General features: G+C 32.2%; 1 protein-coding gene and 2 long non-coding RNA genes across 8 annotated transcripts; 2 read left to right on the forward strand and 1 right to left on the reverse strand.

Moving 5' to 3' along the window:
• The first annotated feature begins 6,511 nt into the window (after positions 1–6,511).
• LOC134253535 (uncharacterized) lies at positions 6,512–7,843 on the forward strand. Its single transcript, XR_009989144.1, has 3 exons — positions 6,512–6,803; positions 7,152–7,293; positions 7,523–7,843. It is a non-coding gene; the product is annotated as an uncharacterized LOC134253535 (long non-coding RNA).
• Positions 7,844–30,451: 22,608 nt separating this feature from the next.
• On the reverse strand, positions 30,452–54,265 carry LOC134253533 (synaptogenesis protein syg-2-like). 6 transcript variants are annotated; one of them, XM_062736052.1, is made up of 17 exons: positions 53,883–54,264; positions 46,861–47,184; positions 45,798–46,103; positions 43,759–44,052; positions 40,706–40,999; positions 39,534–39,827; positions 37,470–37,742; positions 35,570–35,893; positions 34,900–35,196; positions 34,027–34,161; positions 33,907–33,925; positions 33,330–33,373; positions 33,224–33,242; positions 33,034–33,107; positions 32,911–32,926; positions 32,711–32,778; positions 30,453–30,824 (listed from the first exon to the last, which is right to left on the reverse strand). In XM_062736052.1, the coding sequence occupies exons 1-17, from the start codon at positions 53,962–53,964 to the stop codon at positions 30,742–30,744; spliced, it is 2,946 nt and encodes a 981-aa protein (XP_062592036.1). In that variant the 5' UTR covers positions 53,965–54,264; the 3' UTR covers positions 30,453–30,741. The 6 variants fall into 6 exon arrangements, with proteins under 6 accessions (XP_062592038.1, XP_062592042.1, XP_062592036.1 ...); XM_062736054.1 differs by lacking the exon at positions 43,759–44,052 and having other exon boundaries at positions 30,452–30,824; positions 53,883–54,265; XM_062736053.1 differs by lacking the exon at positions 40,706–40,999 and having other exon boundaries at positions 53,883–54,263.
• LOC134253534 (uncharacterized) lies at positions 39,728–41,865 on the forward strand. Its single transcript, XR_009989143.1, has 3 exons — positions 39,728–39,810; positions 40,792–40,982; positions 41,647–41,865. It is a non-coding gene; the product is annotated as an uncharacterized LOC134253534 (long non-coding RNA).
• Positions 54,266–61,905: the final 7,640 nt, after the last annotated feature.

A 61,905-nucleotide genomic window follows, 5' to 3' on the forward strand; every position in this document is an offset into this window, starting at 1 on the left:
CAAAATAGTCGACATGCACACTATCCAGACGCGACCAAATGCGATCCACATTTATCGCAATTGAACGCACGAATAGTGCGAGCGTCTTACAACGTTTTGTGTACTCACAAGAGCGATGCACGATTTTTAAAGGTCGTAAGATGAATCGCAGCAGTATATGCGTGTGTTGTGCGACTATGAGATTGTTGATCAACGTGTCTCGTGTAATCTTGCAACGTAAAACGTTTTATCAGCTTCAATTTCCCATGCTTTGTCACTAGTATAATTATGTAAGCTCTGTATAAGCATATCTGTTTCAGACCACAATTGATCATGGATACTGCTTTACCAATATCTCCTCGCCGTCTGCTTGGTATACTGAATCTCCGAATACAACTCCAAGTACTCCAGCAAAGACATATGGTCGTGCAGGCGTTACTTATTCGTCGTCGACAAAGACATGAAAGACATAGAAGACGTTGGTTGATCAAGCCATGGAATAGTATATATATATATTCCCCTTCCCCAATGTTCTCACTCGCACGATCATTCGTACCATGAAACGCATGACTGCACGAGCGTCTTACGTCCAATTGCATTGGTGCACGTTCAATCATCCGATCACCTGATCACTCGCGCGATCCTTTCGCATTATCTTCCAAGACTCGCTTTCAATGTACAACAGCCGCATATAGATGCAAGATATATCGTAAGATTTAATGCACAACGGTCGCTTTAGATCGTGCGAATTTCGTACGAATACTTTTTCATATGCGATTATTTCAGCAACAGTTTACGATCCTAATCAGAGTTTTTCGGTCGCACGAATATTTTGTCGCTTATGCTCGTGCGCCAATTGTGAATAGGCCCTTAAGTGCCAATTGAGAAATTTTCACTCATTTATAGACCTCACCAGTGATTTAGACTTTTAGTTGGCACTCAGGGCCACTTAACAGCAAGGGTTACGCCTTACGAGGCACGGGGCTTCGGTTTTAAGGTCTCATCTGAATGACCCGCAACTTTCATGCGAAGGAGCAGTTGTTACCTTCGTTCAGTCGTGGCCGTGATTCAAACACACAAGCGAACCTTGACTAATATGTGAATTGTGATACAATGTATAGGTAATCATGAAAAGTAATTCTGGAAGAGAAAACATATTTTATTCTGAAGAAATTTCCATTTTTGTCATAAGTTTGCTGCAGACTTCATTATTATCAATTTATGATTTCTAGCATTATTGAATCTCCAAGCTCACGATTATTAATTTAGAATTATCAATTCCATTTTTATTGAGATTTAGATAAAGTTAATCAAAACATTTTTAAATAAAGGACTCATCAGGTAAAAGCAGACGTAAAACAGAAGCACCAGACTTCAAAATATGGATTTTGTATGCAGTGCCCCGATAAGTCGCTTTCAATAGTCGGATCCTTAATTGTTTAAGGTCAGAAGACACGCTCCTAAAAATATATATTTCCCAAGAATTTGTCATTGAAGTCTAGGTACTTGAACGAGTTTCCTCACAAAAAATTAGGGTACCTTACCAGGCATTTGGACAAGACAAACACAGCATGATATTTCTTATATAACCCTTATGGGTAATCCTTTGAATGGCAAATATCAAATTTTGTGGTGAACTTGTACATTTAAAAACATATTGAAACAATGTAAAAAATCACAAGAGAATGACAATTATGCGTTATTTTTCATATAAACCAATAAATACAAAATATTTATTTGAAGAAGATGTTGTCTGACCTTAATAAGTAAAATCAGACTTTCACAATAGCCTCCAGTTTGAACAGTACAGAAAAACATGTCTCAGACCAAAACTATTAACCTTCCTCTATAATTGTTTGTTTTATAGAAGCTCTAAGAAACGTTTTACAGTTTGTTTCTAACCTTTATCCTAGAAAACAAAGGAAATTGATATCCCAACGAAAATTTGCAGTAATGCCTATATTTCAATATTCTGTGTCTGCCAGTAATTCAAGCAAAACAATGGTTATTATGATTGCGTGTCTATATTTTTTCTCAGATAGATTTAATTTGAAATGAAATAATGTAAAATTACGGAAATTACGGAATAACCCAACAACGCACAACTTGCTCCCAGCACTTTTCAAAATAGTAGGTACAATAACTACATGTGTTTAAAAAATCTTAATTTATAGTTAAGCAGATATCGCTGAACTTTTGAGATGTTCGAAAGGTTGTGCCTGTGATTGTAGTACGTTTATGTGTAAATGTGCATGGCGGCTTTATAAAAGACCTAAGTCATCTCTGTTAGTACAGCGATATCAAGTTGGCTTTAATTTTACATTCAAACAGTGTTATAATGACAAGATAAGTTACACATTAATATGATTATGTTTACTATAATTATGAGAAATCACTGTATGTAAAAGTGTATGAAAAAGAAAATTATTATTTTCTCGCCGACATTCATTTGTGCAGTTTCACCGTGACGTCATAATCGATTTGCGTAAGCTCTGTATAGACTAACATACCTTTGGTAGTCCTTAACCTGGCTGTGCGTCTTTTCAAATGAAATTTCTCTTCCTCTCTCTTTTTTCATTTGGTAAAAAATTGTCCTTATTGCGATTTTTGAATATAAGATTTTGATATACGCCGAGGATTGTTTTAAAAACAAACGATGTTATTCGTAACATCGCATCCTTATGTACGAAATGGATCATAAACCCCATTTCATAATTATTCATTTGTTTTTGTAACCACAGGAAACCGAAATACGCAAATCAAAACGTTTTATAAATTTAAACTTTAGGCCTAATAATCATTTTTGTTGCCTTAAGGATATCCGATCCTCAGCCAGGAAGGATAACTCCAAAAATTAATATTTAATTTGAAATGCATCAAAATAAAGCTTGAAATGAAATTTTTTCATGCAACAATTTTCATTTATTCAACTTTATAAGATTCAAGTTTTTTGAAGTCTTAGAAAAGGTCTTATAAAAGTTGACATTTGTACACTATAAAAGGAAAAAAATTAGTAGAGTCTTAGAGTAATAAGATTTTCTTGAATTCAGCCTTAGATACCAATGCTTATTAGCATGATATGAAATAAGAAGTAATTTGTGGTGTCTTGCAATGATAGCAAAAGCCTTTTACACTATGTATTATAGAGTACATGACGGAAATAGAAGACAAAAAATTCCAAATAAGTATATAAAATCATGACAATTTCTCTGAATGCCTGGATACCTATTGTTTTTTAACCTAAAATATATTTGCTGATCAATTTGCAATTAGAAAATGCATTGCTGATATTCCAATTCACTTTTTCTGTAAAAATATTGGAGATTTGACAGTTTTTCCTATATAATATGATTTACATTCATCTTTAACTTTAAAGAAATACTGTGTATAAATTTACATAACTTTGTGGATTCAGAGATACTTTTTATGAGTAATTTTTATTACTTAACTGCTAATTTTATAAACCTGAGGATCGGACTACCTTAAAATTTTGCCAACGGGTACCCGAATGTACACTTTTGGAGGTATGTTTTCTGTATTTTTCCTGTAAAAGCCATTGAGATCAGAATATTTTTATCTCATTTGTAGCACAATGTTGACCAGCACGATCATTATGGCGGTCTACAGTATGGCTGAAAAATAGCTTCTATTTACAGTTACAAAATGAATCAAAATTATGTGTGTTTTTAAGATATCTGTATCATACAGCGAAAGATTTATGAAAATTACGAGCATTGCGAAGATATAACAATTAAACTGCACTGTAAAGCAAGAAAAGACTGCACAATATAAGTGTAGCAAAAACAAAGGTTGTATCTACTGTTTCGTTGTTTTCATATACATGTATGTCAAGGTCACCCGCCCCCCTTTTTTTTTAGCTCAAACTTGTAAACACCAACACTTGTTTTGACAAGTGGCCTCGCTGTTAAAGAGTTCATGTTCGAAGGAGCAATTTCCATCCACGAATAAAGAAATATTATAGAATTATTAAGCCGTGTAAGACTCTTGAGAATTCTTTTAAATACTTTTTGGGTATTATATCAGATGAGATCGCTTATGCGTTATACCCATGATGAACCAACGCCATTTAATACTTACGGATAGTGGTCTTTGATCTTAGTCATTTCCTGAGTGATAATTGAACATTCTAATTTGCAGAAACTTTAAAAATAAGTAATTGTATCGTCATCGATTGTCCGAAAACATAACCTTTCGGTGATATTGTATGTTAAAGGAACATCGAGGACATCGTTGTTGTTATAAAATTCAGAACGAAGAGGTGATAATTTTGGGAATACCAAGATATACATGTACTTAGGAATCAGGGCTGGGTTTCACAAAACTATCATAAGATTTGTCCTAAGATAGATCTTACGATCATCTTAAGATCTGACTTATGACAGATTTGTCACAGCTGTTTCACAAAACTATCTTAAGTATAAGAAATCCTAGGACAACTCTTAAGAACGCGATTATGAGAACAATATATTTCTTTCCATAAAGTTATCACATCCATCCTATAGAGCTACCAAGGAAAAGGCACAAAGATAATTTTCTCCTGTCCTTTAGCGCAAAATGTTTGTGTCACCCCTTTCAAATAGATTAACCCAGTATTTTAGAAATGCGGAAAAATATTACACGGATATGACCATATAGGGAATTGCAAAGAATGAACATGTGTATGTAAGAAAACCAAAGGAAGTAAACAAATCACTATTTTGCACCAGCTATATGATGTAATACAGTCATATGATTAATGAATTTCATTCCATTGTATCTTAAAGAAATGTAAGTTATTTATTTTCCTATTCGATTAAATGAAACAAGAATTATGTATTATTGATAATAAAAATCATATTTATTTCATGTAATAAATAATGATAAAGTTTCCAAAGAGGGATTCGCCGCTTTTGAAATGTTTTAATTGAATGTTGTGATGATTATTTTGTCTCAAAATTGCTAAAGAGGAAGAAATTGAACATTTGTTTTATATTAAAATAGTCATAATTGCTCTGTTGTAAGACTCGTTTAGTTTAAATATCATACTGTTATCGTCAGAGTATTATTATAGCTTTTAGTCTTCACGTTATTACATAACTGGTACATGATAAAAGAAAGCAATTTTTAGATTTGAGGTATAAAAGGTTAGAAATCAAGGTCTAAAACAAGATAGTGTAATCTAAGTTCTGTACATCAAATCCATTCCTTATGCAAGACATTGTGTTTTGAGAATATAACATGTTGCAAAGAGATGTATTTTTTTTCTGCATTTTAATATCTGTTGAAATTATTTAATGTATCTTTTCCAAAGAATTATGAATACAGAAACAGAACCTTTGGAAAATTTCAAAGTCTACATCCAGCTGGTTATGAACTACTGTTGATTTAAAATCATTCTATCTTTTGCTTTGAAAACGCATAGCTTTAAAACAAATTATTTGTTTTATCTTTATGATCTTTTTTATCGCATGTTTTTGAAAATCATTTACGTTTTAGTTAATTTCAAAATGGTAAATCCCATTCGTGTCTACACAGATTTGTAATGAATGATAAAAAAGAAAGTTTTTTCTATAGATTTTTAAAGCTTTTAACCCAGTGGGATAGCAGTTCATCATGGCTTATTGTTTAATGAGGAAAAGAATGAGTTGTAAAATATTATTTTCATTCTATATATTGAAGTGATAATGTTCTTTCATAGCTACAGGTTAGGCTTAGGGAAATGTTAATTGTAATGGTAATGCATTGCAATGCGCATGACTTGAACTGAGAGTAATGTTAGTAATGTGTAATGCCAAAACAATTTGCATAACATGTAATGGTGACGTAATGCATTACTTAATCAAATCCAGAGTAATGCTGGCATTGCGTAGTATTACTTGTATGTTCCTGTTTTTAAAAAAATGAAAATGGACACAGAAATTATTATTTAAGTTATTTTTTTTTATTACTGTAATGATAGAATTGGATGAAAAAAGTTAACCTATTTAAATAAACTCTCGCTATCTATTAAAATACACTTTTTATTTTGTTGAAAGAACAATTATCATATATATTAAATTTAATCACATTTCAGAGAATTATTTAGAATAGTTTAAGGTACACTAGTTAATGTACACTGTAAAAATGATAATTTCCACTTTTTGAATAGCTAGAGTGTCATCAAAATACACTATGCCTCTGGAGTTATGAAGCAATTAAAACAATGCATTGTTTTGAGAAGTGTCCGAAATTACCAGTCCCTTTCTCATGACTGTGTTTATAAAACATTAATTGAGCTGGTCTAGTTTGAACTGATTAGGACAAATCCATTGTACCAAAAGGAATAAAAGACATTCAGGAATTCTACGCTTAGCAGATCAAATGGTATATACTATCCAACTCTTTTTTACAAGTTTGTCAATTCATTATTTATTCATCACTAGATCTAAATAATATATGCTCTTTTATTACATACATGTACTACAGGCCATACTAGGGAATTTGTCCTGTCATACAGACATCTGAATTTATCTCATCAGTTGCTAAGTGTGCTCCAAACAGTATGTCGATGAAACAGGAGATCTCCACAGTAGAGTCAATAATCTCTGTTCGACCATTAGGACCAAAAAACTAAATGAACCCGTCGGTGAACTTTTCAACCTTGAAGATCACAAATGGGAGGGCATGACAGTAGTGGTGATTGACCATAATCTAAGACGCATGGACGCTCAGAGAAAAAGCAAGGAAAAGTTCTGGATGCACAGATTAAAGTCATTCCGTCCTAATGGTATAAACAAACTAAATGACTTCACCAGGATGAACGTGAACTAGATCCAATTCTGTTGGTAATAAACAAGATCATTCTCTCTCTATAGTGTAAACTCTACAGTTAATTTGCGTTACTAACGTTAGAACAACCCATTTATTGCTTACACTAATGTTTACTACTGAATATTTCTTTTTTCTGATAAATAGTCCTAAAACATTTCTAAATATAAAAAAAGATCCAAATTCATATGTTAAAATATCCTTTTTAAAAGTTGCAATTGACTTTGCATTTGATAAGATTAAATGGCTTCTTCGTCACTAATATAATGAGCCCAGAACTTTAATTAATTACGGTAAGTGTTCATCTATTTTATTCGTAGTTATTTTATTTGTGATATTTAAGGCCTAGGGTTTACATTTTGCAGAAACTTTTAAATTAAGTGATTGTAACGCCATCACTTATCAGCGGCCAAGAAAGTAAGACATGAATCTATCGGTGTTATTTTGTGTTTCCAACAGAGCATCAAGAGGACATCTTTATTGTGGCAAAATTCAGGGAATGAATAGGTAACGAAACATTACATATTTCGTGGAATATTATGAATAATTAAAGAATCAGGGTTGAAAACATTTTTTTATATTAAGAAATGAATTTTACATCACCCAAAATTCCTCTTTGTCACATTCTTTGAAATTATTTATTCATTTCAACTAAATGTGAATGATAAATGTTAATATATTTAGGATTTATTTAATGACATTTTCAATTGCTTTTAAAGAATGTTTTCAATTCAAGGTCCTGTCGAGGAAATGGCAAAATACCAGCCTTTAATTAAAACTATGCAGTAAGGAAATCCGTCCTCAGCCATGGATTTTGCTGGAAATGACTTGCAAAATCAGTCTTCAACCGTTGATCCTGAATTGTTTATCGAGAAGAACCAGACTCCTACAACAGTTTTCAATGGGAGTAATATTAGAGAACCAGTGTTTAATCAGAGATACTTTATTATTGCAACTATTGTATGTGTTTTTGGAACTATCGGAAACATAGTTACCATGACTTTGTTTATAATTCAAAAAAAGATTAAAATACCGACATTTACTGGAATTTTTTGCTCTTCCATTGCTGACACATTGAATCTTATTCTCAGATATTTAATTATTTCTGGAAACATATTTTTGTGGGTTTCTTCATTTCAGTATATATATGGAATTTCTGTATTGGCCTACGTGGCTTCTAGGTTCCACCTCCTGATCATCGGTATCATCCGTTATATCTATATCAGTAAGCCGTTTTACAGCCTAACCTTTACGCACACTAAGGTTGTCTACATGTCAATTGGGGTGTGGATCTCTTCTTTTGTAGTGGCGGTCTTGTACAGCGTGCATCTGTATATGTTTCATGAATATTACATGACTCATTCTCAAAGTGTTATCGTTGAAATATTTACAGGCTGTCTATCATTTTTTGGATCTCTAATACCAATTACAATACTTCAAATCATAAATATTGTAAATATCCGAAAAAGTCCGACAAAATCTGTTGTTACTTTTCAAAAGACCATGTCTGCAATGTTAGCAGCTATAATAATTTTTTCGACTGTAGCTTACCTCCCAACCCTTGTTGTGAATGCCCTTTATCTCAGTGATATTTATTTCAGCTATGGAATAGTAAAATTAGCTTCCATTTGTCTGATGTTAGGTTGCACCTCAAATCCTTTTGTGTATTTCATGTTTTCAAAGGCGGTTAGGAAATATATTTCCAGATTTTTATCATGTAAGTGTTTTAGAAGTTGATACCTCCGACGCACATTTAGCTTTATATAAGCTTTGGTGGATTTACAATGTAATTCTTTATTCTTATTTTTGTTTCTTTTGTATGCAGGAAATAAAATAAAAGAAGAGAAATTGTTCGTTTTTAAAAATTTGATTGAATATCTTTACCTTTGAATTGAAATGTTTGGCATCCTTATTTTTTCGGCCAGTATCATTTGCAGGGAAACGTTTGATGATATTTTCTCCCATTTTAGAAAATTACAAATCCAAATTGTAATAAAGAAAACATAATGTATTGGCCCTTAGCAAGTGAATAAGTGTACATGTACATGTAATAAGCTCGTAGTATTTATAAATAAATCAATTTGTTTGTATTCTAGCCTCTGATTGGTTAATTAATATCCAAAAAGGAACGCAAATTATATCTGTTAAACCTGGTTTGGTATGGGGACACCTAACCCGCTGACAACAAACTGAATCTTCTGTCTCCGTGCAATCCTCTCAATTCCAGTCCTCGTAATTCATGGAAAATTTAAGATTTCAATGCACCTTTAACTTCAAAAAGTAATTCGATCTTACAACATGTAAACAAACAAAAAGACTGCGACGCCTGAACATCAGAAATAATGATATAGATTTATGGAAAAGAAATTCATTTAAATAGCTGAATTTTATAAAATACAATAAAATTTATTGCGCAAAAATATGATTTATATTTAAATATTTCCTGCAAATATAAGTAAAAAGTAATCTAAAAGAGCAAAGTTGCAGATGAGCAGGTGTTCATAAACTACTGTTTATACAGTAGTAATATTCCTAATCGGTAATTTGTTTGCACAAAAATTCTACCTATTCGCACATAAAATCTTACCTTTTCCTAACTGATTTTCAGAAAGTGGGAATAGGTAGAATAATAGCACAGTATAGTAGAATTTTTTAATTTAATAATAGATCCGCTCATATTATGAGGAAAGCTTTCTTAGTGTTATTTGAGTTGGGTTAGAATTTAATGTAAATAGATCGAGATCGGAATATTAGTTTAAATAATAGATCCGCTCATTGTATGAGGAAAGCTTTCTTGCTGTTATTTGAGTTGGGTTAGCGAGAATTTAATGTAAATAGATCGAGATCGGAATATATAAAACTCTTCTTCTTTTCCCTGGATCCTAAAATGAAAGATACAAGAATGTTGTAGCAGACAGAATTTAAAGAAATATATACTTTCAATCACATTTGTGTCCGACATTGACGAGGCAAAGGTCGATCGGTATAGTTCTCACTCGAATGAATCCACTTGGGGATAAATGGCTGAAAAGCTAATATTATTAAATGCGAATAAAAATCGCAATCGTCAGAAATAGGTGCGAAGGAGGAATATCATTCATACTGGGACTCAATTCAATCGTGATTAACTGATGGATCGTATGTGGTTTAACATCCCTCTCGAGAATCTTTCACTCATATGGAGACGCAACCACTTGCTGTGGAAGGCTACAAATTTTTACCTATACTCTACACTCAGGACCATTGATTATCAGCAGGGAATCTTTTTCGTGGCTGCACCTACTGCGACACGGGACCTCAATTTATACGGCCTCATTGGACGTACCGGTCTTCACGTCCCACAGTGAGATTCGCACACGAGATGTAAGGATCAACTCCTTACTCCGCGACTCTAGAGCAGACGCTCTAACAACTGCGCTACGAGGGCGACGATTATATTGTGACAGTAGTGATCAAACATTGTGTAAATTGATTAACTGTTAAGTAACTTTTGGAAATTATATGTGACGCGCCAAGCAAAAACCTCCCTTAACGAAGAATTTTGACATTTTCAGTGTTTTATTGATTCTTGTAGAGTTTTTCTTTCTCTTTCATTTGATATATAACATGACATACATTTCTGTATATAAATGTTTAAAAGACTGCATGATAAAGACGGAATATTTACTTTGACGTATAGTGTACGCGTGCGTAACTGCATGAATTTTCATAACGTAAAATCGTAAAATGACGCAAAGCTATATTATAATTTGATGATATTTATATTATAATATAATACTTATGATTTTATTCCCTTGAAAGTATCAACAATTAAGAAATTTTCATGGTAATAATAGAAAATAAACATTCTAAAGTATATCTTTCAGAAACGAAAGACGGGGGGGGGGGGGGGGGAAAGGGGGGGGGACCGAAATGATCGTCAAGGGAAAAAAAACAAAACCCAAGACAAAATCAAAAATCTTCTCTTCCACTGGAAGATCTTCTAATTTTTGGCTTTTTAAGGCAGTAAAATGGCAGAAATCTACATCACTGCAACAGTAAAATAAAATGAGCAACATTTAAAGACGTACATCACACTGGAGGAGGTAACTCTTGCGATTTCAATTGAACGTTTGACGTGACGTCAAATTTAACGTCAAAAATAAAGCGTCAAAACGACGAGTAAAACGATCCCGATGTATATCAATTATGAAAGAAAATTGGGATATGGGGCTTGGCTGTGATTGTGCGTACCATACTTGTATTTTTTAATTAACCCGATTAAACTCCGTAAAAAGTAAGACATAAAATACCATCCCTTAATGTTTATTTCATTTCATTTCATATACAATGAATTGTATTTTTGATCAAAGCGCAGCATTTTTTTTTATTCTGAAAATCTTATTTTACATTGCTGAAATTCTCATTATGTATAATTGGCTATATAACATTCCGATTAATGGTCTTCATTACAATTTGTGCATTTACGATATAAATATTGTTTTTCTTCTTTAAGTAAATAAAACAACAATAAATAAACAAAAAAACTTTTTACAATGTAAAATCGATGTTGTTCTCAGACCCTTACTGATCAAAGAGGAACAACTCTGAAAATGTAGGAGATGTTTATTTTTCACCCTTTATTCACGGTTTTCCACAGAATCAGATACATTTACAGCAAGACCTGATAAATCCGAGAATTGAATACTATAGACCTCATATACACAATGTAAGTATAGAATTGAAAAAAATTGTTCACTTGTACTGAGATTATCTGCATTTATGAATATCCTATTGCAGCAAATCGCTTGACTTTCTGTCAACAATGTCGGTTCGCATTTCCTCGAATCAAAACAAATCGTAGCCTATAAGATTTTTAAAAATATCAAAGTGCGATTTGATATAAATTGAAATAGATGAAGAGTTTAATGTTTGATATTTTGAAGTTAATGTGGACGAATACGGAATTTTCATTTTAACTTTAGAAGCGACGACATTGAAAGAAATGCGTACAATATCATAAGGGGTGTACATCTATGCAAATGTCGATGTATCCCAACGGCCACATACTGTTTCGTTTGAAATAATGACATGAAAGAAACTACAATTATTCCATTTATATCACAGGAGAGTTGAACATACACATTTTTTAATGAATAAAATTAAAGAAATAAAATTAAAAATCAACATATTCAAGTTCAACAAAACTTGAATTCGTATCCAGGTTTCATGTGATATGGAATGCATAACGCATACATATATGGACTAAACACTGAAATCCTTCAGTAATTTTTTCCTGATACATATAAAAAGAGTAGTCATTAGCCGCATTCATGAATTTAAAAACTAATGCATACCTCCGGGATTCAAATGATGAAATACCAGTATATATTTACACTGTAAACGACGTTTCGTCAAACGCTAATGGTCTGCGACGCAAAAAAGGAAGGGGTGGGGGTGATAGGGGTATTCAAAAATTGCCTAAAAATCTACATTTAAATACGCTTTACATATGAGAAATTTAAATTTGTAAGTTAATATATTTTTGAAGCAAAAGCAATATTCCAATTTAATTTTTTTAATGCGTATTTGTAGATTAATATAACAAAGTGATCGACCCCGTCTGAAAGACGCGCGGGAACGTGATTTTTTGAGAAAGGGGGAGGGGGTAATTTTCCGCTATTAAATCAAAACTGGTCGTACAAAAATTATATAAAAAAATCATGAAGATTATTTTTACTACCAGCTACCTAAAGAAAGTTTTTTGCCAAAATTAAACGACAGGTTTTTTCACAAAAAAAATTTGAATTTGAAAAATACGCAATTTTTAAGGCTTAGATAATTCATAGTTTTTCATTTTAAGGTCTTTAAAAATTATTTTGATGATATGTATATCAAAAAGATGACTATGTTTTTGTGTTAAATGGTTAAAGGAATAAGCCAATGAAATTTGACATTTACATCTAACCTGGCTTTTTTGAAAATCAAGGTTTAAGTAGTTCATTGATTAAAAATTTTCTCTCCTTGTAAACAACTAATATAAAGGGGGGTAACTTTTGGAAGTTCCTGTCCAAAAACCACTCGAACGATTTTGTCCAAAATGTGCATACATGCAGTAGATATAGTCATGTACTAAATATACAAAAATACCGAAAATTAAACGACAGGAATTTTTTGGGGTAGGTGTGTTGTACATCCTTAAATGAAAAAAATCCTATTGTGGTAGTACAAACGACACACGTACGGCTTCCTACTATCTTGGGCTTGTGGGTTAACCCTTAAGCGTATTCGGTAAAGCACAGAGGCCTCGGGTTCAATCCCAATTAAGGCACTTAATTTTCTCTGTTACACTATCAAAGTATTTATCTTAAAAAAGTTCGAGACAGTCCCCCGGGCATTATAATTCTATAAAATACACAGAATAGAAAGAAAGTAGTGTCATAGTTCATGCTTTAAATACCTGAAATTTTAAAGAGTGCGACAGATTTTTTTTCTACCTACAGGAAAAATAACATTTCTTTTACCACAAGTTAACTATTTACATGTTTTAGTTTCGAATGTTTTAATACTGAAGACTTTTTGGCTTATTGAAAAGATATTCTGTACCCAAGAATAAATTGTATTTGGTCTCTTGTAGTAGAGTTTGGTCCTTTTCTTCTTCCGAAGTCGTTATGAAATCAGTTTTTATTTCACAAGAAGAACTTGAAAGTTGTCAAACTTGTTTCCAATCCGTTTTTATAATTCAATAAATGCGTGTTTAAATCAAATCAATACAGATTAGGTGCATCAAATTTTAAAGTGTTCAAGCATTATTTCTTGGTAATTTTTTAACATTTGATTCATTTTTCCTGGTCTTCGGTTTCCTATTTTATATGTATGAAGTTAATCATGAACTAGAGGTACTGTGAGCAATGAGCTCACTAAATGATACCCCCGCCTCCCATATGAATATAATGGCAGTGTCCATGTTTTGCTCTGGAAAATCAAAAATATATGTCAGATCAAAAAGTAAAATAGGAGGTGCACAATGGCCATATGTAATTAAGAATCTGTGAAAGTTTCATTAAATTTCCTTCAGTGGTATGAGAGGATTTGCGGATAAGAGATGGGTACCCCAAAGCGTAACAGACGGACCGACGGAAATACCGATTACTATATACCCTCCACTTTTCAAGCGGGGGGTATAATAATTTTGAACCGATCATTGTATATAAGCCGAATAACAAACCACAATACATGTACCAGAATATATATGAATCCCACGTGACACGTACACTCCACTTCATTTCTAGACATAGAATATAAGGCATATACCATGCTTCTGAGAAAGTACTAGTATATGCATGCACACATTATGATTTATTTTAATCATATTAAATGCTAGTTGCATCTTAGTATAGGTTAAAACACTCATGTTTAAAATAGCAACAGAAAGTAAGAGAACGGGTAAAACATTCTTAATATTCTTCAATCATCGTAAACGGGAGGGGTGAGCGTGTCTCAGATCTGAACATTCACGCTTAATTGATTACCTGAATTAATTAAACAAGAACAAGGCACACATGAACATTCATAAGCTGTAACGTTTGTTTGTTTTTTTTCTTAAATAATTGTTGTAATTTATACATTTTTTTGATACACGAGAAGCTGTATGAATGGGTTAGTTGATCAAGCACGCAATATTAAAGCCGACCAATATGGAACGCCATCACTGCCTTATAGCATAAAACTATGCATTCATTATGTCAATCTATCATTACGTGATGTGAACATATCTTTACGTTATATCAATTTTTTATGAGGTGATGTAAAAATATCTTTACATCATGTCAATGCTGCATTACATGAAGTAAACACATTTTTCCATTATGCCGGCACTTTATAACTTGAAGACCAAAGTTCATTACGTGACGTGAAAATGTGTTTACATTGTGTTAAAACTTTATTACGTGAAATGAACGTTTCTTTATATTATTTCATTTCATTAATATGTGAGGTCAAAATTGCATAACGTCAAGTCAATTTCGTTTTACATGTGTTCTATGATTAAATTTAACATTACATTAAGTCAAAGTCCATTCCCTTTTGTGAGTGTATATTTCTATTATAGCAAAGCATTATTACGTGATGTTAATGTATCTTTATTTTACGCCGAGGTCATCACAATGTGAGGTGAATACATCTTACCTTTATGTCAGTGCTTTATTACGTGATGTAAAAAAAAATTATAACCTAATGTGAATATATATTATGGAGACAATCCCGGCGTTCCATATTATATCAAAACTTTATTACATTATGTCAAAACTCCATTCCTTTATGTGGATATTTAATAAGAATATGTTAACTCTTTCTTATGTGATTTAAAACTATCTTTACATTGCGTTAATTCCTTATCATGTTGATTAAAAATGTTCATTACGTGCTGTAAAAATACATTAATTATGCCAAAGTTGATAACCTTGTTTTCACGACTGGGAAGGGGGGATTCCTGATTAATTAGGACGAATTACAGACACATTATATGGGGGGGGGTCTGACTTCCTCTTTTTTTCCGACATAACTTTATCATAGAAAATGTTCATTGAAATTCATCCCCACTTTTTGCTGAAGTATAAGGGTAATGTAGTATATTTGGAATTTTTTTTAGGACTGATCGAAATTGGACCCCCCCCCTTTCACCCTTTCACCCGAAATAGGATTTTCGAGTTTGGTTTTGGATTTTTTTTTTTTTTGTTTTTTTTTTGCTTTTTCTTGTACGTTATTTTTTTCTGGATGACAAACCTCCCCCAACTTTCAAAAACGCTCCAACGTCACTGGAATTAGTTATTTTTCAACCATTCCAGGACCAGAATTCTGTTACAAAAATCTACCAGTCCCTCACTTAAATTAATTGACCATGCCTTAGAAAACATGGGCTCATATCAGTGGCGATCTTGGGTTCTTGAAAAGAGTAGCTATAGGGGGACGATATGGTGTCTAAATTGGGGACCAGGGGGTGAAAGCCCGGAAGCTCTCAGGCTTTAGATTTTTTTATAAGACGTTTCAACTTATTTCAGTTATACTTTATGTAAAACTAATGCAATGTCCTACAAAGTAAAACCAATTAATTAATTTCATGTATATTTTAGTCACTACAGATGGGACGGCGGGATCCCCCCTCTCCCCTCCGACCCACCAGTGCACGTATGAAATACGATGTGTTTACATTTTCTTTTTTTTTTTTTTTAAAGGAGGGTTAAAGACTGATAAAAAGCTTAGGACAGTGTTTTGTAGTCAGATCAGAAGTTTCGGACTTTTCAAAATAATTCAAAATAAAAAGAAAAATATTGCTGCATGACACATGTTACTTGATTTGCGATAATTATGAGATTAAACGACCATTGAATTTCGACGTTAAAAAAAAACAATCGTCAATAAAGATTCCATGGGAACATGATCCTATTTATAAATTTAAACTGATATTTAATCAAGGATTAATTAAGTCTTGTGTATAATTTAATATTTGATATGTTTAAATTAAATTACTTGAATGTTTAACATATGTGCATGTAATATTGAAAGCACAAAACGAACTCTTATGCATAACCTAAACCTTACGTCACACAAAAAAGAGTTGAAATATTCTAAGATATACTGCGATAAGAGGCTAAGCATTTTAGACACAATGTAAAGATACAATGGCATAACATAATAATGATTTGTCAAAAAGTAAGGGAAAATTGACATCATGTAATAGATTCCCGTTGTCATGTAGCATATTGATGACATAATATAGTAAAGAATTGGCCACATGTGACAATTTTTTCATATCATGTAATGAAATTCTGACATCGTGTTATAGCGACTTGATATTGAATTAAAGATAAATTCAGATCATGTAATGAACTACTTAGACCATATAGTAGAGAGTGCACATAATGTAATAATGAGTTGAAATTAAATAAAAACATCTTTACACCACGTAAAATTGTCTTGACTTAATGTCATGAAGAGCTGATATAATGCAATGGAAGATTGGCGCAATGTAATTGAAGTGCGAGTTAATGCCATAGAGACTTAACATAATGTAATGGAAAGTTGACATAACGCAATAGTAGTGTGTGTAAATGTCATAAAGACTTAACATAATGTAATGGAAAGTTGACATAACGCAATAGTAGTGTGTGTAAATGTCATAAAGAGTTGACATAATGTGATGGAAAGTTGACTCAATGCAATAGTACTGTAAGTAAATGTCACAAAGTGTTGACATAATGTAATAGTACTGTAAGTAAATGTCACAAAGTGTTGACATAATGTAATGGAAAGTTGACATAACGCAATAGTAGTGTGTGTAAATGTCATAAAGAGTTGACATAATGTGATGGAAAGTTGACTCAATGCAATAGTACTGTAAGAAAATGTCACAAAGTGTTGACATAATGTAATGGAAAGTTGACATAACGCAATAGTACTGTAAGTAAATGTCACAAAGTGTTGACTTAATGTAATGGAAAGTTGACACAATGCAATTGTAGTGTTCTGCTATAAGGCAGTGACGGCGTTCCATAGACCAACATGTATTTTTTTTATGTTCGATAAATTCTTTATCTTAGAATATAGAGCGTTTTGATCATTGACTTAAGTAAAATATATTCAGATATTTATATCCTCCAACTTCCATATATCTTGAACAAATTTAGGCATATTACCACGGAATTACATATTTTGTGCAGATTTGTACCGCACTAATTTTGCATTAAACTGCCCATACATATACATGTACGCATGTTCAATCACGGCCAGGAACACGTTAAGTTCCAAGACAGTACCGTTGTCAGAAACATTTAAAGTTAAGCACTAAAAATGGCTCGTTGTCATGAAAATACAGGTAAGGTTATGACAAAAACTGTCCGGTGTCATTACTTTAGAAGACAGGTCGTAAGCAGTTTTTCATTTTTTAAGTTAAATAATTTCAACCAATGTCTGAAATTGCAATGGGGAATAGGACTGACACCCCTTTTGGTGTTGTATGAATTTCAGCCGTTAAAATGAAGTAATAAAAGAGGAGTTTGCGTTGGCAATCACATGCCCATGTGTGAAGTCATGATCGTCAGCCTGAAAATTTAATATTTCTTACGTAAAATTTATTTAAATGGTCCTTTTATTTTGAAATATGAAGAAAAACTTAATTTTACATGTTTTAGGCAACTGACATCCTTTTCTTTGTAGCAGGCTTTAAGAAATCGCAATTTAAACGCAAAATGTCCGTTGTCAGTACTTGTTAAGTTTTTCTAGTCCGGTGTCTTTTTCTTAACATAAAAGTTTATCAATAAACAGTCTGACTAAAGCTAGTCCCTATTACACTTTGTTAGAAGTGAAATAGTAAGGGCTTGATTTAGTCAGACTGATCAATAAATACGTGTATAACAAAAATGATCAAATGTATATGTACTTTTAAGAAAGAGAAAGCATTTTGCAGAAAATTTTGAATCTTTTTGGGGGTCGTCTTAGGAGTAATGTATATACCCGAACGTGCTTACCATTCTCTGATGTTCTTAAATATATAGAGTGCAAACGTATAACAATTCCTGAAATATTATCAGTAAAACAAAAATAAAATATTGGATCTACACGAACTTAAAAATACAGAAATTTTTAATACGTATATATTAAATTATTGACAAACAAGTTGCTGAAACAAGAATATCAAAAGTCTTGTTTTAGAAAGTCATAATTTCAAAAGTTCCGTGGTCGAAGCAATGATCTTGACAGCAAATACAATTTATCATGGAGTCAAATGTTGACTGACGTTTTTCATAGTAATTATTAGGCCATATTTTACACATTGACGGATTTTTCCCGGTACATTTCCCGATCAAGACAAGGGGCACACAGTAGGTGTAAACGGTATAGACAGAGGATGTTCACCCCTAAAAGAATTTTTTGAATAGGCAAGGAAATTTATTCAAAATGAAGAGAAATATGAACCAATGACTGCCGGGAATCTTTTACTTTGAGATATAAGCTCTTAAATTAACGTTTGCATAAAATCTTTGAATAGTTCATCAATGATAAAAATAATATAATATATATAATAACAGATACTATGCTATTTGAATACATATTGTTTTTCCGCCTACTGCCAAGTTATAATTTTCAAAAGTTAACATATTCGAAGGATTTTTAATATTGTTTTTATTAGATTATTATATAAATTTTCATAAAACATTACTAATTTGGGAAAACAAAGAGAGATAACTATAAAAATTTGGTAAAACTTTTGTTTTTCACAAAAGAAATCAACGAAAAACGGAAAATACCCCCCCCCCCCTTGTGAAACAAAAATTCTTTTTTACAGGTGATATGGACAATTTTTTTCAAAAATTCAAACCAAAGTTTTTTGTGTTTCAAGAGGGGGGTGGTATTTGTATACTTTATAGACAAAAAAACGACAAAAACAATATTATCATAGATATGTTTATAGAAAAAAAAAACGACAAAAAAAACAAAAACAAAAAAAATTATCACAGATACATTTATAATTCAATTCATGCCGCTATGAGAAATCTAATTGATCTTAAACCGTCGGATAGTTACCATGTTTACGGATTTTTTAAATAAAAAAAAAATCTTTGTTTTTGTTGCGCCATTTCTGTTACCCTGTTAGTGCGATGGAAAAACCCTCAACCCATCCTTTTTATGGGTTCATTTTTGTATTATTTTGCAATCTGGTCAAAATTTGTATTTTTCTTATTCATGTAGTAGTAACTTGTAATCATAGATTATCTGATAAATACAGTTTCACGATTTGTAAACCGTTAACTATAGTTAACGATCTGATAAAATATAGTTTTACGATTTGTGAAACTATGATAATAACTCTTAACTATAGTTTACGATTGTAAACTATAGTTTACAAACGTGAATCTTTGTTTATCAACAAAATCTATTGTTAACGCTTATTACAGACAGATAAACTTAGATTATCATTCGTAAACTATAGTTAACAACCGTTAAATATAGTTTTACAGATGAAAACTATACTTTACGAATCGTTAACTATAGTTTACGGTTTGTAAACTATAGTTTACAGTCGAGAAACCTAGTTTATCAATTGTGAAACTAGGTTTAACTCATTTTTGTGAATTTGGCGTGCCATAGTGCTGGTATTAAAACAATTCATCAATTACCACTTAACTGTTCTTTGTATTAAAAACGATTTTATGGCCAAATTGCCATTAATATTAAACAAAATGAGTGCAAAATGTAGGCAGGAATCGAGAGTTATCGAGCATATTTCTTCCTTCACTTTGAAATTAGTTTTTAAGAAAAAAGGCTGAAGCCCATATACATATTATGTACAAACAAAAGCTGAACATTATATGAAATATAGAAAATAGCATACGTTTAGTTTCTTATGACTAATTAGTTCACCCATTTATTGAAGGCATGTTTGAAATTTATCAAAGCATTAACAGGCACGTAGCAACAGGGAGGGTGGGGGGCAGGGGGGGGGCTACCCCCCTCCACTTTTTCCCCCAACATTACCTTTACTATAGAAAATGTCCGTTGAAAAGATGGTTGCCCCCCCCCCCCCCCCCCCAAATTTTTACCACAGTATATCCATAGCAAGGATATATGGGAAAAAAATGGAAGTTAAGGCCATAATAAAAATATTCCTAGATTCTCATCCCCACCCGCCCCGATTTTATACCCCCGCCTCGATTTCTTTTATTTCTGTTTTTCTTCGTCTTAATTCTGATCAGGATCAGTATTTAATCATCTACCATTCTACTTTCTTTTTAAATCCCGCGAAAGTTGACATGATTTTGACAGCTGAAAAGATGGTAACTGCTGTAATACATGCCTATATATTTTAAACAAGGGTCATTCGTCGAAAAAGATTGATGATGATGTGAAGTAAGAGATAACTAAACCTTTACAGTGACTTTTATTCGGGTATTGTAGATAAAATTACACCATGTGACCAGGTCAATAAAAAATCTGCAAAATTGAAAATAAAAAATATAAAATAAAAGCCACCCGCCCGCCTCGATTTTTAATAAAATTCGGATGAGAATCTAGCAATTTATTTATTATGGCCTAAAGGAAGTTGGCCTAAATTGAAAAAAAGTTGGCCACTACCACCCCCCCCCCCCCCTCCCCCACGAAATAGGATTTTCGAGTTTGGGCAAGAAAAAAAATGCGTTTTTTTTTTGCTTGTCATCTTTTTTTCGGTAAATAAAAAAAAAATTTCTCAGGTTGGCCCCCCCCCACTTTCAGAAACGATGCTACGTGTCTGATTAAAAAACTAAATTCGACCTACTTCCTAGTGTATACGTACAGTCAAGTAGCGACACAGGTACCTGAAGTATGGATAATACCCCCCCCACCTTTTTTTGAATGAAAAAAATGTAAGAATGTATAATATCTCGAAAATATAAAATTTCCCCGTCAAACACATCTATATGTCGTTATATGCAAACAGATTGTACTTTTTCTCACGTTTAAAGAATGGCCCCATTCGGTATAATAAAAATTTTTATTATACCGAATGGGGCCATTCTTTTCGAGATATTATACATTCTTACATTTTTTTTCATTCAAAAAAGGGGGGTATTATCCATACTTCAGGTGCCTGTGGTAACGACAACGGACCGATGACAACGGACTAAATTTTCGTATCTTGTCATGACAACGGACATAAATTATAATAAATCAAATATTTCAAGTTTTTATTTGTTTTATTTTTTCCCGTAAAGGCTTATAACATGTCCTGATACTGACTGCATCAATTGGTACATATATGATATTCTATTTACAAAAAATATAACATCTTAGAAGGAAAATGAATGAAATCAAGTTTTGATTTCACCAGGGTTTAATATCGCCAACGCAAACTCCTCTTTTATTACTTCATTTTAACGGCTGAAATTCATACAACACCAAAAGGGGTGTCAGTCCTATTCCCCATTGCAATTTCAGACATTGGTTGAAATTATTTAACTTAAAAAATGAAAAACTGCTTACGACCTGTCTTCTAAAGTAATGACACCGGACAGTTTTTGTCATAACCTTACCTGTATTTTCATGACAACGAGCCATTTTTAGTGCTTAACTTTAAATGTTTCTGACAACGGTACTGTCTTGGAACTTAACGTGTTCCTGGCCGTGTCAATGCAAGTTTTGCAGGAAAAAAAATTATTGACATTGTTTGTGCAAAGTTTGTTACATGTATATATTTAATAAATTAGGTGTAATTGGTAGCAAATTTTCATAATTTGGAACGCATATACATATTCATTTAATTGCGATTCAACAGAAGGAAACCAGATTATTACATGTATTATCCAAGGTAGATGTTAAATCATGAAATGTTGGTGGTAAAGTCTTTGTGGGGGAAATAATTATTACAGGTTAAATAATCCTTAATACTATAGGTTAAAATAAAATCATTAAAATCATTGAAAAGAAAGTCTTTAACCTCTAAAACGTTTAATGTATACTTTTCATACTGCATTGATGTTTTAAGTTAAGAGGGCTGAATGAGCACTGGAGACGTTACTACATGTACATGCAATGTTCAGCCTGATTCAGCGATTTAATAAATGACCAAAATTATGTTGTTTTCAGGAATCTAGAACTCCAGAATCTTCTTTAGTACATGTAGATAAACCATGCACAAAATAACAATAGGTTGGAATGTTTTAAAAGTGTGCAAACAATTTGTATTAATTTGTAGCAATTTGTATTAATTATAACAGTTTAGTGATGTATCATGTTTGCCATTTTTACATTCGGTGTATTGTGTATAACCTCATCAAACGATTATGAAAAGGTCGAAAAACATATGTTCAATCTGTTTAATTCTCAATCATAAAATATCTTAGATAGTGGGACTGTAACTTACAATATATGCGAGCATCCGTAATATTCAAGGCAAAATTTGCACGAAGTATCCAAAGAAATAGAGCAGATTTGTGACACAGGAGAAGGGGGGGGGCGAATTTTTTTTTTTTTTTTTAATTACATTTTTTGTACAACATGAGGTGTTTAACAAGTAAAATAAATTGAGAAGCTCAAAAGGTCTTTCTTCAAAATATTCATTTTAAAGCAACAGTTAAAACTAATTCCGGAAGTGTCCAAATTAAATACTCCGTGTCGTGTCTGTAGAGAATACTTTTTTAAAAAACTAAACTTAACTATTTATCAATACATGTAACAGTTCACGTTTTATTTATAAAAATGGCAGCGTTAACTGTTCCAACTCAGTTTATACCGTGTCAATTGGGTAGCTATTAAATTCATTCCATAAATAACAAGATGTGTTTGTGAAACACTATGCGCCCGGCGGCAACAAAGTTAAAAAACATATTTTTAGCTTATAGGTCACAGTCAAGGTCACAAGGTCATTGATCTTGGTGTCATTTGAAAGAACTTGATTAGTGAAGTATGCATGCCAAATATGGTGAAGGTTCGAAAAAGCTATTTTTAGCATATAGGACACAGTCAAGGTCACAAGGTCATTGACCTTGGTGTCATCTGAAAGGGCTTAATTAGTGGAGTATGCATGCCAAATATTAAGTCTCTGTCTTTCTTTGTTCAAAAGTTATGGTGAAGGTTAAAGTTTGCTGACAAAAAAGCTATATTTAGCGTATAGGTCACAGTCAAGGTCACGAGGTCAATGACCATGGTGTCATTTAAAAGAGCTTAATCAGTGGTGTATGCATACCAAATATGAAGTCTCTATCTTTTATGGTTCAAAAGTTATGGTGAAGGTTAAAGTTTGCAGAAAAAAACTATTTTTAGCATATAGGTCACAGTCAAGGTCACAAGGTCATTGACCTTGGTGTCATTTGAAAGAGCTTAATTAGTGGAGTTTGCATACTAAATATGAAGTCTCTTTTATACATGATTCAAAAGTTATGGCTAAGGTTAAAGTTTGCAGACAAACAGACAAACAGACAGACAGACAGGACAAAAACAATATAAGCCTCGGATCTTTCGATTCGGGCGCATAAAAATGAAGTAATTTAGGTCAAATTTTCACTGCATCGCTATTTAAAAAAATACCTTAGTTTAATGCTCCTGTTAAATTTTTCTTGCATGTGCATCACGATGAAACAGCTGGACATTAAATTTAAAAAGAAAACTATCTTTAAAACTTGTTTATGTGACCTTTTAAAATGAACCGATTAAAATCTTTTTTAAAACTTCCGGAATTTTCTCATCCTATCAACAACTTTTTTATTTCAGAAATGCCTTCACTCATTTTCAAAACTGAAAATTTCCGACAAAAAAAGTTCAACCTAAATACCGATGCAATTTTTTAATCCGAATAGGGAGAGGGCAAACAAACTTCATTTTAAAAACGGCCTTACGGGAAATTTTCAGCCACCGCTGGAAATCCTTAAAAAATATGCACTTAATTGTGAAAAGGAAAGATCACACAGACACTTGACGGAGACTTAGTGCTTAATGAATAAAGTACATCAAATTACACCCAAGAATCTGTCTTAGCATATAAATAAAACAACATCCCATTGTTCTACTGGGGAGAATTCTCTCAAGGAGACGTTTTTACGTCGCATTTACCTTGTTGACTTTAGACGCGTCTTTTGACGTTACGTCATAATAGAGATAAGGGAGGTTTTTGCTTGGCGCGTCACATATATTAAGTTTCATGAATGAATATTGTAACAGTTATTTACCAATTCCTTTAAATTAAGGCTTATATAATTGTTAATCATATATTCACTAGGACTCTGAAACTTTGTGAAAAACTGAGTCATGAATATGAAAGTTTTTCCATATCAGAAAAAAAATGTTATCAAGGTTGCCTACAGTCTCTCAGAAAACGGTAAGTTTCATGTTCAGGGCCTCTTTTTTTAAAATAAAATGAAATTTCAAATAGGTATTGGGATTACTTTTCATATTGATTCAAATGGAATCCATGAAAACACCATATTTTCTACATAGTTTTGTTAAAGGTGTAAAGTACGGGAAAGGCAAAGTTGAAAATGATTGTGACGTCATAATGGATCTAGCATCAAAAATTAGTCTAAAGTCATTTACTAGATCTTGACCTTAATTTTTTAATTTAATTCAATGACTGGTTTTTCTTTCGTCCATGGTAAAGAAATATATAATTAAAGTCTTTCCAATTTTCTAAACGCCTCGACATTCAATTAATTTTGAATATTTATCCATCACTACTATTATTAATTCAGATTTATTTCCATTACATTAAGTGTTCATCGATTTACATGTAGTAGCTACATTAGTTATATTGGACATTTTAATTTTCGGACGTTTTAAGAGTAACTGATGGTAAAATCATCAGTCAGTATTGGAAAATTTGTTGTCTAATTCAAACAGCCTAATTGTGGAGATTATGTACCTTTGTTTGTCGTTTCTTGGATCTTTAATACCGATTGTTATACTTCAAATCTTAAATATTGTAAATCTGTAGTTACTTTCCAAAACGCCATGTCTGCAATGTTAGCAGCCATAATCATTATATCGACTATGACTTACCTTCCAACAGTTGTTGTTTATGCCTTTTATCTCAATAATGTAAGAACAAGTGGTGGATTTGAATATTTTTCTGTCGTTAGCCTCATGATAGGCTGCAGTTCAAATTATTTTGTGTACTTTGTTTTTCTCGAAAGCAGTCAGAAAACATATCTTTGGATTGTTAACATGTAAATGTTTAAGAAAGTGATCTTTTCGGAGCACATCTATTTTGCTAAGCTTTTTTGAATTTACATGGTATTTCTTTATTATACTTTTTTCTTTGTATAGATAATGAAACTTTAGATGCTTTTTCTTTGCAAGTTTCCAGATTATCTCCAACGGTGTGCTCTTTGATAACGGAGAGGACTTTTATTTTCGCGTAAGGATACTTTTTGCACGCAATCTGGAAATTCAACTATTGAAATGTTTGTTATTTTGTTGTTGGTTTGGCCAGCAGTGTTTGGAAACGACATTGGCATTTTTAAACAGCTTGTTGATTTAAAGTGTAATAAAGCGAAACAGAGCCGTGTATTTAGCTCTTGGGTATCATGTGCATACAAATACTAATCTGGTAGTTTTTTTTATTTGTAAAACTCAGGCAAATTTTAAAAATATTTTCTAGTCAACCAAACGAAACTGTAAAAATTGAAGTTCATCTTGAAACATTGACAAATAACCTTTTCATTGTGGTGGTTTATTCAAAATGTTCTACTTAACATATTTCAAAGCATCGAGTCTAATTTAATTCCTTGTTTGAAATATTGTTCTAAATTGGAAATATATATCAAATGGAATCCAAACTAATTTTCAAATTGATTTGTTTCCTTTCATGTTTTAATATTTACATTAGCTATGTTTTTCTACTTAGCAAACAGTGAAATTGATTTGAATACCATTTTCGTGTATACTCACGCGTAGAAATATTCACGGAGAAACGTGCATTAACGGAGAAAAGTGCGTTAACGTGACGTCACAATGAGACTGCAGCGACGTTAGTAAAAATGCAACGATATAGAGAAGCGAGAAATTCAAATAATAAGTATATTTTAGTTGCTTCCAAACATGTAAAATGTAAATACAAGGCATATAGCGCGCTTCATGAAATATGCCTACGTGACAAGTCTGTGTAATTCACACACCAATAACTCATACAAAACTTAAAAACATTCCTTAATTGATTATATAAATAACAATATATCTTATACTTTTCGGCGAAAATTAGAGCTCACTAGCGACCGATTCCCTGGTAAAAAATGTGCATTATCATCTACACTGACAAACCTTTGTTTGCCTTATATGGCAATTGTTATAAATGCGCACAGAGGATCTTACCACGAGCAACGTACTGACCAATCGTTGAATGAATAGCAACGTTTACGCCAAATACATGTTTAAATTTTACTTTGAACACGTAGTTCACTTCAGGTCAATCTATGATCATGTTAATGGACTGCAAAATAAAAAAAAAATTCTTACGAACAAAATGCACAGATAAGAAACTTTGAAAGATGTTATGGGTGTTTTTAATTTGTTGTTAAATGAAAAAAATTGTTTTATAGAATGTAGTTTGCGTCTAGTTCAGAACCAGCGCTTCAAGGGTAAGGAAAACGAGCAGCATCTCTTTTGCATTTAAATTGACAAAACTTTGTTTACATTCGTGATCACGTGTTCGACCAGGGAATTCACCTGGCAATTGTATTCACCTATGGTACAACAAAGGAATAGATACAGACGAAATCACTTTTGCAGTATGACTTTCAGAAACCTAGACTTCCCCCGTTTATTTAATAAATGAATTGTTTGTCATAATGAGTACGAAAATAATACTTTTAAAAATGCTTTTCATTTACCATAACGTTTTCCTTTTTTCAAGCGTAAAATTCCTGTAGTATTCGTAGTAACCCATAATGCAATACTCATTCAGCCGATTGGTCATTTAAAATCATGCTGGCGCCTCATTTGCTAATCTGACGCCCAAAAATATAGTCCCGTTTCCCATGCAAAAATATTTGTCCAAAAAGAATATTTAATTCATAACAGCAGAAAATTGTACCATGGAGAATACTTATTTAAGTTTGAATGAATGTGCAAGAGATCGATTGATTGAAGTACATTTCTACAGACATTATCCGCTTATTCTAGGGTGGTGAAAACTGAAACGCACCATCACTTTTCTGTTTACCATGCCTCCATGGCCACGTGCTAGTCACTTCCTAGCCACATTTCCGTGAATAATTTTCCCTATCTCGCTGAAGTCTCGCTAACTCTCGCCAGAGCCACTGCTGGAGCTACTCTGAACTCATTGGGTTTTATTATCTGCAGAAAACCGAAAAATAAAAGGTTCCGAACACATTAGTAGGGGTGTCTATACTGGCGATTTCACGATTTTGAAGAAAAAACAAATTACAACTCGTTTCGGAGTTTCATCCCATTTCGACGTTTTCTTTCTGCAATACATCAGATATAAACAACAACGTTTCAGATGAAAAAAAAACCAGTGCCGCCATTGAATTTTTAACTAAAGACTAAAACATGTCGTAAATTTTGTCCTTTTAAAAATTGGGCGATTAGACGCCTTTTTTTTTTAGATGTTTTTAAATGTATTTGTCTTTTTTCATTCTAACAATGCACACTTTAAAACGTCACGTTCAGTTGTGACGCGGCGACACCCCCTATGTTTAATGTTTTAAACGTCTATAAAATGGATTCAATTAAACATCTTTAAATGAAATTTTCAATTTTGATTGGATTTATGTTTATGCATCTTTTGTTGCATTATATTTGATGATATGACTGAAAATATTAAAGATATAGACACAGTGACATTACTTTTAGATCAACCCTTGTATTAACTAATTGTAAAGCCCAACAGCTACAGCGTGTTTTTAAGTTTCAAAACCATTAGAATACTGTTAAGGCTTATAAAAGAAACATAAACTGGTTGAGAAACATTAATTTTAGAATAGCTTTTAAACGAGTACTTCAAGTGATACTCCCAGAAACCTTCCTGGATGCTGCATTGCTAGAATTATAAAGAAAACAGCATTGGCATTTTAATATTTAGGACATATTTTGTTATAATACATTATCATGCAGAAAGTGTACTTCTTGAAAAATTGCAGAAAGATGGATCATATGGCTGCATTCAGGGGGCAAGAGTTTCTTGGTTTTTGGAATATTGAGAGCAAACTCATGAAAAGCCTATGCCTCCTGAATACATATTTATACCTTTAGAAATTTAAATTCCAGAGGTCTGTCTTTTGCACCCTATTCATAGATTTGAATTGTGTGTTGTGTGTTATTTTCATATGATGGATAACTGTGTTATCTTCCACATTTTTATTTTAACCTTGCAAACAATGGAGATGTCATTCGGATGATATTGTACAAACCGATGTCCCTTGAACTCAAAGGCTCAATGGCCCTGTGTGCGGAGTAAATTTAAGGTCAAATTTTGCAGTCACCCACCGACAAGAAATGACATCTCAATATAAGTGAAAAATTCTCAAAAGGAACATTAAACAATAAAAAAAAACATATACCCCCAAAAAAATTTCAATTGAGATTTGAACTAATCTGTACTTAATCAATATTAATTGTTTGACGCTCAACACTTCTCATAAATAGGCACCGTCAGACGGGTATATAAACCGTTTGATTTCGTTACACCCGATTGCACATTCGAAACTCGTGGCCGACATGTAGTATTCCTTTTGTGGTCTTAGATTTTTTGCGTTAATTTCTTGTTTTTGTGTGTATTTTAAGTTTGTAATCAATGTATTGACTTGTATTTTTCATGAAACTTTTGTCCTGTTTTGAAAAAAATACGTAAACATTGATAATTTCATCGATATTGAGTAGCACGCAGTGTAAGATGTACGCCTATACTCGTCGGAGCTCTTTAGTGAAATACATTGAACTGATAAGCGATCTGCTCCTTATATACTGGTTGTAGGAAGAGTGTTGAAGAACGGGAAATATGGCATACTATGCCTATTTACTAGTAGTGTTCAGCTTTAATTTCATTTAATGTTAGTTAAACATACCTCTAGTTACATGTATAAAGGTACCGTTATCAATATACCTGAATATTTTAATAAAATCTGGGATTGTTTAAGAGCCTGATTTTAATCCCTCTGCTTTGAAATGAGTTTTCAAATTCATAAAAAAGAAATTCCAATCTGACACTGATATAAAATTTATTAATCAAGTGCTCATGGACTATTTCTTTCATTTCAATAGCGATGACCGGTCACGGTAGCCTAGTAGTATTACTTTCGCTTCGTGATCGGGAGGCCGGGGTTCGATTCTCGATCGCGGCGCCGCGTCAAACATAAGACGTAAACAGAGACAGTGACTGTTCCTTCGCCAAACGTTCGACATTACAAGTGAAAGTCACATATCTTTCAGATATGACTTCAAAAACGTAGGTGACGTGTCACGGTAGGCAAAAACTTCTCAAAACAAAAGACTCTAGAGCAGACTCTCTAACAACTACCTACAATAATAGTAGTTTTAATTGTTGTGGATGTGTACTTTAAATTAAAATTAAAGGGATTACGTAGGTTTCATGTGTCAGAATGACGTATAATTATCAGCGAATAAACATTTTCTATTTTCAACCAATGCAAGAGCGTTTGAAATTTAGTATTGATATTTTTTTAAAGATAAAGAATATATTAAGATTGGGTACCTCATATGACAGTCACGTGATAAATGCAAATAGTAATATTAACTGCAAAGTGGTCTTTAGGAAATTTCAATATTGCAAGGGCAAACCCTCAATTCAAAGTAATAAATTTTAATTCATAATTTTTTTTTTACATATTGAGCACTTTTAGTGCAAAGTGCTCCTGCTTTTAATAGAAAGTTCAATTGATAGGACTCCGCATGAAAAAAATGTATAAACTTAATCAGTTTTTTATTTACTTAGTATTTATTAAGTCAGAAAATCAGCAGCACTTTTAAAATTCAGAAACTTCTCTTCTTTCTATAGTTAAAAATATGATCAAAATTTGTTTAGTTTTACTCTTGCGCTAGGGCTTTTCATCAAGACTTATTGGTGTCAAACGTTTTATTCATTTAGACAATACAGACTTAAGAATAATTACCAATGAAAGAAAACAAAACAAACGATTTTTTTACTATTTTCACTTCATTTATTAACATTGATACTAAAATGTTTAATGTATATTAAGGCTACTGTAGATGGTTCTGCAAAGAAATTGTAAACATAAATAAAACATAAAAATAATTTAACAAAATACTTTTATAAACATGCATGACTAAAGCGGAAAATACTGCTTATATAATGCATTACAACATAATATTTACAGTATGATAAGGTATACAAAAACATTTTCAAAATTATTTACCTTATTGCACATGTAATCACCATCTTATCAATTTTCGAGATAATTTAAGAAAAAAAACCAACAATAATAAACGAAGATTCTTGTATAGACCAGCTGGTTCTCAGTTTCCTTTGAATGACATATTTTCATAAACATTTGCAGGGGACAAGACCTTGGAGTTCGTGTAAGTGGTATCTTTTTCATCTGTAATTTAAAAAAGTATTTATGTAAGCTTTTGTCTAAAAAAAACCCAAAAAACATTTGCTTAACTTACATCTCATAAGATATCTAATTGATAATTGATGGACAAACAAAGTGCAAACATTTGTTTAAAATGTAGAAAAATCATATCCTTCATTTACGAATTTAGTTAAGTTTTTATGAATGAAATTTATTGAATTATAAACCATAAAACTTTTTTTTATTATTATCTCGGCAAATTTTATTCCGAATCTTAGGGATGTTGCATGCATGGGGTCCAAACCAAAGCGCCAAAACTGCTGATTTTTTTTCTTGAAACGTACCACGCTAATCACTGTAATTACCATCTCATTACAAATATTGGCATTTAAATTACGATTAAGATACGACCTTTGACAAAAAATGGACTACAGAAATTTTCAGGAAAAAAGATGTGAATAAAGGATACAGAAAACGAACACAATTTGAGCTCAGAAATCCATATTAAAAAAACAAATAGAAATTGAGAGTAAGCAAACAAGGGCCTCTGGAACTTTTAGAGATTGAATTAGGTCCCATAGGTGAGTGTGCATCCCCTGTGTATATCAGTTAAATCCCATTGTGTGTTCCTTGTCAAGAGAGATCAAATGGAATAATCATTGATAATAATTACTCAGTGTGAAATTGATGGCCTGACAATTTATATAAAAATCTATAGTCAATATTCGACTTAAGGCTATGTTGTAGATGCTAGGAGTAAAGATCATTATATTGACAATATTGAAATGGTGAATTAAGAACAAGACTTCAATATACTTGTATTATATTGATACGAATCAGAGCTACAAAACTATGTAATTTGAGAAGATAGCAACAGCTTAGTATTAAAACTTAGAACACTTCCATATACATTAAATGTCAAAAGACTATTTTGAAAATGGAAACGCACTTTCATACCCGAAAATTCATATTCAGAATTCGAAGTGTGAATAATACCATAGTTATTATTCTTAATAACTCGAGAGTCCTTGGGCATAATTTGTGCTTTGTGACAAATAATTATCATCTGAATACAGTTAATAGTTCATCGAACACCCATTGAAACCCCATATCTATTTTTTTTATAAATTAAATTCTTCTTTTCCTGTTTGAAATTGTACTAAACATTTCCATTGTATTTTTAGATAGTAACTCTTAACATGTAATATATATTATATGAATCATTTTCTAAATGGTATTAAAGCTGTATCAATGGTTTGTGGGTAACAACTGTACATTTCAAACCATTATGTTAAAGTTAAGATACCCATACTAATTCCTAATTGAATCGCAGAAACACTCAATAAATTTAAAAGCAATTTTTGTCCTATTGGATTTTAAAGTAATACCTGCATGACCATCCATTTGGCACTAAATATATGCAGACGATTTATCAATTTTCAATAGATATTTCCATTCGTAAGTCGACTCCGTAAATCCCAAACTACACCACCGAATATGCCACATACGTTTTACGTTAGGATAATTTACTGAATTTACACCTCAAAGACCAACAGTCAACTTAACTGTATTTGCAAACCAGATGCTTTTGGCTTTTCCATCGTCAACTTTCCTTATTTACATGTATGTTACAGTAGTATTATTATGCCATGGCGTCTTAATTTTGTTTATTTCTCCCAAATTATTCGCTTCTCTAGCGGATGTGACGAGTCAAGAGGAAATGCTGTCTTCCACTTGGTACCCGATCCAACCTTAGACATTTTCAAAGTTTTGAGTAAAACCCCTGTACACAGAATTGTAACATTAAAATTTTTGTTTGTTACCTTTGCCTTTTTGAACATGTATTATATCTTTAAGAAGTTACAATATATGCTTTTTTTATTATCGTTATCAACATTTTCCAGTCATACCTTTCGGACCTGTAAATTCTTCATACTTTCTTTCTTCATTTTGAGGTTGATAATCTTCATATGTGGCACTGTATTGTCCAAAAGAGTGTATCTCATAAATCAAACTGACTAAAATTTGAATTTAATACATGATCGTATGGTTGTTTATGGTTAATTACTTTTTAATCAACATCAGTCTTAATGAAGGCGCGTCTACGTACCCAGATATTCTTTTTTCTACAAAAAAAGTCAATCATAATAAGAATTCCTTTATGGATTATAAAAAATGTTTTTCATGATTTCAGACTTGAAGTCTAGAGGTATAAATTTGTAATTATACTCACTATTTTGTGAACTGATATTCTCATAGCTGTTTTCCTGATTCGGGTTAGTCTTTTTTAGTTCTTCATACTGGACGCTAAATACATGATTTTGAATTTTACTACTATTTAAGGTAAACTTAACACACAATTATACGAGTCTTTTAAAAATATCTTTCTACATATCTACATTTTACTCTTTTGAAAACAATACCTCATCTCCGTTTGAGGACCTAAAATTAGAAAGGAATGAAGAAAATCAATCAAAGTGCCAAATTCAAAATAAAAAATGAGAAGCAATGACTCATTTGTTTACTCACCAGCTGTTTCTGAGGTATTGTCTGATACATTGTTTTTCACGCCACTATAAAATAAATGTTTACATTCAGACAATCTGATTTAAATTTCCCAGAAAAATAATTTGTTATGACGATTAAGTAGTCCAATGATTACAATGCCCGCCTGAGTAACTTTAGTTCTAAAATATCCCTCTCATATTAATCATATTCTCATTAATTTATAAACATATGTAACTTGAACTTGGCAAGGAATATACTATAAACGTATTACATTTGGCTGTATATTCTTTTTAGCGGCTTTCGCGGAACCCAGCAACCGCAACCGCTAAATCAAGTACAACACTAATTGTCTTACAAATATACATCTAATAAAGAAAATGAAGAAATGCTCTAAATCAAATCTACGGGAACTTATTCAAAAATCAATTTCTCTCAAATATCGTACTCTCTAAATATAATACATTTACAGTATCTAGGCGAGCTAAAGTTTGATGTTGATCTATGGACTAGCATACATAACTTGTCTTATTTGTATTCTAGTGTGCCGTTCTTCACAAAAGTATAACATTTTTAAGTGTTAAAAATTGTTTTCACTTACCTTTGGTTTGATTTTCTTTCTAAAACAATCATTATAAAAAATGTATATGTGTAAATTAAATAATATTCATATACTTAAATGAAAAGCAAGTCCGTAACACATGTTATCAAAGGTACTCACCAACACATTTAATTTGAATTTGATATTTTGTATTCAAAAATATCAAGATTGCAACAAGTACAACAAAAACAACTCCACCAATCGTGCCACCGATTACTGATAGTTCTTGTTTATTTGAATCTTGAGCCTGCAAGTCTACAAAATTATTTTTCATTTCACATGTGCCCCGAAAGTGATCGTATTTAGACATATAAAATAATAGCTAAATATAATTGCAAAATACTGTTACTAGTGTTCCCAAAACAACTCACCAACCTTTTGTTATTCACACTTATTTATTGCATGCAATTCTTTCGTATAAAATACGAGTATCTATATTTTCCATAGTATCTTATCTGCATACATGATGTTTTATGAGTATTAATAATCGAATTTTTAAATATTTATTTCATATACTTATTAATAGCATATTTACATTAAATCGATTAATTAATTGATTATGTACTGTTTAACGTCCCTCTCCAGAATATTTCACTGATATGGAGACGTCACCATTGCCGGTGAAGGGCTGCAAATTTAGGCCTATGCTCGGCATTTACGGCCTTTGAGCAGGGAGGGGTCTTTATCGTGCCACACCTGCTGTGACACGGGGCCTCGGTTTATACGGTCTCATCCGAAGGACCGCCCCATTTAGTCGCCTTTTACGACAAGCAAGGGGTACTGAGGACCTATTCTAACCCGGATCCACACGGGATTTAAATCGATTAAACTACTATTAAACTACTATTCTAATGACTACACACTACTTTTATTTCACAGGAAATATATAGGATTCCATATGAATGGTGCCAAGTTTTGGGAGCCCTTGATTCACCAAACTTACAAACATACGTTATTATTAATAACTGCCCATGTAAATAACGACATACTTACTTTTAACAGCATTGCAAAAAATATCATCTGATGTAGTATTTCCAAACTTATTGGAAGCAGTTATTGTAAACCATAATGGTCCTTCCATCTCAAGACTCGGAATATAGCTGTGAGGCCTGCCATTCCCTTCATCACTTATGTCCTCTTTAAGAACTTTAAAAGACTCTATCGAACATCCATCAGTTGAATATGAAACTTGAAATCTTTGATCATCCCCACCATTAAAGTTAGAAATCCAGGAAATCTTTATGGAATTTTCACAGCTCGCTGTAAAGTTCATGGGCTCTAAAGGTGGCCCTGGAAATTGATACAAAAATAAAGCTTAAGTTGCTCAGATCCTCGGCCAGGAAGGATAAATCTTAAATGTTTGATTTAATTCAAAAAGTCTCCAAATGGAACTTAACAATCAGCCAAGGCCAGGTTTTCAGAACCTGAGGATTAAAGCACCTTAAACAATAAGAAATGATGTAGGTGGGGTAGGGGTGAAGGTTGCTGTGTATAATAATCGAAAGCCGATAAAAATTTAAGCAAGAATATTTTTTTCGCAGGCAGACGGTCTCATAATAAAATAAAAGTTTCTGCGAATAAATAGTGATTAAAAATATTTCAATTGATGTTGAAAGTGAGTCGTGAATTTGCATACAATGAGACTTACTAAATATGAACTTACATTCTGCTACCACATTGTAGATCCTGGTAAAGGCACCAATTTCATTTTCCACTCTAAGTGTATAATCTCCAAAGTCCCCTGTATTAACAACGTTTTTGCTAAGAGTAATATTTTGTTCAAATTCGGCATTCGTGTACATTATTCTGTACCCATCTACAGAATCCGTGATGACTTTGTTTTCATTTTCTTCTTTTGAAAAATGCCATGTTGTCTGCGTGGCTGGTGGAAACAATAAAATTCTCACAAATATTTGAAGAGAATTATTTTTTCCGAAAACTAATTTGACTGGAGTTAGAGAATCCATGAGGTATAACCGAGGTTTACCTGAATGAAAAATTCAAAACTTGAAACAAACAATGAATCAAAGTATCAAATTTGTGTCTTTGGAAAATTTAAGTAGAATAGCAAACGTAAAATTAGATTTGAATTGTACAATATAACCTTACTTTGCATAATGCAAATCTACACGATGTAATGAAACTTTCATTTAAGTACAACTTTGCTGATGCCATGGTTCGTGAGAATAATATTATACAACTTTTTTTCACATATGATTTTTCCTATGGTAACGACGGTCATATACTAGTATTGTGGTACCGCCAAACAACCGACAGAAAAAAACTTAAATTTAGACAAGTCTATCGATTTTCATAAAATGTTCTTCAAGTGAAATTTTTGAAATATCCATTTTATTTTCTTGCATTTAGTTAGCCCCCATGCAAGGCACTTCTACATTTGTTCAAACTTTTATTCCTTTCAACCTAGAATTATTCATGGTAATTTTGGATTGAACTGACACGGTGGTTTAAGAAAAGAAGTTTGAAAAAAAGTTACGACGAATACAAAGAAAATAATAAGAACAACGGAAGTGGTATAATATGTTCTATAGTAAACTACAACTTTTCTCTGAAACTATTTAACTTGCGTAAACAGGCTTAAGCGGGAAGCAGAAATAACAATCATATTTTTCAACTTTCTTCCGCATATTTACATGTATCAAACAAGCCTCTATAAGGGTGAAATATGAGTTATATGAAATCGGAGTTGTCATCCATCAAAGGAATGTAAATTTTTTTTAATAAAATATGTCTGTTGATAAAAAGAGCTAGGTTCACTTTATGTATAAAATGGCCCTTATATCATTCAATAAACTATTATCCTCTTTACCATTTCAAATATTAAAATAAAGTAGAGACTTAGTGCTTTCAATTTTTTTTAATAAAATTTTATTCTGAAAATCTTAGTATTTGAAAACAGGCTTTGAGAAAATGTAATGTTCTTGAATTTTGCAGAAAACAGGTGTATTTGACTACCTTCTGCAAAGAATTAAAATATGAGCATAGCCCTCGATCCAAAAAGTAAAACATTTTTTTTAATCTTTCGAAACAGATCTTTCCTGATGTTATTGCATATTTCGGATCAGAGGTTGTCTTTAATATGAAATATTGAAAAAAACCTTCAACCTTTAGCCAGTTTCAAAGAAATTTAGATGATATGGGGAAATGACTCATTTTATGATGTCATAATGCATTAACTAGAAGAAAAATTACGCCATGTTCAATAAATGTATGTTCAGCAAAAGTCCTAGTGAAAAATACTGCATAAACTAAGCGGTTTTGATTTTTCAGAAATTCTCAGGGCTAAAATGTTCTACGTGGCTTCTGCTCTTCGAATTAGAAAATGCATAGTAGGTGTATTTATTCGCATTTCCTGAAAACTTATTTGAGATTTACTTCATTTTCCTATATTATACAATAAACTTTAAAAAATAAGTTTGAGGAATCATCGTGGCTAAAAACACATTACTTTGAGAATTCAGAGACATTTTGTGAGCATTTTCAATCAGTCAATGTCTTATTTTAGAACCTGAGGTTCTTTAGGTCAGGGAAAAAAAACTTACATTTCACCAACAATTTTGTAGTTATACTAGCATTTCGACCTTTTCCATTGTCTGCAAATACTCTGTAAGTTCCAAAGTCTAAGCAGTTTGCTGAAGATATTACCAATGAGCTTTTCTTAACATTATAGTCTTTTATTATAACGCTGTTATTTCTAACGAACACCCACGTGATGTTAGATGACGGATTTCCATCCACTTCACAAACCAGTTGAAAACGTTCATGTTCTTTGACAGAATATGTTTTATTCCAGCTTGATGTTATAACATTGTTATCTGAAAAAAGAAAAGTTTATTATTTAAAATCTAAATTAAAACCAGAGGCCTATGAGTTACAATGTATCAAAGTTCCCTGTGTAACGTTGACTTAAATGCTGAAGTGAAAGATTTTAAATTTGTTATTGTGTAATTTATTTCATGAAAAATTATTTTTATTTCGACCTTATTGATGATAAATTGGAGATTGGTTATAGTCCATTCATTTATTAGCATGCATTTGTTAACAGTCTAAATGGTGATAGTGATAGAAGATAAGGGCATTTAGAAATCTTCAGTTAAAACTGAAAACTAGACTATCTCTCTTTTATTTTGCAACTTATATTCATCTATCAAATTGTTTATACTCTTTTAATGACAGCTTTACTACCCGGAATAAACCGGGTTGCGCATACGGTTTTTTTAGTAGGATTATCACTGGGTATATAATAAATGACGTAAGGTCATATCTCTCTTTCTAATCCAGCAGCCGAACAAATTGGTAGGTTCAAATTGATGAAGTAAAAATTAGAAGTATTTGGTCTTAAACCGAAAAAAACCCACTCTCCCCCCTCAACTGTACAGTCTTGAACTATGTTTAATTGCTCTATTACCATGCTACTGCTGTGCTATATTTTACATCTTCAGGTAAGATTTTGCCAGAACCATAGCAACCCTTGTCGCGGTGTATCGTCAGGTGTGGTTCTAAAGGCACGAGGTCTGATCGTCGTTATCATCAGAACCCACCTCAAATGGATGTGTCAATTTGTGGCACTATTTGCACAATTTGTTGTGGCGCTATTTGCGCAATTTATTACATCTTACAGATTTCAACATATATTTGAACAATTGTGTAATGTATCGCTAATTCAGTTTATATCTAATTTTAATGGGATTTTCCCGTTAAACAACTTTAGGACTGAAAATTTATCACATTCGATGGGATATTGGCCCATATTGTACATTTATATTTGATAACTCTGTCGATGGGATATTAGCCCATTGTATATACATGTATTGCATTTTATTTTCGTGGCGTTGTGCATGTGTGAAGTTACTACCTAGTACACAATTTAGCCAGCTTGAGGTTGCCACTTGCATTGTTCATTGTTGGGGGACGACCCGCGGCGGCCGCCCCAAAGATTCACCACGACCAGATTCGTCAATATTCAAAATATTCCCTCTTTACATGTACAGACAGAGTGTTGTTAATTCTTTTTGACATCTAAGATAGTGTCATATCATACTCAGATGATAGCGAAGATTTTTATTTATTGTTAAATTATTACTCGAAGAAAATTAAGAAAACACACAGATACTTAAAACTCTACATGTAAAAGCTACATGATATTGTTTCAAGTGCATATGATATATTTGTCTTCCACTCTTAAAAAAAAACAGACCAGAAGTTAAAATTTTCATAGTAGATTCATGACAGATTAATTATTTGTGCGAATCCTACCCTTTTTCCTGTCAGAGTTAACAACATATTTTTTGCAACTACGTTTATAAAAATTTTAAAATAATTTATCACTTTTAGCATCTCTACAATTACAGGTTGATCTCATAATCAAATTCCAAAACATATTTAAAAGAATCAATTATAGTTTTAAAGCTAGATAACTTACAAACTACAGTCGGTAACACACTCGTGGCCTTAGTAAGGACAAAGATTGCACTTCGTTTACATGGTTTACAAAAAAACTGTTAGTTGTCACACTTCTTGATTTAGTGCTGGTAACGAAGCTAGTCACATGACAAAAATCAATAAAGTCTATTAATATACAGAAATTAGAAATAAAGTTGACTTACAGAATACAGTCAGTGACACACTCCTTGATTTAGGGCTGGTAAATAAGCTATGATTCGCTGTACAAGTACACTGCTGATTGTTATAGGAACTATCTATCACAAATGGCAACATAGAGACGGGTGTGATAGAGGTCTTCTGATGGGTTCCCGTCATAACGATATTCTTACATCTCCATGACAACGTGGCTAGAGGGTTTCCTCCTGACAGTTGACAGGTCAAGGTGACTATAGTTCCAGTGTCGTACTGAAGTCCTGGAGGGGAGGATGTGATGACAGGGTGAGTGGATGGAGGATCTATCGTAAAATTTTAAAGATAATTTTATTTATTATTTATATGTGCATATTCATTTAAAATTTTGAGTAGCACATACTATTATATTAATGTAATATAATAGTATATACTATGTGTAAATAAAAAAAAAAATATTTTAGGTGAAATTGTACGATTTTTTAAGTTATGATGGTTTCATTACCTTAAATGTAATCAATCTGCTAACATAAATTAAAATCTTTAAAAATATTTCCAAAAAGGCTTCACAAATAAAAAAAAAGTTAATGTTTCTTTGAACTTATCAAATTCAAATATTTTACCTAGCGGTGGTGGGTAGGGGTAGAGATCATGTAACTAATGATATTTTTCATAAGCAACAACAATATACAAAAAAATGATGCACATGCAATTACGATAACAAGTACAAAAATATACAGATATCTATATCAGATAAATGTGATTATCCTTAAATGTTCCTAAAATGATAAGAACACCTCCCTCGAAAACTCATAAAATATAGAGACCATGTGTATTCATTACACTACTGTTTGACAGATATGAAGAGGGAACTTGTACCAATCTAAGTGCGAGTTTTCTATTACAAACCGTTTTAGGGTGAACAAAAGATAACCTATGAGGCTAGTTGACTTCCTGTCAATTAAAATTCACGTAAAATCCTTCTTTAGTTTTCCTGTAGTAGCCACTTTATCAATAACACTCTGATAAAAGTAGGTTGATATAAAATTTTGTAACTTTTATACAAATAGTTTGATTTACATGGTTTACAAAAATACAGTTAGTTGTTTACACACCTCTTGATTTAGTGCTGGTGATGAAGCTAGTCACATGACAAAAATCAAGAAGTCTATAAATGTACAGAAATTAGAAAAAGTTGACATACAGAATACAGTTAATGACACACTCCTTGATTTTGGGCTGGTTAGTAAGCTGTGGTTAGCTGTACAAGTACATTGCTGATTGTTGTAGGAACTGTCCATCTCCAATGACAAAACAGAGACAGCTTTAGTAGTGTTACTCTGATTGATTCCTATCAAAACTAAGTTTTTACATCTCCATGACAACGTGGCTACAGGGTTTCCTCCTGGTAGTTGACAGGTCAAGGTGACTGTAGTCCCGGTGTTATACTGAAGTCCTGGAGGGGAGGCTGTGATGACAGGGTATGTAGATGGAGGATCTAATATAATGTGTGAAAGATTATTTTTCTATATGTACATATGCATTATCGAATTAAAGTAGCACTGTGACATTCCAAATCTAATATTTATTTAACTGAAAAGAAAAAGAAACGCTGGGTAAACTTTTTAAGTGAAATATTTGACTTTACCTCATAATTTATATGTTATTGAGATTAATTTGACAATACCCCCTAAAAAATGAAATTGAAAATTATCATTATCTTCATTGAGATGTTTTTGTCACAGCCTTTATACTCCCTTGAGTAGAGTTCATAAGACTCAGTGTGTTATCCTACAAATAGGGATATTTTTCAACCTTTTCAACAAGATAACCCTTAGTTGAAAGAGACCATCTTCGGCATTTCTAGCCCTCAGCCCTACAAATATTCAATGAGAAAAAGATGGACTTTACGGAGACCAGTCGAGTGGGTAAATGCGATTGTTTGCCAAAAAGTCTTTATAAACCGAGTCTATTATGGCCCGCAGGTAAACATGCCGAAAAAAAAGGCAAACAGCGCGTGCATGTACCAGTGAGAGGAACACCAACGTGTGAAGATGAAAAGCTGAAACATACAAATCGCGCATTTGTTTTTTTTTTCAGTTTTATGATAAATGTAATGATTATGAATACCTACTCTATTAATAGCAGTTTTATGGTAATAAGACAGCGATTAAACGGGTGGCTGGACGAATAAACCACTCTTGAGTTGGCTCTGTTACACGACAACGTCATCGTCATGGTGGATTGAAAACCTTCGAGGCCCTTTCTGACGACGGTTGAGAAGTCCTACGGGATGAAATTTACTAGCGACTGCACAGCAAGCCGTTGTTGCCTTTGTCCTTACTTAATGAGATGTGAAGCCAGACCCTATTGAACTTCTGTCAACTGTTACAAGATTGCAAGTAATGCATTTCATCTATAAATACTGAAAATCAATGTGTATACCTCAAGTGCATCAAATCGAACAAGAAGATCGTTGACAAACTTGTCGTTATAAAGTTGCACAGACTTTTTTTTGGTACTTTTTAGCACTTTTTCTACGTGACGTCATACACGTCACGACTAAGTATCATAACACTAATTTTTTTGCATAAGTTACCATGATTCTCATTCTGACCAATTTTCATATTTTTTAGTTATGCGGTCAAAAGAAATTCGCATATTATGTTACCCTGCGTTTCTTTTTTCCTTTTAGTATATTAGAGTACATATAAATTAATCATTTGTTTGTGTGTGAAATTGTACGTCTTTTTTTTAATCGTGACGGTTTTATTTATGTCCAAATATTTAAATTTGCTAATGTCTTTCCATATATGACAATATAAATAATTTGACATTCAATTTTCAATGACATGCAGTTGGGCAAACTGCACGAGACTATTAGAAAGTCTTTACTGTGACGTCATATGACGCCGTGGTTACGTTATCTTGCATTTCTATAACAATGTCCAAATAGCGCCCATTTTTCCTTGTAACACGAATAAAAGTAAAATATAAATATAAGAAATAAAATATCATTTTTTGGGGTTTCACTAGGATGTGACATGAAGTCGGTAAGTAATCAAATCTACTATAACGCCCTTCGGGCGTTACAGAATTTGATCATGTGACCGACTTCATGTCACATCCAAATGAGACTCTAAAAATGATATCTTATTTCTTAAATGAATCAGTCTGCTAACATGAATAAAAAGTTTTAAAATGTTGCCAAAATGTGCCTATTAGAATCAAATATTTTCCTGTTGATGGTGGTGGAGCTTTGTGGGTAAAAGAAGGGATCTTGTACCTTATCAATATTTACCAGGAAGCAGCAGGAACAAATTACCAAAATTAATGCACATACAATTAAGAAAACACCAAGAACAAAAATGTATATATATCTATGGCAAATAAATGTGATTTTCCTTAAATGTGCCTGCAATGATAATATCTGTCCACATAGAAATAAAATATAGACTGTACATGTGTATATATAAAACAACTTGTTGACAGATATAAATGTAAAAAATTCAAATATTATCATTTTTCCTATTACGAGGCATTTTCAGAGTACAAAAAACACACACACACAAACGACCACTTTACGTCCTAAACACTTATAAATTCTTATAAAATCCTTTCAATTTCCCTGTACACCCCAACTAAAGTTAGTGTGATTTAAATTCAAGACACGTGGTCTAGGTTGCCCAATTCAAAGGGAAAAGAGAGAGTAGAACTGGTTTTATAAATGAAATATTGTCAGTATACAGAAAATTACCAAAGTCTGTTTCTTTAAAATCATACCCTATAAAAAATGTTTTTCCAGACATTTTAGAACGTTTTACAGGATTTCATGGAGGAACAGTGAAGGGTGTATTAACCCGCAATGAAGTTTTCATTCAGCTAATTTGTCAATCAAATCCACATGATGCCTCACTTGCTAATATGACGATAATAAGTATAATTTTAGTCCCTCTAAGTCTCGCCAGAGCTACTGCCAGAACAAATATGAAATCCTCTGGTATAATAATTTGCAGAAAACCGTAAATTATAAGGTTCCGAAAACAGTAGTAGGAGTGTGTAGTAAACATGATAGCAATTATACTCTATGATATAAAAGTTGGAAGTTATGTGTAAATATATATTTTGGCTTTAATGGCTTACAAAATACAGTTTAATTCAGTAAGTGTCACACTTCTTGATTTAGTGCTGGTAAGGCGGCTGGTAACATGACCAAATTAGATAAGATATAAACAAAAACTGCAAAATTTGACTTACAGAATACGGTCAGTGATACACTCGTAGATTTAGGGCTGGTAAGTAGCCTGTGATTCGCTGTACAAGTACACTGCTGATTGTTGTAGGAACTATCCATCACCAATGACAACATAGAGACCGCTGTAGTAGAGTTACTCTGATTGGTTCCTGTTATCACTATGTTCTTACATCTGCATGACAACGTGGCTACAGGGTTTCCTCTTGACAGTTGACAGGTCAATGTGACTGTAGTCCCTGTGTTATACTGAAGTCCTGGAGGGGAGGCTGTTATGGCAGGGTCAGTGGATGGAGGATCTATAAAATTTAAATCAACTAGACTTCTTTTTATATTCATAATAACATTCTATTAGGTACATATATTTTCTAATCCTGAAATTCCTAGTATAAGTGAAAACATATTACTGTAAACTTTTATCCTCGTGCGAGAAATTTTTGCAAAGTTTCCGAGTGCCTCGTCATCGCGAATATTTCTCGCCGCGAAACCGGTCCTGAAAGTGCATGTGACTATAAACAACAGATACAAAAAGGCTTGATCGCGAAAATTAATTGTCGCGAACTAGTATATCCCTGAAAAATCGCGAAATAAAGTCGTCGCGAATACAAGTTGGTTTACAGTATGTAGTCATCTAGGGGGTGTAATAAATATATCTGAATTCAAAGGAAACTACTGTTTGAAACCTATTGTCTCCTGAATAAAATTATATTACACTATATTTACTAAAAAATTATTTTGTATGTAAAAAAAATGACGACGAAACGCTCATCAAATTTAGCCGAAATAACTGTTTTCGGTGAGTAGCAATTACTTTTGAATCCGTTATTATTTCTCTTCTGTAATGTAGAGGAGGAAGTAACTAAAGTGGGACACTGCAGGAAATAACTCTAGGGAACAAAATCACTGCAAACATTTGAAATATTCGTCTGTTTACAGGAAATAAATACATTTAGGGAACGAGAAATGAAGGGATCTAAAGAAAATAAAATAAATGTAAATGAAAAGAAAAATTGAAATATTTATGATTTAAAAAATTTCACCAGTTTCAAAGTATAAAAATACTTTGAAAATCATTCTGTGTTTTGATAGATTATTTAAAATCGCACATACCGTTGCAATTATGACACTATATCTTTCAAAAAATGATTCATTGCTTAAACTAGAGGCACCGTGGACAATAATAAGCTCACTAAATGATACCCCCGCCTCCCATATGAATAAATTGAGAGTGTCAATGTATGTTTTGTTGTGGGAAACCCAAAATATTTGTCAGATCAAAAAGTAAAAACAAGAGGAGGTGCACAATGGCAATATGAAATAATGATTCATACATATACATGTAAATAAGGATTTGACAATGATATCTCCATCTATCAGACCGACCTGTAGTCTTCCTCATATATATAATCCTTTGTACTATTGAAAATGTTATACTTTGATATTAAGCCCGATCAACATACGAACAAACGGATTCTATATGAATTTTCATACGAGTTTTGGGTATTCTATTCTCTACATAGATTAGGAGGACCAAAATACGTGAATTCTGCAAGCTAGTATTGCTAATTTATCTAATTGACTTCAGAAATGTTCAAAAACCAGTTGACAATGTACTTAAGAAATAAGATAATTATAATTTTATGAGTTTCATTGGGATATGACATGAAGTCAGTCACGTGATCATATTCGATAACACCCGAAGGGCGTTATAGGAGATTTGATTAGGTACCGACTTCATGTCATATCCGAATTAAATGCTTTAAAAATATATTTTATTTCTTATATTTTTATTTCTATTTTCATTATAAAGAGAAAATGCACAAGAAAGTCTGATCATTTGACCGACTGCATGTCATTGAAAATTCAATTGAATTTCAATTTAATTCATATTGTCATGTAGGGAAAGACATTGGCAAATGGAAATATAAAGCTATGAAAATTTTGACCATTTAAGCATGAGTTTTCCAAATGTGATTTGTTATCTTGTTAATTTATAGACGAATAATGAATGATCTTATATCACTAACAACAACTGAGAACTTACATCTTATATCCAGTGTGTATTTGTTGGACCCTACATTTTGCCATGATGGTCTGTTGCTGGCATTACAATAAAGTTGTTGACCATTGTCCTCTGGCACACCTGTATACTGTAGTACGGATGTCGTTCTCACAAAGCCATTGCTGTTTATATCTCTAGTGTAAGTGGTGGGCGTGGCTACAATGTATGATGCCTTGTACCACGTGATACTGGCTGCTGGGTTACAATAGTCTGTCTGACATGTTAGATTTATCTGTTTACCAGCATCCACAATGTTAGTTGGGGTCAGGGTCACTGATGTTACTGAAACTATAGAATGAGGATATGGAGATAACGAACAGTATTCAATGTCAAAGTCCATAAAACAATACAAAATGAGAGCGGAGCAAACACGGACCCCCGAAACTTCAGAGGTGAGATCAGGTGCCATGCCATGGAGGAGTGAACATCCCCTGCCGGACGGTCACACCCGCAGACTGAGGTACATGTACCATACGCACTGCATGATCTCACACAATGATATTCCCGTTCCCATAAAAATTAGAATAATGACGATGTTTTATTTTAAAATAATAATTGTAGTCAATACGACAAATTATATTTATTTATAATTTTTTTAAAGACAGTAAAATAGACAGTAATGGATTTATTTACAATTTCACTCGTGCCTCTCATTTCTGAATAAAAATATCTCTTGTATCTTCTGTAAAAAATAAAATCTATAACTTACAACAAAATACTTGTACTGGATATCCTAATCGTAAGGATTTACTTTTATCTAAACAGCAATTTTTCTCACACTCAGATAAATATTTTATTTGGAAAGAAGGTCTTAACTCATACAATACTTCAAGAAGAAAGAATCATAATACCACCACAACTTTTACATTTCTATTACGAAATAAAATGCAAATATGCTCATGATAACTTAAATGTAAAAAGCAATTTGCATACTAACAGAGAGTCAATATGAATGATATGCTCGTTCCTATTGGAAATCCAAAAGCAAATGCAAGTAGTTTGATAAAATAAATAACAGGAAAACTCAATGGTAGAAATAACAAACCTAAAACATTGAAATTGACTAGATTACTTCTCTCGTCTGAGAATAATCTCTTGCAATAAACTCCTTCTCCATTCCATCTCCTGGGAACAGGATAAACCACACGATATGTTGTATCATTCGGACAGGTTGTATAGTAATTTAGAGAACAAAAACTGGCTTTACAGTTTGATCCTGATGAATCTGATGTTAGATTGCAGAAAGTATTATTGTTTGCAGTAGAGTAAAAAGCTGCTTCTAGTGGATTGTTGTCAAAGTTGCATTGAATTGTCACGTTCTGATTCTCCTCCACGGGGCCAGGGGGGAAAACTGTCAGGTATATGGAGGCTATAAACAACAAACATAAAAAGAAAAGATCAGTTGTACAAATGGAAAACTAATTCATTAGATATCAAATTGCATTTTAATTTCATTTTTATGTAACGCCCCCTTTATCCTCGGTATATATACTGAGCAAAATAAGTTAAGCAGTTTAAGATATTTATTATAAAATAAAGTGAAAAAAAATAGACACAGCACTTACAATTAAATTGTGATATGAGCTAGTCAACACTTAACAATATAGGGCAGATTATATGGACAATTGTGTGTTGTTTTATAAGAAATATTGTAAAACTGATCACAGATACGGGTTTGAAAAGTCAGAATCAATTTCAATATTGTGTAAGGCCTCCAATTGCAGCAATAACAACAACACAATAGCGTCTCATGGTCCTTATAAGGTTTGTATCGTAAGCATGGTGATCTGATTCCACTACTGCTGCAGGGCAAGAGTCAGATCTGTTACGTTGTTTACGTTATATCGCTTTCTTAAACGACGACCAAGAATGTTTCTGACGTGTTCAATAGGTGACAAATCTGGCGATCTCGCGGACCAATCAAAGATCGAAACATCATTCTGATGAAGAACGGCTAGTGTGTCGTGTGGGCATTGCCCATGCGAGGCGGGACTGTCGATGACGTGAGAGATTTTCGAGCTCGAAAATTTGCTAAACCTAGCTGGGTTTTTTTACCACATTGCCCACATAACCTCAGTCCGATTGAACGGCATAAATCGTCTGCAACTTAAAAAGCAGTCATGAAACGGTCACGTCTCGATGTTGTAATAAGAAAACGATCTTGTCTTACCGTCGTTTTTGTGAACATTCTGAGCGCTGACAATTACTATAATGTCAGGTGGTCCGGGATCGGTTTAAAAGTCAATATATGGCGAACGGATGCACAAGAAAGTGTTCAGTGACATTTATTTTTGAGCAACCAGCGTAAGCATCTCTAAATTCGTTTGACGTTCATTTTTGAAAAGTCCTGGACATTTCCCAATTTGACGTTTTTGCAATTTTTCAACGGTTTTCTTTTTTTTAAGCGTGCTCGAAGGGCTTTTCAAGTAAAAATTCTTCAAGGACCAGCCCCGTGGGGATCCGGGTTAGAATAGGTCCTAAATACCCCCTTGCTTGTCGTAAAAGCCGACTAAATGGGGCGGTCCTTCGGATGAGACCGTATAAACCGAGGCCCCGTGTCACAGCAGGTGTGGCACGATAAAGATCCCTCCCTGCTTAAAGGCCGTAAGTGCCGAGCATAGGCCTAAATTTGCAGCCCTTCACCGGCAATGGTGACGTCTCCATAAGAGTGAAATATTCTGAAGAGGGACATTAAACAGTAAACAATCAATCTTCCAGGACCATGTGCGTTCGAGCGTAACCTTTTTTATTGTTTACGCGGTTTCTGCGCGTGAAGTAAAAAAAGAAGTGTGGTTTTCTTACCTTTTCTATATTGATTTTAAGTAGAAACAAAATAAAGCAATTTCGAAAAATATTTTTAAAATTATACCTTTGAAAAAAAATTGCTAAACTTATTTTGCTAAGTATAGTTTTTGCCCTGTCCGTCCGTCTATCTTTCTGTCTGACTGTCTGTTTATCTGCAAAAATTTTAACCTTCTCCATAAGTTTTGAATGGGTGGGTCATGGATTTTATATTTCGTAGGCATATTCCTTGTGACAAGACCTTTCTTTGGGTATCATCAAATTTTACCTATTGACCTTGGAGTTTGACCAACTTTCACCAAAATTTATAGTCCATTATTCAAAACTTTTACCTTGGCCATAAGTTTTGAATAATGAACTAGGGCTTTCATATTTCACCGGTGTTTTACGTGTGACAATACCTTCCTTTGGATACCAACAGTTGTGACTTTTTGACCTGAACAATAACTTTTGAAGAGCAAGTACTAGGGCTTGCGTATTTCACAGATCTCATTTCTTGGAATAAGACATTTTTTCGGATACCAACAATTTGACCCTCTTTTCAAAAAAAAAAATTAACCTAGGTCATGACTTTTGAACACTAGACACTGCGGTTTTCGTATTTCACAGATCTATTCCTTTTGAAAAGACCTTCTTATGGATACCAAATATTTTGACCTTGAACATGCAGGATGCAAATGAAAACACTTCAACCCTCGTCATAATCTTCCATGTTGGGGCATCTGTATTTCAAAAACACATCTATCTTTGTGTATAATTTTTAAGCCCAATTAATCGAAGATTCGCGGTTACTAGTATATAGTTTTTGTCTTATCTGTCGGTCGGTCTGTCTGTTTATCTGTTTGTCCGCAAAAACATCAACAATGCTCATATTTTTGAGTGTTTGGAGATATGACTTTCATATTTTACAGGTGTATTCCTTGTGACAAGATCTTTTTGGGGTACCACTAATTTTGATCTTTTGACACATTGACCTTTGAGTTTCACCACTTTTACAAAAAATTACAAAATTGTAAGCTTATTCATAATTTTCGTTGTAAGAGCTAGGGCTTTCACATGTTATTACATGTATATTCCTTGTTACAAAACTTTTTTTTGGTAACACCAAATTTGCCTTTGAACTTAGAGTTTTGCCCACGTTTCTAAAACTTAAACTTGATCCCTAACTTTTGAACATTAAGAAACCGTGGTTTGTATAGTCCGCAGATTAATTACTTAAGACAAGCAAGACATTTCTTTGGCTACCACCAAATTTGACCTTTTTCCTTGATCGTGGAGTTTAACTTGCATTTGTGAAGCTTCAACGCTTGCAATTAACTGCCAAACATGGTCATCAGTTTTTCAAAAATACGTCCTTTTATAAATACGAGTATATATTCAATTCAAATATTAAATTGCACTATACAAGTACTATTTTATTACTTTATTTACAAGACATGTATGAAATTCTTAGATTTTTTTTTGATCAGTGAAAATGAAAGTGTGGATATGTAAAATTTTACGAAGCATGAAAAGAAAACAATTTTCTTAAAAAGCATATCTTCGATTCTATATGCTAGTATTAAGCGGAACCTAAACCAGAGAAAATTGTTGATATAATAGAAGCTTTTATTTCGTGTTTCTTTAATTGAAACAACTTACCGCGTATAAATTATGGTGGTCATGAATAGGAATATCCCTCCTCCAATATACAATGAACTAGTGCACATACACATCCAAGCTCAAGAAAGTTTTTTTTCTTCTAATTATTTAGTTTCAATGTTACAAGGTGTTTAATTTGGAATATGAAAAATTAAACATAAAATCATAAAAAATAGATAACACAATTCATAAGCCTATTAGCCCTATCCCATTCAAAATCTGAACATTAAGATTACAATGCATATGATTTTTAAAACACATACATTGTAGAATGCAATAGATTTGTTTAATTACATGAGAGAATCCTGAGTGTGTAACGATGGTCTTACAAGGTAGTTTTATGATAAGTTAAATATACTGTACGTGGATATAATTTGGCGTATTCAAAATTTAGTGCTATCAATGGATTTTGAGTTGTTGGCGTAATCATGAATTAGCGCTACACATGTTTGGTCCGAATATTCTATTTATAAATGATTTCTTAGCGGTATTCATTATTGTCTGCGCCAAAGCCGCTAAAATATGAAGCCCACCATTTTAAGTACACGTACAGTATTTACATCCTCTGAATATTTTTTTCTTTAATTTTTGATGGAGATCATTGCCATCAATCAGTACATAAGCGACACTAAGCAAAGCAAAAGATTTCTTGAACAATCTATTTGTGATAACAAAAACTTTTCCGAGAAAATTTTTCACAGCAAAATTTATTCTTATATTAAAAATAATGTGGTGTTCGTTTGGTTCGATCCGAGCAATTAAAATACTGAGTATCAATTTTTGTAAGACTATTACGCTTACCACTAGACTACGCAATTCCTGAGTAATATAATGTCATAATAGAAATCATGTTTGTTCAATGACTCTTAACTGAATTGACTTCAAGCATTTCTCAAAAAGGTGCGAGTTTTTGTCATCAAATTATATTAAGGTATTATGGGTTTTTGCTCCATATTTTTGGTAAAAGTGTATACTTTATTGCAAGCTTTGAGGATTTACTTTTCTTTTAAAATGAGAGAAAACCACTTATATACTTTATGGACGTTTGATCTTGAATACTGTTTGTCATCTCCATATGTTTCAGATCGATAATTAGTGTCACATGTATATAATGAAAAATGACTGCTTTTTGCCATTTCTAGTGTGCGTATAATATTCCATAGGCACATAATCTCAATCTTTGTGATATTTTTGCAAATATAAGATATTATACGTAAATTTTATTTTAATGTTCGATGAAATATCAAGAAAATATTTGATAATTATTGAGATAAAAAGTTGAAAAAGATGAAAAGTTTTGTCCCTTTTATGTTTGTCACACTATAGATTGTTTTGCTTGTGAGTTTCATCCCTCTTCTTTAGCAGGAAATGTGATTTAATTGTGACAAGAGGGAAGGAAGGATATAACTTTAGGGACACAAAGTGTACGCGTAAAAAGACATTTGATTATATCAACAAAATATAGAATATTGAGGGACAAAGAAAGTTTTATTTTTCTAATAATGTATACATTTGTGGTATATCTATATGCAGAGAATAAAAAAGTTTTTACAGGTCATACATGTATATGTAGGTCATTACGTGACATATTCACACGTGCAATAATATCTTACCGTACATACATATAGAATGAGGATTGTTTTAATCACATTGTAAACAAATATCAAATATTTTTTGGAGATCGATTCAGAAAATAGAAAACTAGCCTTTGTGTATAATATAAAACTACACACTTTTGAAGGGTCAAATTTTCATGGTTTGAGGAAAATGTAGTGGTTTATGAGGATTTGATTTGAATAAAACCCCATAAAATTTTAGATTTTACAATGTTTTATTTCAGTTGCATAGTCTCTGCGTTTATTCCTTTTATCAATCTATTGCAACTACTCCACGAAGAGCTGAGAAACACTTTGGTGTTGTCGTAACTATGTAAGCTGTCCCCGGTGTCTTGGTGTCATCATCATAATGAATGTGTCTCACTGGTGTTAATGTTAAAGTCCTATTTCTTTTTTTCATAAGTTACGAACAAATTTAAAGTTTTTGTGGCAGACTGAGACGAATGATTATGAGATCTAACGTCCGCTCGCTTTCGCAGAAGGGACAAAAATAGAATCAAAATTCTTGAAAATCGCAGAGGTTTTCTCATGCCCCCGTAATCGAATATGGGGGTATATAGTTCTTGTTCCGTCAGTCTGTTTGTCTATCTGTTTGTTTATCTGCAAAATCTTTAAACTTCTCTATAATATTTTAGAGGCTAAGGCTTTTATATTTCACGAGTGTTTTTCTTGTGACAGACCTTTATTTTGGTATTATCAAATTTGAAACCGTGACCTTGATTTTGGAGTTTTACCCACTCTACCAAAGATTTCTAAACTTTTGACATAGCCACAAATTTTGAATAGTTGATGCTAAGGTTTTTGTACTTAAAACGCACATCGATGGGGTATACATCTTTTTATCTTTACCTTAAGTTTGGCCTACTTTTAAAAAAACTTTAACCTTGATCATAATTTTTGAACCCTTAGTACTTAGGTTTACATATTTCACAGATGTATTTCTTGTGAGAAGATCTTTCTTTTGATACCAACAGATCTTTTGTCCTAGGAGTTTACCTTGCATTTGAGCAGCCAAGCGGGGGCATCCGTGTTTCACAAATACGTCTTGTTTTACATGTGTATTACCCCAACACGTGACCAGAAACCCTTTTAATTTTTTATTGTAATTAATTTTTGCGAGATTTTACAAATCTTTGATATTCAATGTTGCACTGCCGCCTATTTGCATCAATAAGTAAAACATTGCTTTTGAATAGGATAATCTGTGTAACTACGCAATGATTTACATTAAGAATATTAGTTGTTGATATCTTTATTATACTTTAAAGTTTGAATAATTCATGACAACTCGTTACAACATGTCCCAAATAACGTTTGTTTACGGAACTGTAGGACAACCTCATATTACTATATAAGAGGCCCTGATTCATTTTAAGATATCTTTAGTATGGGAAAATGTATACATCTATCGTTTATAATTAACAAAAACATGGAAAAATGACCCACTCTAACTTTAAAAGTAACATTTTAACACAACATTAAATTTTTTTCAAGCGTCATATCATAAACAAGATTTAAAGCGGTACTTGATATGGATTGTGGTTATTGTGTCACCAAATTAGATGGAAACTGATACACTTGATATCTCCTGGTTGCAAATTCTATTTAATTTTTAAAATACCATAGAATAACTTTTGCTTAGAGAATTTTCCGAAGAAGAGTTTTGATTATCATGATTCCATACCTATTAGTAAAAAGAACAGTCATTTGAAGCTACTGTATAAAGGCATAAAACCACACTTTGTACACCTCTATTTTTTAAGTTTTCATAGTAGTACCGGCTACTGAAGACTTTTCAGAGAGAACTTTTTATATATTTTATAATTAATTCTATACTAACGACTCTTGTAAATAAAAATTTTCCGGTTTTGTGAAAGTTTACTTGTAGCGTATCAGACTTGTAACGAAAAGCACAATGACACCGTCCTATAACCCCAAATCAAATCAGTAGCATAGTTGTAAAAAACATATTTTATGGTTATTAGAGTCAACAAAACAGTTACTTTACCTTCCGATAATGAAGTAAGAAAAGTGAAATACACAAGGAAAACCAGTATAATTCTCCTCTCCAGAGAGTAAAGGTAAGACATATTTAAACTCTATTTTTATTTTGAAATAAAATTTATGTTTTAAAAAGCTTCCTGGTTTGTGAAACCGAGCTTTCTAGTTTGTGAAACCGAAATAAAAATAAATTTAGAAAGATTTACTTTCTCGATGTCCATTGGTACAATATACTAGTAGTTAGGCAGTCAATTACATCCCGCATGAACATGATTATTAGGATCCAATTAATAAACAAGAGACCCAAGGGCTTTAACAGTCACCTACGCATAATGCAACGACCCTTGGATAATATAATACCAAATAAAGCGATAAATAAAGCTATGTTGCCCCAAAACAAAAAAAATAAGTGAGACGATGAGGGATGAGCAAATTATTTATATAGAATTTAATAATAAATATTAAAGTTGATCTATTTATTTTCTCGTACTTTCTTCCATGGGCTACTTATGATCCTCATGCACAAAAATTCCAGAGTACTTTTAGTTAACACATAAGAAATATGGAGATTACAAACAGTATTCAAGCTCAAAAGTCTATTAAATAATACAAATTAGGAGCACCTCTGATGTTTTGAAGGTCCGTCTTTGCTCTGCTCCAATTTTGTAAAATTGTGTGACGGATTTTTGAGCTTAGATACTGTTCTTTACCTCCATATATTTAATTTAAGACGTTTAACTATGGGGTAATTCATTTTGGTGATTCTACGAGTCAAACCTTGAATCAAGGTATTATCAAGAGCTCTCTTTTCCCTTCCTTAATTTTGATTATTGATCTCTATTTTCCTGATTTAGTTATTTTTTTTTCTTGCTGGCCAAATTCATTCCCGGGATTATTACTTTTTGTTTGATATTTATCATACATTTGTTAATTTTTATGACAGATTTAGAACTTTATCTATTTATTTATAATTCAGTTAATTACAAGCCTTATTCTAGGTGGACTCAAACTTACCTGGAATAAAGAAGGGGCAATAAACACGGTTAAAAATTGTATATTTCGTGTTTTCAAAGACAGCTAAGAAAACAATATCCAGATTTGTAATATGTAAGTGTTTTCGGATTCGATATCAAAATTTGCTGAATAATGTTATATTATGTTAAATATATGTCTGTGAAATGGAAATAAGGGACACCGTCAAAATCGGATGGCAAACTAACAATTCACTTCATGTCTTTTGTACATGTAATATCTTTAGTAAAAGTAGCTTTAATGAAACAAAATTATAATGTTCAAATTTAGTAATGTTATGTAATATGTTTTGTTTTGAACATATTTCATTGAAAATTTAAAGAAATTGTGTAATTGCAGTTGTAAAATTGTAATTTAATATATAATGGCTTCGTTAAAAGGGAACAAAATCAGAAAACGGGAAGAGCTAATTGAAAAAATGAAAAATACATGATTTCGAATCACGAAGCAATAATGTTTATTTTTTAATCAACAAATGTCAGAAATTAAATGAGCATTGCATTTGTATATACAGGAAAGAGAATATTTCAGTGGTGGATACTTTGAATCGGACGATGAGCAAGCAATCTGCGAAGAAACAATTTTAAAATATCCTTAGCTCGCAAAACAGTTAACGTCAGGGAAAGTGGTGTTCTCTTCAACGTTGCGGTAAGGTCAAGAATTTGAAAACACCAACAAACTATCTTAAGGTATGTCACCCGTGAAGTTAGTTATATCTAGGCTTTTTGGGAAGTATATTTTATAATTATTTTACCACCCGCTTCCAAGTCACTAGTTATAAATAGTTTTGTACTTATAAAGATGTTTATTGAATTTTTCTGTAAATAAACTAATTTGGTAAAACAAGAGAGATAAAAGAGAGATAACTCGAAAATTTGGAACTGCGCATTTTTCACTCTTGAATAAGATAGAAAAAGGGGAAAATTAAATCTTAACTCTGTGTGAAACAAAAATTTCATTTTTATGCAATTATTTTTTCTTAAATTGACATTAAGATATATCGACTTATTATTAATTGTATTATATTAATTAATAATTAGGCAATAATATATTTACTTGTATCAAGCATTTTTTCTTTTACTTAAGTGCTGATCGATCGGATGTACCGTATATTTTAAATATTGAAAGAAAAGTTTGGACCAGTGATGTTAATTTAGATAAATTAGTCAAAATACGCAATTTTCAGGGGGAAAAAGACTTTCTCAATTTATTTTAAAATTCTGCATTCAGAGTAGGATCAAGCTCACTTACTTACTGCAAAAGCTTTGTGACGTCATTTGATTTGTAACCATGGATAAAACGAAAATTAGTTTATCGTCGGTCTATTGCTATGCCAATCATTAAAAAATTAATAAAATCTTTTGTACATAGTATGTTTGTGCATGAAAAATATCCATGACAACTTCTTAGATATAAGTGGATTAAGAAATCAAAACTTTGAAAAAAATTAAACCGCGTGTCTCCAAATATCATTTTGAATATGAAGAGCTAGGAGTCACAATAAAGTAATGAAAATAATTATAATAATAAGGGATGAAGATATTTGAATAGTCTGTAGAAAAACGACGAATTAAATTCCAATAAACCCTTTCATTGTTTTAATTATTTTTAGATTTATTTTTAGATATTTAATTAAGTGTTCATGGGATTTTGGGTGCAAATTGAAGTGGAGAGTTGCAATTACAAAAAGGTCACAATGATTAAAATGGATTTCTGTAGAAGAAACATGTATAGAGAATTTCAAAAGTCACTTAAATTCAATGATTATATATTTTTTTAAAAAAGTAATCGTTCTAAGATATGTTTTTAAAATCAACATAGGACCAAGGAAAAGGGTCGCACAATTTTGCGCCAAATCACACGAGTAAAATATCTGATACAGAGAACTTTTAACATGTGCACAATTTTCGTATCTAGTTGGAAGGAAAGAGAAAACTTTTTTCGAAAAGTCGAAGATAAAGATTATACAGAGTTCGGCATAATAATGAGCATGCAGGAACAAAACGAATCCTAATTAAGAGTGAATTGTTACACTCTCAAAAATGAAGAATTAAAAAAAATACGTGGAGAGCTGATATTTAAGTCTGCACATTTCATATATTTTCATGAAATAGGAAAATGAATTTTAAGCAAAAGATGGCAGTCGACGAGAAAAAAAGCTGCAGGCCTTGTCTCTTTTGTGAACCAATCGAAAATGCCCTTAGCCGTTATTCAAGAATAGTTGGGAAAGACGCAAAGGTTACATATGAATACATATAATTCATTGGGGAAAAAAGAGGTTTTTAATCCCTGCTAAAGATATAATAAATATTAGGAGAGGATTAACTTCATAGAAATGATACTGATTTTTATTTAAGAATTCGTAATGTGTGTTTATGATTTTTAGAAATCTGAACTAAATATGTGATAAATAAAAATAGATAATGACTTTTAAAAAAAATAATTATACTGTATGAATCATATGATTATATTTTCGTTTTAATTTATATAAAGATAATGCAAAGTTAATGTTATATTGATTTATTCCCCCTTGTTATTGACCGGTTGTTTGATACAATAGTAAGTGACTGAAAAAATTACTTTTATTCTATTATGTGTTGTTAAAATCATTTTTTTTTAAATATACAAATTACAGTACTGATCATTAGATACCAACCTAAATATTGTTGTTAAAGTTGACGTATGTGATTCAAATGAAACACTATTCTAATTTCATTTTGACGTTTGTTATTTTTTTATAATTATAATACCTAAAGATAATATTATATTTTAAAAGAATGTACGTAATCTATATTTAATGAATAATTTTGTAAAACTCGGATATAACAAACTCGGATATAGCTTATTTACAGCTGTGTCGATTTTTTAATTCATGTCCTGTCAAAGTCCCTATATAAGCCGTATATAACTAATACGACTACAATATCAATTAACGGGTATAACGAAGTAATTGTAACCCCCCTCCTGCTGATGATATTTTATCACGTTTTTCATGAGTATAGTGAATACCTTTCTTTACAAATTTCATTGAATATAAATGTACACAAAATTTTAGAATGAATGCCTTAGATAATAATTTAGATGATAAAATGTACAAGGACTTAATACAATAACAAGGCACTTATTCAGGAGATTTTAGTTTTTTCATTATTCTTAAACTAAGTGACTGTTTTATATCAATTTCTTAATAAGATTTCTTACAAATTCGCTATTAACGAATAATGAATTACTGTTTTAACTAAAGTCTTTCTTTGAGCCCTCAAATTCGCATTAAACTAGTTTTGCTGTATCTTTTTTTTTCATCAAGTCCATATAAAGATATTTAATTGTGTTATAGAGAGAAATTCTAGTCAATATTCTGTCTCAGTATTGATTAAATCATCATAAGTATAATATACCAATAACTATAATTAATGACTTAAATATTTGAAAACCTACGTCGCTTTGTTGGGGAGAAAAAGAACATTTTTTTTTCAAGAGACCTTGAGCTGGAAATCTTAATGTCATTAATCAGGAAAGGGATACATGTTGGTGTTACATTTGTTTGAAACGGAACATTAAGACACCTTTATCTCCATTAAATGAGAGGGTTTTTTTAATTTGTAAAGAAGGAACACTATGAAGAAAAATACATATTTTGGAAAATTTTAAGGTTGACGTTACTCGTGTGAAATTTCCATATATGAATTTCTTAAGACTAGAAAAAATATTTACCTTCAATTCGATTTAAAGATAATAATATGCAAGTATTTATTTAATAATGTATTTATTTGTATGTACTATGCTGAAAAAGTGATCAGGGTTTGACACATACTGTAGGAGTCAAAAGCAAGTGTGTGAGGGTACGTGTGTATGTGTGTGTGACGTAATCAGCAGCACATTAGACCTTGTTTGCAATCAGAAAAAGAGATGAATACTGACTGTGGATAAAAAAGATAGGAAGCATAATAATTATGAAAAGTTAAGACTTAGCGTAATTGACTGTTTTCAATAGAAAGATAATATTTTCAGATAAAGGTCTAACCAAGAAAAGAGATAAATTGAAGCGTTCATGAACAACAATCTGGAGACACTGACATCAAATATGGATTCTATATGGAATGACTTGACAAATAACTCTTCAACCATTCATCCTAAATGGTACAACAATACAAATCAGACTTTCTCCAAAGCACCTAATGGGAATAACAAATATGAACAATTCATAGACGAGATATTCTTTATCATCGCTTCTACCTTCTCTATTGTAGGAGCTATAGGAGACCTTGCAATTATTTTTCTCCTCATCTTTCAGAAAAAGCTTAAAAAAGCAACCTATACCGGGATATTTTGCTCCACCGTTGCCGATTTCTTCGCCCTCATTCTGAGATATTTCAGCATATTTCAAAACAAATTTCCCCGGGTTGCGTCATTTCAGTATTTTTATGGGCTTACGGCATTTACAACTTTATCATCTAATTACCACGTTCTGACTATCGCAATTATCCGTTACATCTACATCAGTAAGCCTTTTTATAGCCTCTCATTCACCTACACTAAGGTGGTGTGCATGTCACTTGGGGTTTGGATATGTTCCTTCATAGTGGCGGTCTTGTACAGCGTGCATCTTTATTTGTTTTATGTAAATCTTTTGTCCCGGTCCTTTAGTGCTATTGTTGAACTTTCCATTTTGATTTTTTCGGGTTTTGGATCTCTAATACCTATTGCAATGCTTCATATCGTAAATATTATAAACATTCGAAAAGGTATCTCAAAATGTGTCGTATCTTTTCAGAAAAAGATGTCTGCTATGTTGGCAGCCATTATTATCATTTCGATTATAGCTAATTTCCCAGGTGTCATAATTAATATCCTTTATTTTAATAATTTTCCAATCACCAGAAGAATTGTAACTTCTGCCTCCATTCTCATTTTGATAAGTTATAGTTCAAATCCTTTTGTATATTTCCTGTTTTCAAAGACAGCTAAAAAATGTAAATGTTTACGAAATTGAAGTTTTGTACAAATCATTTTTTTGCATCTTCTTCATGAAAAAGACCTCCTAAAATCTGTAAATATTTTTTTCTTGAACAAATGTAGACAATTATTGATTTATAATAAACATTCTTTCATAACAATTTTTCTTTCATGTATATGATTCCCTTTTCTTTTTAGTATACTAGGTAATGAATGAATACTTGTTTTTCATGCATATAAACGTATGTGTACTTTTGGTTTTACGATTCTCATATTAGCATATTTGACGCCTGTAGAGAAGAGCGGTACTTAGGGATTTACCCGGCGTTTGTTAGTCTGTCTGCCCGTTCGTCTGTTTGTCTGTCTGTCACACCCTACATCTTGAGAACTGTAAGAAGTATGAATATGAGTTTTTGCACATAAACTGCTTTACTATGGGTTTTGAAAATTGCCATGCATGGTTCTTGACGTTATCCAATGACCTTGACCTTTGGCGTACTTTACAAACTGTTCTTAGTGTCTTTTTGATATATAAGAGATAAGTAAACGCTTTTAGCATATGCACTATTTATCATAAGACATCGTGAAAGATATAAGCATCAATTTAAATCCTCTTCACCTTGACTTTGACTTAGTAAAAGATACCCCAGACAATATAGTTTAACTTATGAATTTTGAATTTTAAGAGTTTGTCAATGAATTATGCAATTGGGAATCTTTCATTTGCCAGCGAGAAATATCCGTCAGATTTGCGAGCTGCTTTTACTCGCAAATAATTCTCTACTCGAATCAATCATCTTTTATGTACAATATTATATTGTTCTCGAAAATAAGTACCCAGTAATGAATTCCAATCTTAGAATCACGAATAAATGATTTGATAATTAGTCACTGGTTAACGGTACTTTTCTGGTAGATGTCAAGCATTTGTCCTAAACCAAATCTTAATGGAGAAAAGCTTATTCTTTTAGAAAGTAATGCACTTGTAATACATTTCCCTAACACCAACTTTTGAGTAGAATCGATTGTTTGATGCTTAGAGCATTTTATGAGTAAAGAAATAATTTTAAAACCGGGAATCATCAATTTATTTTACAGGAATATCAAACTAATGAGCACAATTTAGAAACCTATCTTTAAATTTGATCCTTGTAGAACATACCTGTCATATTGCATCTGAGTATAAATATACAATTGCTTCAAATACAAATAAAATTCAAAATCCTGCTTGTTATCAAAATCAAAAGACGTTTCATCAATTAAGATACCTCATTCGTAGAGAACTTGCTCTGTGATTGAGAGGTCGTATGTTCAAATCTCTTCCCATTTGACTAAAGTCGATAAGAATAGGTATCAACTGAACCTTCGTAATGCCCTCCACGCGCTGAAGCGGCTTTAAAATCGAGACCCCGTGTCACGGCAGGCGTTGGCATGATAATCCCATACTGCTCAATGGCCGTAAGTGCAAAGTAAAGGTCAAATTTTGAAGCCCTTAACAGGAATATAATGACGTTTCTATATGAGTGAAAAAATCTCTAATGGGATGTAAATCAACAATCAATCAATAAATAAACTGGATTTTTTTTTTTTTTTTACATTTTTTGATCTTCGTATTCATATTCCACAAAAATATTCAGATTCCAAAATTCATGGGAATATTATGTTCTTCAGTCGTTGGTTTTTAAGTCTGATTCTTCGATATATGATCATATTCCAGGAAAGATTTCCATTAAAACATCTTTGCATTACACACGTTATTGTGTTGCATATATTTCTTCAGTTTTTCTAGTTCCGATTTTTGCATTGATATCAATAAGTAATTTTACAGCCTTCCGTACATTAAAGTTTTGAACATGTCGCTCGAGGGGTGGATCTACCCCTTATTAGTGGCAGGCTTGACTGGCTTACCTCTGAATATGGTTTTTGAAGATTTTATTTCTATGAAGTAAAGCATTTTTGAGGAATTCTTTCATATTTTCTTTGTTGCTTTTTTTTCGATTTCAAACGCCGATTGCAATAATTTGCATCATAAAATAAAAATA

The sequence above is a fragment of the Saccostrea cucullata genome, unplaced genomic scaffold (genome assembly GCF_032062105.1).
Source record: "Saccostrea cucullata isolate Sc308-1 unplaced genomic scaffold, CSIRO_AGI_Scuc_v1 ctg4695, whole genome shotgun sequence".
In the NCBI taxonomy this organism is placed as follows: Eukaryota; Metazoa; Mollusca; class Bivalvia; order Ostreida; family Ostreidae; genus Saccostrea; species Saccostrea cuccullata.

Coding starts and splice junctions, on each gene's coding strand:
- LOC134253533 (XM_062736052.1), bottom strand. CDS start 53,964: ATGTCTTACCTTTACTCTCTGGAGAGGAGAATTATACTGGTTTTCCTT. Junction 37,743..39,533: donor TGTGTCACTGACTGTATTCT/GTAAGTCAACTT, acceptor TTCTTTTTTCAG/ATAACAATGTTATAACATCA. Junction 35,197..35,569: donor CTACAATGTGGTAGCAGAAT/GTAAGTTCATAT, acceptor ATCAATTTCCAG/GGCCACCTTTAGAGCCCATG.